At 46.8% G+C, this 64,701-nt stretch overlaps 3 protein-coding genes across 4 annotated transcripts in view; all 3 read left to right on the top strand.

The window, feature by feature from the left end:
* The first annotated feature begins 4,040 nt into the window (after positions 1-4,040).
* LOC310850539 (uncharacterized protein) lies at positions 4,041-40,338 on the top strand. The gene is made up of 23 exons (XM_083752063.1): positions 4,041-4,121; positions 4,820-5,120; positions 6,693-6,907; positions 7,620-7,747; positions 10,000-10,109; positions 11,637-11,836; positions 12,532-12,774; positions 14,009-14,289; positions 15,233-15,445; positions 16,016-16,118; positions 17,001-17,194; positions 17,968-18,033; positions 25,546-26,006; positions 27,585-27,799; positions 30,066-30,193; positions 30,902-31,011; positions 31,869-32,068; positions 33,371-33,613; positions 34,862-35,145; positions 36,712-36,924; positions 37,724-37,826; positions 38,094-38,287; positions 39,434-40,338. The coding sequence occupies exons 3-23, from the start codon at positions 6,712-6,714 to the stop codon at positions 39,680-39,682; spliced, it is 4,134 nt and encodes a 1,377-aa protein (XP_083608189.1). The 5' UTR covers positions 4,041-4,121; positions 4,820-5,120; positions 6,693-6,711; the 3' UTR covers positions 39,683-40,338.
* A 2,334-nt stretch (positions 40,339-42,672) lies between these two features.
* LOC310851457 (guanylate-binding protein 1-like) lies at positions 42,673-59,601 on the top strand. 2 transcript variants are annotated; one of them, XM_083753901.1, is made up of 11 exons: positions 42,673-42,931; positions 43,827-44,041; positions 44,741-44,868; positions 46,424-46,533; positions 48,018-48,217; positions 49,644-49,886; positions 51,620-51,903; positions 53,975-54,187; positions 54,988-55,090; positions 56,436-56,629; positions 58,925-59,601. In XM_083753901.1, exons 2-11 carry the CDS (start codon positions 43,846-43,848, stop codon positions 59,126-59,128), a joined length of 1,875 nt encoding a protein of 624 aa, XP_083610027.1. In that variant the 5' UTR covers positions 42,673-42,931; positions 43,827-43,845; the 3' UTR covers positions 59,129-59,601. The 2 variants fall into 2 exon arrangements, with proteins under 2 accessions (XP_083610027.1, XP_083610028.1); XM_083753902.1 differs by lacking the exon at positions 42,673-42,931 and adding an exon at positions 43,064-43,217.
* Positions 59,602-62,749: 3,148 nt separating this feature from the next.
* The window catches only part of LOC310851288 (adenosine receptor A1-like), a 4,108-nt gene continuing 2,156 nt past the window's right edge, over positions 62,750-64,701 (top strand). Inside the window, exons 1-2 of the mRNA XM_083753507.1 lie at positions 62,750-63,563; positions 64,660-64,701. The exon at positions 64,660-64,701 is cut by the window's right edge and continues 2,156 nt beyond it. Coding sequence (XP_083609633.1) covers positions 63,238-63,563; positions 64,660-64,701 — 368 coding nt within the window. The 5' untranslated portion in view covers positions 62,750-63,237. The remainder of the gene's footprint in view (positions 63,564-64,659) is intronic.

Below are 64,701 nucleotides of genomic sequence, written 5' to 3'. Positions count from 1 at the left end.
CCAACACTCTTAACCACTATACCACCCTGGACAAAGATGTACAATATCCATGAAAATGTCATGCTATCTGAATTTGCTTTTTGTAACAGCCGTGTGCCCCAAATCCTACTTATAGGCCCCAGCACCTGTTTTCCAGTCAGTCAGAAGCACAGAGTCTGCTGGAGAAACCCTGGCCTGATAGAAAGTCTCAAATCTCACATGCAATGGGCCCAGAGTTTGAAACCAGGGTTGACTCCCAATCTGCAAAAGGTGAGGAGGAGTTTCTGCACCGAGGCAAAGCTGAGTTATATCAGGAGCAGCAAAGTGGGAGGATAAGGCATAGGGCTTGTGCACAGCAGAGCAAAAGGTTCTTTAGCTCGTAAGTTTGTTGTTTTAGCCAAAGGCCATGACTAACTTGTATTAGTATTAATAAAATAATACAGAACATATGTCCATGATATAAAAATTCATAATATAAAAAATGACTTTGCCAAGTTCCTAAGCGTTAACCTTGTGCATCCCTGACAGCTCCAATTCTGATATTATTTCGCCTTTTTAAAATTCAGTTTGCCAACATCCACTGTACTGGCATTTTCTCCCATTATGAGATCCTGTTGGTCTCCACCAAATGTGGTTGCCTTATACCTTGTGGTTGCCTTGGGTTAAGTACTTAATTCGGAGGTCCGTTCTTAACCTGAAACTGTTCTTAACCTGAAGCACCACTTTAGCTAATGGGGCCTCCCGCTGCCGCCGTGCCGCTGGCGTGCGATTTCTGTTCACATCCTGAGGTAAAGTTCTTAACCCGAGGTAATATTTCCGGGTTAGCGGAGTCTGTAACCTGAAGCGTATGTAACCCGAGGTACCACTGTACAGTACTCTTCTAGAGCAAGGTTCATGGAGGGTTCAAGGCGTAGGCGGTCCTTATGGCTGAGCCAAATACATTTCATGTCTCGGGCACAATAATTTGTCAAACTAGGCAGGTGCCTGGCAGTTGGCCAAATTCTCATTAGATAACAAAGCGAGGGACAACCCCTTATCTATATGGTACGTGGTCTAATTATATAGACAGAGTGACGTCTTGCGTCAATTCCTCATTATAAGTTGCATGTATGAGGATACACTCACTATACGGATAAATATATAAAGATTTAAAGCTACAATAAGTGTTGAAACCAGGAAGCACCAATTACTGGCCATATGTGGTAATATATCCGGCAATACATATAATCAGTGTTGTGGTTTATTTTTCTCCCACTTTTGTTGCGCTATAGCTCCTCCAGGCAGCAATAATGTGGAAGCACTAGGAAGCAGAGCAGAACATATCTGTCACTAATGCACTCTTACTGTTTAGAGAGCACATTGCAGGATACACCTACAAATAAAACACCAGTCAAGGAGGGGGGAACCTGCAGACCCCATATCTGATAAGGTAGACATATTTCAAACTGAAAATCCCATCAGAAAAGTTGAACAAAATGCCGTTTTTGAACTATTTTTATGGGGAAACGGCACTGTCGACTTGGGTATTCCAGATACAGTGGTACCTTGGTATAAGAACAGCTTAGTTTATGAACAACTTGGATTAAGAATGCTGCAAACATGGAAGTAGGTATTTTGGTTTGTGAACTTTGCCTTGGAAGCAGAACATGTTGAGTGTGTTCCATTTGTAAACTGAGACCCCCACTGCTATGGCAAAGCACTTGGTTAAAGAATGCTTTGGTTTAAGAACGGACTTCCGGAATGGATCAAGTTCGTCAACCAAGGTACCACTGTATGTCAGCCAAGTTCACCCTCAATTACCAAATGTTCTGGAAAACTCAAGTTCACATACCAATTTGTGACATTTGGGCTAGCTTAATAAAAGTATTGCCTGGTACATGCACTTTACAGAACAGGTATTTGGGCACTTCCCACAAACTATCTCCAGAACCGTTTCTCAGACCTCTGGACTCTCCTTCCTTGCAGGTTTTTAAGGAGAGGTTGGATGCCCATCTGCCATGGCTGCTTTAGCTGAGATTCCTGCATTGCGGGGGTGTGTGTGTGTGTGTGTTGAACTAGACGACCCCCAGGGTCCCCTCCAACTCTAGTAAAGGTAAAGGGACCCCTGACCATTAAGTCCAGTTGTGGCCAACTCTGGGGTTGCTGCACTCATCTCGCTCTATAGGCCGAGGGAGCCGGCGTACAGCTCCCCTTTTATTTTATGCCCCCTTTTATTTTATGTAAAGCTAAAGGTAAAGGCGTTTCCGTGTGCTGCGCTGGTGCTGGCTCGCCAGAGCAGCTTCGTCATGCTGGCCACGTGACCCGGAAGTGTCTCCGGACAGCGCTGGCCCCCGGCCTCTTAAGTGAGATGGGCGCACAACCCTAGAGTCGGACACGACTGGCCCGTACGGGCAGGGGTACCTTTACTTTACCTTTAAAGCTAAAGGGACCCCTGACCATTAGGTCCAGTCATGACCGACTCTGGGGTTGCGGCACTCATCTCGCTTTATTGGCTGAGGGAGCTGGCATACAGCTTCCGGTCATATGGCCAGCATGACTAACCCGCTTCTGGCAAACCAGGAAATGCTGTTTACCTTCCCGCCGGAGCGGTACCTATTTATCTACTTGCACTTTGACATGCTTTCGAACTGCTAGGTTGGCAGGAGCAGGAACCGAGCAATGGGAGCTCACCCCGTTCTGATCGGCAAGTCCTAGGCTCTGTGCTTTAACCCACAGCGCCACCCGCGCCCCCCCCCCAACTCTCCCATTCAATTATTCTTACACACGCTCAAAGCCCATCCGCGCACCTGTCACTGCTTGAAGTGGGACTGCAGATGGTGCCTTTCCACCACTCAGACCAAGGGCCAATCAAGTTCATTTGGCCCCTGAGGCAGAAAAATCTCACAAATGCCTTTCCCCCACCGTGGAGGGGGGGGGAGAAAATAGAATTAAAACGAACTAACCACTCGATGCCCACCCACCCCCCCACTCCCGGGGCAACGCACACTAACGAGGAATTTATTCGGTTTCGGATCAAAGTGCTGCAAGGGGAATTCAGAAAAAAGTCCCTATTTTTGTCTGGAGACGAGAGGGTTCTTCCTCGTCTTCACGGTTGCCAGGGAGATCTTTGTCGAGCAGGGCGTGAGAAGCGCCAATTTCCTGGAACCGCTCGCCTTGGAAGGAAAGAGGCAGCCGGATGCCTGCTTTCACTTTCGATCCTGCGCTATCTCGCCACCCAGACAGGCCAATCTCACGTTCCCGCCCAACCCGCCCCCTTGGCCAGGAAGCGGCGCATTGTTGGCGGCGCCCATGAGGCTGGATGCAGCATCCTGTTCTCAGGAGATGGAACAGTTCCAGGCAGCTGGGGTTCAGGAGCATTTTGCCGCCTTTGGCCCCCTTCTAGGTGGTCTCGTCCTCGTTTAAAGCCATATCCAAATCGGTGGCTGTCCTTGCCTCCCGTGGCAGTGAGTTCCACAGTTTATCTATGTGCTGCCCGAAGAAGCATTTCCTTTTATCCTTCCTGAATCTTCCAACATTCAGCTTCCTTGGGATGTCCACGAGTTCTGGGGTTATGAGAGAGGGTGAAAACTTGTCTCCATCTCCTCTCTCCATGCCATGCGTAATTTTGCAAACTTCTAGCACGTCTCCCCTCACCCGCCCTTTGTCTAAAGCCGTGGTTCCCGACGTGGGGCACACGCCACACAGGGGGCAATTTGATTTTTAAGGGGGGCAATTTGAGAACGAGTTATTAACAGCCTTTTAGGCTTCCTCTGTGAATAGGAGTTCACTTTTTGAATAATACAAATTGTATGTCGGAGGGGTGGGCACCAGGATTCTAGAGATGCTTAGGTGGGGCATGGACAAAAAAAAAAAAAAAGGTTGGGAACCACTGGTCTAAAGTAAAAAAATTATAAAAATCGTGCAGGGCAGGTTTGCAATGCCTGAACTTTGCTCCCTGGTGGACAACTGAAGAATGGTGAAATAGTTTGAGGGTTGTAACCAGAAGTGGATTATTGGGGGGCTCAAATAATTTCTGAACGTGGCTCTATCCAGATTTTACTGGACTCCTGCCTGTCCCGGCCAGGATAACTAACTGTAAGGTGTGTGTGTGTGTGGGGGGGGGAATGAACTTCCAAAACATTTTGGGGGTGGGCCGCTGGGTTGCCGAGCCCTGTCTTAGAAGCGGGGTGGGGCAGAGAGGTTCACACACCCTTTCGAACCTCTCCAAGTAACAACTGTTGCACTGATCGCCAACTTTAACGTGAGGCTCCAATACTTTGGCCACCTCATGAGAAGAGGCGTCTCCCTGGAAAAGACCCTGATGCTGGGAAAGATGGAGGGCACAAGGAGAAGGGGACGACAGAGGACGAGATGGTTGGACAGTGTTCTCGAAGCTAGAAGCATGATTTTGGCCAAACTGCGGGAGGCAGTGGAAGACAGGAGTGCCTGGCGTGCTCTGGTCCATGGGGTCACGAAGTGTCGGACACGACTAAACGACTAAACAACAACATCCCATACCATTGTGGATGGGAAAGCAATCAGCACCAGATTCACACTACTGCATAGCCCTTTCTCCAGCTCTCAACTTCAACTGACTGGAAATTCCAAAAATTACATAAATTGTGCTGAGCCATCAAAATCCCAGCAGCCAAAATATTTAGTCATACTTGGGGCTTTCCTGTAGTTTACGAAGAGTCGGGCACGACTAAACGACTAAACAACAACAAATATACTTGCAAGAAGACGCCTGGAGACCTTCCACTAGTGAGCGGGGAGTAAAGACTCCGAAATATATGTCTGGGCTCGGCATTCTTTTATGCTAAAGTGCCATGACTTTTTAATGTTTCTTTGGGACTTCTAGCAAAAAAAGGGGAGGAAATTCTGCTCGAGGAAATCTCTGGGCTTTTCTGACTTGACTTATGAGCCTCGCCCTCTGCTCCGCCCGCCCGGTGCCACCTTCCATTGGGCTCGGGCGAAACGAGCCCGATTTCCTCGCCATCTCCTTCGAGGTTTTGCTTGCACTTGTATTGCTGCTGCAGCTGCTGCGACTAGCGCTGGATCTTTGCAGAGGTGAAATCGCCAAGCAGAGAATAAAGGAAGAGAGAGGGGCGCTTTCCAAGAAAGAGATCCAGAGCGAGTAATCCGAGCCTTCCGCGAAGAAGGTAGAAAACCGGTCGGTTCATTGCTGTCAAGGCGCTGGAATTTGGCCGGGGACGGTGGGAAAGTGGACGGGGGTGATTTTGTGGGAAAGCAACTGGCAGGCAGGGAAAGGGTTAAGTCAGCCTTTCCGCGCCCCTTCCCCCAATCTTTGCAAGGGCGAAATCGGAAGTGCGCAGTTCTTTAGAAAGGGGTTTAAAGTGAACTTTGCTCTCCCATGCTAATACAGTAAATCTATCATAGCACCATCTGTGTCTACCCCGAAATGGGCTCCACTGTATTCAGCGGGACTTATTCCCGTGTAAATGTATATGGGAGTAATGTGTAAGCATTCTATACAGTCCTTACTTCTGAATACAGATATATATATATATATATATAGAGAGAGAGAGAGAGAGAGAGAGAGAGAGAGAGAGAGGATTGCACTGGAAGGCTGCAAGCCTGAACACACTTTGTATTCCCTCGAAAGCAGTGGGCCTTATTTCTGAGTAAGCTTTGCAAGGTTCCTGCTGTCAATCTGCAAATCTGATTCACTGGTAGAATTGTATTGGAAGGAAAACTTGGACTCCATTAAAAAAAAATATGTTTCTGTGTTATGACAGTGCATGCCTCTCATAAAGATCTTAGAACTCCTTCCCTTTTTCTAGTTTGATTTTGTAACATATATCAGACTGGAAGAGTGTAATTTTATTGTATTAATAAAATGATATGTTTGACTCATGTACTGTACTTTAAAAAAAGGGCCTGCTTATTAGATCAATTTCCTCCCAAAATCAGTTTAAAAGGTTGTAATTCTATTCACAGCCCTCCCACTAATAGATCAGCAATGTTAAAAAAAATGTTAATTATTTTTAGTGTCAGTACATAAAATAAAAGGTGGCAGTCATTCACCTTCAAGAAATAGGCATTTGCTCTTCTGTCTCTTCTGCTATCATAAAAATAAGGAAATGTTTTAACTTCTAGCCAACCCAGTGTATTTACACTACTGGGCAAGGTGCATAGCAACAGGGCTGTCTTAAGTAACTCTGACACCTGGTGCAAAGATTCCTCCAACGAGGAAGAGGCAGAGGCTCCAGGTGCAGTGCTGCTTCAGCAAGGTGGGCGAGGGCAGTGAGCTGATGCCAGGAGGCACCGCGTCCAGCCTCCACCTCTTCCCTGGCACCTTGCGCCACTAGCCTCTATAGGCAAGATGCCCCTGCATAGCAAGTAAACTGCCCCCCCACCACCTTTGGCTTTCAGTGTCAGCATCTGATGCCAAAGACCTCAAACCTCTAGAACAGGTGTAGACTTGTCACAGCTATCCTGAGAATGGTGATCTGGGCAACGTGATCTGTGCTGTTCCTAATGTCTTGCCCTGCCAAGTCAGGTTTCACTTATTCACTCGCTCCAGGGTTTCCAGCTGTTGTTGGACTACAAATCCCATCATCCCTGGCTAGGAGGACCAGTGGTCAGGGATGATGGGAACTGTAGTCCCAAAACAGCTGGAGACCCAAGTTTGGGAAATGCTGGCACACTAATAGGCAGAGACACACTTGAGTTTCCACTGTGTTGTGAGCTCCTCTGTTTTCCTTTTGCAGACCCATCTTCTCTTGCACGATGGCGTCAGGGCAGGTCCACATGGCGGCTCCTGTTTGCCTAATTGAGAACATGCCGGACGGGAAGCTTGTGGTGAACCGGGAGGCTGCAGAGGTGCTTGCCAGGATCTGCCAGCCGGTGGTGGTGGTGGCCATTGCGGGGTTGTACCGCACTGGCAAGTCCTACCTCATGAACAGGCTCGCCGGCAAGAGAAAAGGTGACTGGCTTCATGAATATTCCCCGTTACTCAAGGGAAGGGCTGGAGTCTAGTAGCTTCGCATGAGGCCTCTTTAGAGCAGCGGCAGACTTCGGTAATATTTGGGCCTCCCTGAGCGAGGCTAAAATTTGGCGCCCCCAAACAGATCTTCTCAAGTATGGAGCTTCACAGTTTTGCACCCCTTCGGTTCATTGCCCTTTGCAGGGGAACCACTTTGACCACCCTTAATCCAGTACTGTTTGGAGCAAAGCAGTGACGTCTGCTACAGCTGGAACTGGATTTCAGGGCCCCTGGGTTTTTTGCCTAGCCTAGGGAGAAGCATAGAGACAGAGGAATAATGGCTGTCGTGGAATATTTATATAGACTTATCAATGTGCATGGTGTATTTCAAATAAAATCGCCAATAGGTCCCTGCCCTGGGGAGCTTCCAATCTAAATTTCAACAGGCGAGAGTAATAAGGAGCATCAGTATAAGTAAATGGGGCTACACACACTTGGCTTCTTTCCCAACATATCTACTTTGTTTCTTGTGGGATACGTATTCTGGGTTTAAGCCAAAATAGTCTAGGAATTAAAGTGATCTTGCAGCCTGATCCTCAGACGTGAGCCTCATTGGGTTCAGTGAGGCTAAATCCCGAGGAACTGTGCAAAGGATCAAAGCCTTGGGAGCTCTCGTTTTCTTGCTGGGAATCATTGTCTGCTCCTTCCTCAGGTTTCTGTCTGGGTACCACAGTGCAGGCACAGACCAAGGGAATCTGGATGTGGTGCCTCCCTCATCCCAAGAGGCCTGACTTCACACTGGTGTTACTGGACACAGAAGGGTTGGGTGATGTGCAGAAGGTGAGCTGGGGGAGATGGCAGCTGGGCGGGGGGCTGTGGAGGACTAGCACTTTCAAAAGAGCCTCGTGACAAAATACGTTGAGCTGGTGGCCAGCAGTGGGGGATGATATCTATGTGAATTATCTGACATCCCTGTGTCACACGTTTGGGAATGTCTTTGTATCTCAGAAACAGCTGTACCTGGAAGTCAAATGGAATCCTGCACCCAATCGGAAGCTGCGGTCGCCATGCCGGACGTTTGGCTTCCGAAAATCATTAAAAAACCAGAACAATCACTTCCGGTTTTCAATCGTTCGGGAACTGAAACTTTTGAGTTTACAGGTGTTCAGCTTCCAAGGTTCCACTGTAGTAGGAAAAAGTAAGATTATGGAGGGAAAAAATCTTTTAAAACCCTATGGCTAATCTTTATTAAAATGTAGAAACCAGAGAGGTCTTGGTGCAGGTGGTCAGTGGATGGGACACTGATGGAACCCCACAATATTATATTATTATTTCAACCTTCAGAACATTTTATGTATGAATGCATAAAAACAGAGGCAATCAAGGGAGCTTTCAAAATGAATAAGGACACCATATCACTATTAATCAAGAAATATGATCAAATCTGTAAAAATATATATAATTTTGACAGTCAATACATCGAATTAACACCTGAAAGAGCCAAGATTAAGAACAGAAAATGCTGTGTAGCAGATAAATTAGAAGCTGCTGCAGAAGAAGATTTATTAGGTGACAGTAAAGGGGGCAGAATAACCAAACTTCTGTGAGTTCAGCATTCTGCGTCCCATAGGAGAAAGGTCCCTTTCTTACTTCATTGCTAGCCAAACATGGGAAGGTAAAGGGTCTGCTCTTGCTTTCCGGGCCACTTAAATAGGACCCATGTCTCTGTGTATGTGTGTGAGTGTGTGTGTGAGAGAGAATGAGACAGGATGCTGCAGAGAGAAAGCTCTATGCCAGAGGTTTTCAAACTTTTTGAGTCCACAGCAACCTTGACCAAGTACATTATTTCTGTGGCACCCTAGTGGGGCTCAGGAGTCCAGTTATGTCATCCCTTGGCCTGCAGAACTGGCAGCCCCACACCCCTTTTCAAACACCCTCCCTTGTAGGAACACCCTCCTTCAGCCTATCTCTTCTCCTGTCTCCTTGGGAGTCCTCTGGGCAGCTGCCGCCCCTGGTCTCTGAGTTGCCCCCTGTCCTCACACTGCCCCACAGGAGCCTGGGAAGGACCCCATGGCCAGTCCCAGAGGCACCATTCGCCTGGGGAGCTTGTAGCCAGGGCTGCTGCAACAAGCAGATATGCAAGCCTTTGGGAGGCAGAGACTCGAGAGGAGGAAGGGAAGGAATGCAGGACAGAGGCCAGTGTTGCCTGCAGCACCCCGACCATCATTCAAGGTTGAAAACCACTACACTATGCAACCCTGTCATGCTGGAAAATTTTGCCAATACAGTGGTACCTTGGTTTACAACCATAATCCGTTTTGGAGGTCTGTCTGTAAACCAAAACAGGTTGTAATCCAAGGTGCACTTTTGCCAATGGGGCCTCCCCCCCAAAAATTGTTCGTAATCCGAAAAAAAACCACGGGTTGTAATCCAAAAAAAGGTTGCAAACCGGAACACGCATTTCCGGGTTTGACGTGTTTGTAATTCAAAACGTATGCAAACCAAGACGTATGCAAACCAAGGTACCACTGTATCTACTTTGGGGTCTAGCTCTGTGCCCTTTCGACAGCTTCCCCCAATTGATTTTTGCTGTGGGTCAGCAGTTCTTCATAGTCAAAAAGGTTCCTTACACTTACCTTAGGGGCTAGAAGCTGGCTTCGACATTTTAAGTAAAAACGTGCTTGATTCCTGTGCCCAATACCAAATTCTGTTACAAGCCCACTTTGGGGGCTGGGTACAGGATTGAGTGGCATGATATATACAGTAATAGAAAATAAATAAATATGCTTTAGCTCTTCCTGGGGCACGTGCCCATAATTGTGAAATGCGCACAACTGCTAAGCACCACAAGCCTTCCAAATGCAGTCTGAACAACTGCAAGCAAGTCACGGTTTGTATTCATTTCAGACGACGACTTCGCCAAGTGCAACAGAAGTGGAGGAAATGCAACAACACAAATCTCAAAGCAGCTGCTTTGCCCATGCAGGTCCCAGAGGAAAGAGCTGCAGATGAGAATGGGGCATCAGGATTTTGGGTATCGGAAGCTTGGGATGAGAAGTCTTAAAAAATAAAAATGCCTGTATCTGTTTCAGGGAGGCATGGAGAATGATTCCTGGATCTTTGCCCTGGCCATTCTTCTCAGCAGCACTCTGGTGTATAACAGCATGGGCACCATCGACGAAACGGCCGTGGAGAAGCTCCAGTATCCTTTTGGGGGCACCACCAGTTCCAACCAGCCCCACAAGATTGGGAAGGCAGAACCATGTGGCAGCTGGATGTAGGACAGCACTTCCTGGGGGGAGAAAGCTTTTGGTGTAGTCGCAAGTGGAGCAAACCTTCCCTTTCCAGGTTTGCCTTGGAACACAAAGTGCTGGGGGAGTGCAGGGGGGGGGGCAAAGGAAACATGCAGGGCATGTAGCTGACGGGGGTGGGGCAGGCAGCCTGCCAAGGATCAGGTGAGCAGGTCACTGGGGCAGGGCAGGGATGGGGAGCCTGTGGTCTTCCAGGTGTTGGTGGACTCCAACTCCCATCAGCCCCAGGATGGGAGTTGTTTGCTCAGCCACATCTAGAGGGCCAAATGTCCACCCATCCCTGGGTTTGTGCTTTCGGAATGAATAGATGAGGGTCAGACCACCCATGAACACAACTGGATAGTTGAGTATAGGGTCCTCATTCTCCACAAAAACACACACACACCACAAGCACCTGCCTGGTGTCTCAACCCAGAACAGGACTTCAGTACGGAGGAGCCAAGGGCTTTAACCTGTTACCCCTGCTGTGGTCCTGATTCAGATTGGATCAGGATCTGGCTGCGTATAGCCTGGAAAAAAGGAGACTGAGAAGAGATACGATAGCCATCTTCAAATCTCTCAAGGGCTGTCGCACGGAAGAGGGGACAAGCTTGTTTTCTCCGGCTCCAGAGGCTAGGACCCGAACCAGTGGATTCAGGTTACAAGAAAGGAGATTCCGACTTAACATCAGGAAGAACTTTCTGTCTGTCAGAGCTGTTTGACAGTGGAACGGTCTCCCTCACGAGGTTGTGGACTCTCCTTCCTTGGATGTTTTTAAGCTTCTGTCATGGATGCTTTAGCCGAGTTCCCTGCATTGCAGGGGGTCGGACTAGATGACCCTTGGGATCCCTCCCAGCTCAACGATTCTATGATTCTATGGCATATCACAATTTGCATGGCAAAAAGGCACCATTGAAATGACTTGGATCTTTGCCCCACTTTATTTTGCAGTGCTTATTGCAGGTATGAGGCTCCTGGTCAAGACTGGGATTGCACGGAGAGCAAAAGGTTAAACGTCTCCAGTTCCAGGATCCTGATCTGTGTCTCTCACACTGCACTGTCAATTTGTGTGAGAGTGGCACACCTTGCATTAAATGGCAGGGCTACACAGTTAAGGTCATGTGGTTTCACCTTCAGCTGCAGTTCCTGTTGGGAACTCTCTGAAGTGTGCTTCACTGGCAGGCAGCTAAAGAAGGGCACCTAGGAACCCTGGAAGCAAGCAGGAATGGGAATGGGCCCTAATGTGTAAAGCAAGATATGCCAGGAGGGGTTAGGGCCAGGTTCAACCCCAAAGCCTTGCCCAGACCACTACTGTGTCCCCACAGTGAGGAAATCACAGGTGGAGACACGAACCATTCCAGCCAATGCATGACTTGGGAGAAGTTCAGATTGCAAAGCCCAACGATAACCTTGCAGTCCTTTTCCTTAGCAAGCCCCAGCTATGTCACTGAGCTGACAAAAGCAATCAGAGCAAAATATCCCTCCGGGGATGGCCAAGAAGAGGAGAATTTCACCAAATTTGGCCGGTTCTTCCCAGACTTTGTTTGGGCCTTGCGGGATTTCACACTGCAGCTGCAGCTAAACGGACGCCCTATCAGTGCAGACAAGTACCTGGAGAACGCCTTGAGATTTCTGCAAGGTGCGGTAGCCGAAACCAAATGCAACATCAGGACAGATCCTTCCTTGACCCTTTTTGTTTCCACTTATAGTGGTGCCCCGCAAGACGAATGCCTCGCAAGACGGAAAACCCACTAGACGAAAGGGTTTTCCGTTTTGGAGGCGCTTCACAAAACGAATTTCCCTATGGGCTTGCTTTGCAAGACGAAATGTCTTGCGAGTTCCTGCGGGTTTTTTCCCCTTCCCCCCCTTTTCCTAAGCCGCTTATCAGCTGATCCGCTAAAAGCCGCTAAACTGCTAATAGCGCTAATCCGCTAAGCTGTCAATGGGCTTGCTTCGCAAGACGAAAAAAAGCTATATGAAGAGCCTCACGGAACGGATTAATTTCGTCTTGCGAGGCACCATTGTACCTCCTTCTAATCAATTGAGTTTTCTGTTCAGCAGGGAGATTTTGTTTTATTTTGAAAGGTGTTTTGGGCATCGCTACCTGCTGATGACAGAGTATGCTTGCCGGGGCTGCTGGGAGTTGTAGTTCTGCAACATCTGGAAGGCCACAGATCCCCTACACATGGATTAGAGAAACCAAATGACACCTGCAGACTTACACTGTTTTGCAAGAGGGATTCTAGTGCATTCTGGAACTTTAGGTCGGCACAATACTAACAAAGAACTGCAGCGCCCCCCATACCCACACCCTTTCTTCGTCTTTTCTCTTAGGTGATGCTGAGCACATCCAGAAGCACAACATGGCCAGATCATGCATCCACAGTTTCTTTCCTTCACGGAAATGTTTCATATTTGACCGTCCAACTACCAGGAAGAAGTTGCATCTGCTGGAGGAACTGAAAGAAGAGGATTTGGAGGAAGATTTCTTGGTACCAATGGCTCATTTCTGCCAACATATCTGGGAGACATCGCGACCCAAGATGATCCCAGGAGACCGAGTTGTGACTGGAACGAGTAAGGAAGCTCCAGCAAAATTGTAGGCTTGGGGAATGTAGGAAGCTTTCTTTTATTGAAGCCATAAGGAGCAGTGTATTGATTGTGCTGCAGAACGTCATGGAGGTGTGCTCTTAAACCCTTTAGTGTTGGTCAATTACCTGTGTTGCACTTTGAATCAAGCCCAATATAGCTTTGCCCAGCTTCGTTATGGAGCCAATAACAGCTGTCAAACTGGTGGTGGAGGGACCCTTTGTCACCAGAGCAAAATGAAGGTGTAAGGAGCTGTTGGCCTGACCATTGTAGATGGCTGAAGTTAGCAGTCCAGCAGGGATCAGGTGACATCAGAAACCAATGGGGTTCCCCCTTCCAACCATATGAAGTCGCTGATTCTACCCTGGACCACTTGATTGCCTGCTGAAAGCACCTTTGCCAGCAGGTGAAAAAGAGTGGAGAGATGAGAAACAAAGGAAAGTTGAAATGGACAGATTCGCTAATCCCAAACAATGAGTTGTTTTGTTATACTGTTGCCCTGTCATTTGGAAATGGTCAGCCTGCTGCAGCACCCTCTAACCTGCTCTTTGTTCCTAGAGCAGGGGTGGGGAATCTGCGGCCCTCCCAAATCCTCAGTCAGCATGGCCAATGGCCAAGCGTGATGGAGTTTCTGTCCAGCAACACCTGGAGGGTCACAGGTTCCCCAGTCTGCAACGAGAACACGCAAATTCTGTTGCATAAATTATGCAAATAAAATGAATTGGTTTGATTTTCATTATTTATTCTGCTTTCAGTGTAGGTTTTTAATTTTTTTTTTAAAAGAGTTTCAATTTTAGAAGAAGCACAAAGGGCAAGAACCAGAGTCCAGCACAGAGGGATCCAATTAGGACTGAGATTTATAGGGGGCGGGGAGTAGAGCAGAGCAAAGTAACTATGAGAGAGGGTGATTGGATGGTGGTCCTCACCCCCCTCTGCTTTTTCACGTCTTCAAGCTCTTATTTGTAGCTACGAAGGCTAGAACCCTTCTTCTGAAAACAAATGGGATTACTTCATACTACGTTAGGTGCAAGAGCCTGATCCTGTTCTTGCATGACACAAGAGATACAGAATACTTGGTCCTCACTTTCTTGCTGATGTGGGCGGACACTTCAAGGCAGTTTGGGTCTGCAAATTCTTTCTCAACGTAAGGAGGTTAATCAAGCCGTGCATTCCACTTCGATTATCTCTGATAATTTGGCTTCAACAATCTTTCCCTTTTCAGTGCTCGCAAGCCTGGCAAAGACCTATGTCAATGCCATCAACAGTGGGGACGTGCCCTGCTTGCAAAATGCAGTGCTGGCCTTGTCCAGGATCGAGAATTCGGCTGCTGTGCATGACGCCATTTCCTGTTATGAAGAACGGATGCAGCAGCTCCTGCTGCTGCCGACCGAGACTCTTGAAGAGCTGCTGAGGGCACACGCCAAGTGTGAGAGGGAGGCCATTGACGTCTTCATAGCCCGTGCCTTTGGGGACAACGTTAAACAATTTCAAGAGGAGCTTGAGGTGTGTTCTCTTTAGTGCCTTATCAGCTGCCTGCACTTTAGCCCATCTTCATTTATTTATTTAATATGCTTATACATCACTTTTGGTGACACGCGACCTCGAAACAGCTTACATAAAAATAAAGCGTTATCATTACAAACACAGATTAAAAATCACAACAGAAAATCAGTGACACAAACAGTAAAACCCCAAATTCAGTGCTATAAAGCAAATGTTTTACAGTGGTGCCCCGCAAGACGAATGCCTCGCAAGACGGAAAACCCGCTAGACGAAAGGGTTTTCCGTTTTGGAGGCACTTCGCTAAACGAATTTCCCTATGGGGTTGCTTCGCAAGACGAAAAAATCTTGCGAGTTCCCGCGGGTTTTTTTCGCTCTCCCCCCTTTCCTAAGCCGCTAAGCCGCTTATCAGCTGTTCCACTGATAAGCCGCCTCTCAGCTGATCGCTAAAAGCCGCTAGACCCCTAATAGCGTTAATCCGCTAAACTGTCAATGGGCTTGCTTCGCAAGACGAAAAAACCGCTAGACGAAGAGAATCGCGGAACGGATTCTTTTTGTCTTGCGAGGCACCACTGTACTGTGGCTTGGAAGTTGCCCAGAACTTGTTACTGTAGATGGGTGGCATATAAATAATAAATTATTATTTATTGTAGTTGCAGACAGTTCCCACATTTTGGGGGTGTGGGTGGGTGTGTGTCTTGACGTAACTATTTCAGTTAATCTCACACTGATTGAATTTTGTAGTGTAAACAACAACAACAACAACAACACCCCTCCCATCTGACCAGGTTGCCCCGACCACTCTGGGCAGCTTCTAACAAATATAAAAATGTATTAGTATGTGGCCTTAGTATGTCTTCCCATTGTATAGTACACTGGGTAGGAAACTTTTCATCATTGCTAACGTGTCATCTTTCTGCTGCTTTGTTCTGTTCTCGTCCGGTAGAATAAGTTGAATCGGAAAAAGAAGGAATTCTGTGAAAGAAATGAGAAGGTGTCTTTGGACCGCTGCCGTGATGTGCTGCGCTTTCTTTCCCAGGACCTGGTATCTGAGATCCAGGAGGGGATTTACACAGTGCCTGAAGGCTATAAGCGCTTCCTTGCCAAGATGAACGAAATAAAGGAGAACTACGATGCATTTGATGGAAAAGGGGTTCAGGTAGGACAGGAGGGGAAGCACTTCTGTGACACTCAAGAGAGGTAGGGATCCTGTTGCTGACTGAGGGCAGACTTACAGTGCAATCTAATGCATGATTACTTGGGAGTATGTCCCACTGAATTCACCAGTTGGGGGTAAAGATGCAAAGGTACTAAACTGCTTGAAAAGGAATCCTCTCATTGCAGGATTGATAGAGTTCTGTGAAGATTGCCGAGGGAGGGAGTCAGGCTGTGCCCTGACCAAAGGCCTGGTGGAACAGCTCTGTCTTACAGGCCCTGCGGAAAGATGTCAAGTCCTGCAGGGCCCTAGTCTCTTGTGACAGAGTGTTCCACCAGATTGGAGCCACAGCTGAAAAAGCCCTGGCTCTAGTTGAGGCCAGCCTAACCTCTCTGTGGCCTGGGACCTTCAGCCTGGATATATATCTTTCAGTGAGTAAGCAACATCAGTTTCTCAGCGTGTCAGTAAACTACTTGCTTACTTCATATACTACCTTTGGGTCTTTAATCCCAACAGGACAGTTTCCTCATCTTTTGGCAAAATTAATAACTTTTGCTCCCAATGTATTATCAGGCAGACAGAGCTCTTGAAGAATTCCTGAAATCCAAGGAGATGGTGGCAAAATCTATCCTTCACACGGACGATGCCTTGAGTGGCAAAGAGAAAGAAATTGAAGGTACAGATTTGGGGAAACAGAAGCGCTATATTATAATTTATGAATGCCACAGATTAAATGCCACTGTAAGTGTGGGGACACCAAAGGTTTTAATTGGTGTCCAGAAGATAACAGCATGGTGAGGTTCTAAAGCAGGGTTTCCCAAACTTGGGTCTCCAGCTGTTTTTGGACTACAACTCCCATCATCCCTAGTTAGCAGGACCAGGTCACAATTATGGGAATTGTAGTCCAGACCAGCTGGAAACCCAAGTTTGGGACCCTGTTCAAAAGTCCAGATCAGGGTTTCCCCAAACCCTGAGTTCATTGACACCTTGATGAGTTTATAAAGTTGTAATTGACTGCTTCTTAGGGATGTAAATGAGGGGAAAGTGCAAAAACGCTGCAAAAACAATTATTTAAAAAGTAAAACACTGCACCTATGCATCACTTTTTAGCAATAAAGCAGCATGCTCTGAGAATACTATTGTACTGTGTTGTGGAACCATCTTATTAAATTCAGGGGTTCCTCACTAGCAAGGAAGGTGGACCCTGTACCCATGCCCTTTATTTCTAGGGATAATAGTTCCTATTTATTTTTTCTATACCTTGTAAACCTCTTGTGTTTTCCTAGGCCTTTTCTACCACCTTTCTGCCCCTTGGTCTTTATTTACCTGTTGCACATTCCTGTTGATCCCAGGGGCTTAAGATCTGCCACTTGGGGAAATCTTGGCCTAGATCCACCAGTGCAATGGCAAGCCCCAGAGGGAGGCCTGAGCAGAAGTTTATAGCGCACACAGCCAGCCAGGTTCATATGAGCGTAGAGGGGTCCTCCAGATTATTCACCTTGGATGCCTGATCTGACTGCCAGCAAATCACTGCCTCTGTTTCTTCCCTGGACCACAGCCCAGCGTGCTCAGGTTGAAGCAACCCAGCTGCAACAGAGGCTTTTGGAGCAGGAGCTGGCCAACCTGGAGCAAATGATGGAGGATAAGAAGCAACATAATGAGGAAGGCATCCAGCGGCTGAAGGAGGAGTGGAAGGAAGAGATGAAGAAGATGAAAGAGGAGGCTGAAAGGAGAAAGAGGGATTTCCGCAAGGTAATGAGAGGAATGCATGGCACTGTATTGTTTTTTATTTACACACCCACCCACCCTTTATTGTGATCCATGGACTCAAAATACACAGTACAATTGTTTTTCCATTTACATTGTCGCTGTTGTTTTAATTTCATTTTTGTATTATTCCCTTGTATTCATGGATGCATATTTGTACTTACCTTCACACTGATTTGAAGCCACTTTGTGTCCTTCCCAAAAGAGGCTCCTGGGAGGCCGGAGGGACATTGCTGGAACAGCTCCTGGGTTGGGGCAATTGGCTAAAATGTTTTAAAGGTTCCAATTTTGGTTTCTCTGGTGTTTTTTTGTCGGGTTGATGTTGGTTAAATGTTTTGTTGGGGTTGGTGGTTATTTTAATTTGGGTATAACTGTAAACTGTTTATTATTGTTTTTGTTCTTATTATTATTGATTTATTGGTTTGTTTGTTGCCCGCATAGGATATTTTGTTTTTTTAATATTTGATGCTTTGTTGTGTTTTTATATATGTTGTAAGCTACCCAGAGTGGCTGAGGAAACCCAGCAAGATGGGTGGGATATAAAATTTATAATCATCATCATCATCTCCAGCTAGGAGAAAGTGTTTTCAGGGAGCCCCTCTCCAGCATGCTGGGAAATGCATGTTTATTTTGTAACCAAAGGCAACGTGGGCCTTGTGACCCAAGACAGGCCTGATTCCACCGTGAGTTTGTATCTGTTGCCCTCACTCATCTGTTTTCTCAGTTGAACAATGACTCTGTGCTCCTTGTTTCTCTAGGGGCTGCTAAGACAGAGGTTTTTGCTGATGGCCATGGAAACAGAAGTGGAGCTCCTAAGTCTCAAGGCATAAAGGAACAATACCTCAGGGCTTAAGCTTACTACAGAAGCTATCTACAGTGGAGTTTTGAGGACCAAATAAAGAGGCCTGGAAGTCAGGACATAACCGCAAGGCTGGACAATTGGAAACTTCAAACTAGTGCAGGTTATGGCAGCCTGCTTGTTGACTGGCACGAGCTGTTGAATACCACATTGCCTGTTTTGAACCATCTGCACTACCATATTTCTGCAATCACTTTGAAGTGCTGATTATGACTTTTAAAAGGTGATCCGCCTGGTTTCCTCAAGGGATGTCTCCTCCCATATGAGCCTCTCTCATAGGAAGAACTTACAACAATGGCTTGGTCCAGCTTCTGTCTAATGAGGAAGTCATAAGAGGAACTGCTTTCCAAGAAATGGTTCTACTGTTACAGCCTTCCTGCTGGCTAAATAAGAAAAGAATAGCAATAACCCTGTTTATTTCAGCAGGCCTGTGCTGTTTTGTGTTTCTTTCTCTTATTGTCCAGCTTCAATGGGCCATTGTGTTGTTGTTGTTTGTTGTTGTTGTATTTTAAATCTGTAAACCACTGTGATATAGTTTATGAACAGATATATGTAAATTTCAAATAAAATAAATGTGCAATCCTGAGTGTGTCTATTCTGAAGTCGTATTAATTTCAGCAGAGTTACTCTCAAGTAAGTGTGCATAGGACAGCCTGCATTCTTACACCAGATCTCATAACACTGAATTCATACCATGGTTGGCTAAGGGAGCGTTCACACAATACGTATATCATTATGTGTTAGTTTACCTTGTTGAAAATGCAGATTTCTGTTTAAACATAGCTCTTCTCTTGACAGGAACACATGGGGATTTCCTTTTCGTTTTTATCATGTTTTCATGCGTTGACAGATGTTTTAAATACATCGCTGTAGTTCTAGTCATACTGCCACTAGTTGTCACTATAGTACTCCCCGCACAGCTAACAGCGACTGTGTAGGAATATGGTTGTTTGTGCCTATAGGGAAAATGGGCACATGGGTGGAAATTTACTGCAGCCTGACCTTTTGGAAGGGCAGGCTGTGCTGGGCATGATCAGCGCATGAACACCTCATGCTAGGCCTGTGATTGGTTTACACAGCATACCCTGATAATGGTGTGATTTCCATGTATGGTATTGACTTTTACTGCTGAGTTGATACAATGTTGTGAGTTTTGACTGTTCAAGAATAAAATGCTAGGCCGCAGCAGCTTGAGGCTTTTTATTAGAGTTCAGTTGTTGCTGGCCAGGCCTTTTCAATCCATCCTGGTGTGAGACTGATTTTCTTATGACGAGCAGGCCCTCGTCACGACTGCAGCAGCAATTTGTGAGGAAGGGGAAGGAGACATCTTTGGCAGAAGGAAACCCATTGTTCTTTAAATCTGTGTGGTTCCAGTTTGATGAGACCAGACATACTGGAACAACAGGCCCTGTTTACTGAAAACTTCTTTATTATTATTATTATTTGCATTTTCAAAAACAGGAACAGAGAGCATATTTAACCCCCTCTGTCCTATTTACAACTTCGTACCAAACACAGCATGACTTCCCTTCCACCCTTTTCCTGGTTCCTTTGCTTTTCTACTACTCTGTGTAATCCACATCTTTTTAATCATCCAGTTTGTTATCTATTAAAAACTCTTTATCCTGTAGCCTTTTTTAATCCATGGGTAGGAATAATTGTTGCACCTGAGCAGAGACAAAAGGAGCCAAACAACACCAAGGGGTTAATCCAGAGAAAGAGCGTTTTATTCTGCCATCGGGGGGGGGGGGGGCAGAAGGCACCTGAGTGATTCAGTTCACAAAAGACAGGCCGCACCGAAAACATTTTACAAGCAGGTTTTATCCTTTTTCCAAACCCCTTTTTTCCTCTCCCCCTTCACAGATTCTTACATAGAAATGTTGCTTTTCGTTCTCTGGCTCTGTTCCCGGAAGTATGTTGCAAATCAATGTACCAGGACAAGGTTATCTGGGATCTGGGAAGCGAAAGCTTTTCTGTTCTCAGCTATGGGTTTGTTACAGCGTTTTTGTTACAGATGATACGGAAGGAGAGAGGGGGGGGTACCTTTCCTCACCCCCTCCTCTTCCTCAAAGGGGGCCCGAGGCGATGACCTCGACGGCGCCCAGCTCCTAAACCCCCACACTGTCGCACAAGCACCACACTATACCCCTTGACTTTATAAAATGATATTCTTTCCTTCTATAAACGGGCGGAATAAGCCCTTCTTTCTTACACCTTCCTTTCGCCCTATTTTTAACATGGGTTGACCGTATCTAACTGCATCCTCCATTGACTATAATGGCCGCGCCTCAGCCAATCAAGAGCATGCATTCCCCTGCAGCAGCTAGCTCAGGGAGCTCTTGCACGCCTCATTTAACCTCCTGACAAGTTGTTGACGGCTCCCCGCTGCGAGAACAATGGAACCGAAACCAGCGACCTTGTAAAACTGTCAAAGTCTTGTTACAATGTATCCATTTGTTTCCGCTTTTAATATACAATATACACTTGACCGGCAAGGGGGCCGAAAGCTTCGGAAAATGATATAAAATCAACCAAAGCTCCGATTCTCTCCATTTTGACGTCGTTCTACTCTGTTCCCTCTGGACTCCATGTTGCTGCCCCACTTCCATAATCCCCTGAGCGACAGGTCACGTACTCAGGAAGACCCTGATCCGGTCGGATCGTTCTGCCAAACCCTTCCTCCGGGCAATGCCAGGTGGCAGACGATGCATATCTGCTCCATTGTCTCGCCATCACCTGTACTCAGGAAACATTTATCCATGCTTATCTATGCATATTCCCCACTCTGCATATCTCCCCCTCCCTTCCTGAAGTGCTGATCTGTGTAACCCCACCTTTCTGTAATGTATTCATGATGTTTTTCCGTGTAACCCAACCTTCCCATAATGTATTCATGACGTTTTTCTGCACTGTATTCTGGGACTTGGAGGGAACTTTTAAAAGTCTATGTCGCCCCATTCTCGGGGTTCAATCTCATCTTGAACCTGTTGGCCAATAAATTCGGATCTCCGCATCTTGCTCCGTCTCCGGCTGAACTCATTTCTTCCGCTAGGACCCGCGGACTTAGTCCGACGAGCTGGGTGGCAGGGCAACTCCGCACCCGGAATTTTCCGTAACACAGAGGACTGCTTAGCTTGTGCTTTTTTGTCTTAGAGGAAAATGCAGTTTCTAAAATGCATACGCCGCGGCCTGGCTGGGGGGGGGGAATTCACAAACAGGTTTTTTTAGGGCTTTCTGGGGTAACTCTAACTGTACCCCTTCAATCCCTGCTGGATTTAGTTCACTGAACTTCTTGAGTGCAGTGGGCTAGCAAATGGAGAAGCATTCGTGGCTGCTTTGATTTCTAATCTGCACAAGAAATTTCACAGCCTTAAACATGACAAAATTAAGAGCTAAGAAACAGAATTAGAGAGAGACTGGGTTGCTCTGGGTTTGTTTTTAATTTTCCCACATCTTCTAATTTGGGCAGTAGGATTATTCTGTTGGTTCTAATGGGCCTCCTGTTTTCTAGGAAGGCAGTTAGCAGTCTGCAAACCATTGAACATTTAACAAGATGAATTTTAACAGGGAGAAATTTAAAGTATTGCACTTGGGCAAAAAAAATGAGAGGCATAAATACAAGATGGGTGACACCTGGCTTGAGAGCAGTACATGTGAAAAGGATCTAGGAGTCTTGGTTGACCACAAACTTGATTTGAGCCAACAGTGTGACGCGGCAGCTAAAAAAGCCAATGCAATTCTGGGCTGCATCAATAGGAGTATAGCATCTAGATCAGGGGAAGTAATAGTGCCACTGTATTCTGCTCTGGTCAGACCTCACCTGGAGTACTGTGTCCAGTTCTGGGCACCACAGTTCAAGAAGGACACTGACAAACTGGAACGTGTCCAGAGGAGGGCAACCAAAATGGTCAAAGGCCTGGAAACGATGCCTTATGAGGAACGGCTAAGGGAGCTGGGCATGTTTAGCCTGGAGAAGAGGAGGTTAAGGGGTGATATGATAGCCATGTTCAAATATATAAAAGGATGTCACATAGAGGAGGAAGAAAGGTTATTTTCTGCTGCTCCAGAGAAGCGGACACAGAGCAATGGCTCCAAACTACAAGAAAGAAGATTCTACCTAAACATTAGGAAGAACTTCCTGACAGTAAGAGCTGTTCGACAGTGGAATTTGCTGTCAAGAAGTGTGGTGGTGAAGGGGTACAGTTAGGGTTACCCCAGAAAGCCCTAAAAAAACCTGTTTGTGAATTCCGCCCCCAGCCAGGCCTCGGCATATGCATTTTAGAAACTGCATTTTCCTCTAAGACAAAAAAGCACAAGCTAAGCAGTCCTCTGTAACAAAAACGCTGTAACAAACCCATAGCTGAGAACAGTAAAAGCTTTCGCTTCCCAGATCCCAGATAACCTTGTCCTGGTACATTGATTTGCAACATACTTCCGGGAACAGAGCCAGAGAACGAAAAGCAACATTTCTATGTAAGAATCTGTGAAGGGGGAGAGGAAAAAAGGGGTTTGGAAAAAGGATAAAACCTGCTTGTAAAATGTTTTCTTTTGTGAACTGAATCACTCAGGTGCCTTCTGCCCCCCCCCCCCCCGGATGGCAGAATAAAACGCTCTTTCTCTGGATTAACCCCTTGGTGTTGTTTGGCTCCTTTTGTCTCTGCTCGGGTGCAACAATTATTCCTACCCATGGATTAAAAAAGGCTACAGTGGAGTCTCCTTCTTTGGAGGTCTTTAAGCAGAGGCTTGGCAACCATATGTCAGGAGTGCTCTGATGGTGTTTCCTGCTTGGCAGGGCGTTGGACTCGGTGGCCCTTGTGGTCTCTTCCAACTCTATGATTCTATTTACAGATAGGTAGCCGTGTATCTGAAGAAGTGTGCATGCACACGAAAGCTCATACCAAGAACTGACTTAGTTGGTCTTTAAGGTGCTACTGGAAGGAATTTTTTTGTTTTGTCTATGATTCTATGATCTAACAAGCTTGCTTGACGCACGTATTCCTTTCCTTTCTCTGGTGTGTGCCATATTTTCTCCTCTTAAACAATTAAGGAAACTGCCAGAGTGGATGGGGACCCATTGTAGATGAGCACCTAATTTAGGGAATAATAACCATTGGGGAAAGTTTGAATGGGTTCATGGAAAGCGAGGGAGAGGAGGATGCTTGGTGCTACAGTCAAACCTCAGTTGTCAAACATCATCTTTTCCAGAAAACTATTTGACTTCCGAAACGTTTGACAACTGAAAACTGAAAGCAGAAGCCTCAATACAATATGGAAACTCAAAATGGAGGCCAAGTAGCATAAGGTTACCAGATTTACCAAGTAGCATAAGGTTACCAATGAATCCGGGGACTAAATAAATAAATAAATAAATAAATAAATGCAACATGTTCGGGACGTTGATGCTGCAGCGGTGGCAGAGGGGCTGCCACCTCCATGACCTCAACCACCATGTTTCCCCTTCCTCTGAGGCTTCTATCTCTTTTCTCCATGAGCCTGGGCAGCCCCTAAGTTGTTGGTTCTTTGGTGGTGGTGGGGAAGTGGTGCTTGGTGGGTCAGGCATGGAAGGCAGAGAAGGAGGGCTGAGAGTGGCAGTGGCAGTGAAGTATGGGCAGCACGACGCCTCCCTTTCCATCGGAGCAGCCCCAATCCCATTCCTACTTGTGTGCAAGCAGGAGGGGGTTTAAATGGTGTGTGAGCACCATGCCATGTGATTGATTGTGTGGAGTGGGGCTTACCTGGGCCCCCCATTATTTTATTCAAGTTGGCACCCCTGTAGTGTAGTAACTACAAAGTGGGCCATATGCTGTGGCAGATTGGGGTTATATAGGGACACCCAAGGTGTTTCCCTCTGTGCTGAGAGCAGCTGCCCCACGTGTATCACTTCCCACTTGCTTCAGCTCTTCATGCGCTCTCTCTCTCTTAAGGACCCTGAGCTATTTAGTGTTGTTAGGAAACGGGCCCACCCCTCCGCCCACACACCCATTGTTTAATTCTTTCTCAAGCTCTGGGAGGAAGACCTTTCATTGCCTACAGACAGCCACCCAATCTTAAACAACTCCTCACCCACAATAATACAACAACCAGACTTAACATGGACACTGGTGCCAGAGCCTGCAATAAACCCAGATGCCAACTTTGCTGCCACATACACCCAGACAACACCATTACTGGCCCCAACATCAAACATACCATCTCAGGACTATTTAATTATTTAATTGCTCACCTTCTAACATTGTGTATGCCATCAAATGCCAACAGTGCCCTTCTGCTCTCTATATTGGACAAACAGGCCAAACCCTATGCCAAAAGGATAAATGGGACATAAATCTGATACAGTGGTACCTCAGGTTACAGACGCTTCAGGTTACTGACACCACTAACCCAGAAACAGTACCTCGGGTTAAGAACTTTGCTTCAGGATGAGAACAGAAATCACGCTGTGGCGGCGCAGCGGCAGCGGGAAGCCCCATTAGCTAAAGTGGTGCTTCAGGTTAAGAACAGTTTCAGGTTAAGAACGGCACTTCAGAACGAATTAAGTTCTTAACCCGAGGTACCACTGTATCAGGAATCACAAGACAGAGAAACCAGTAGAACACTTCACTCTCCCAGGACATTCTATACAAGATCTCAAAGTAGCTGTCTTATTACAAAAGAGACTGGAAAGATAAGTTGCTGAATTGCGACGCAGGTGGTGCTGTGGGTTAAACCACAGAGCCTAGGACTTGCCGATCAGAAGGTCAGCAGTTTGAATCCCCGCGATGGGGTGAGCTCCCGTCGCTGGGTTCCAGCTCCTGCCAACCTAGCAGTTCAAAAGCACAAATTACAAGTAGATAAATAGGTATCGCTCCGGCGGGAAGGTAAACGGCGTTTCCGTGCGCTGCTCTGGTTCGCCAGAAGTGGCTTAGTCATGCTGGCCACATGACCCAGAAGCTGTACGCTGGCTCCCTTGGCCAATAAAGCGAGATGAGCGCCACAACCCCAGAGTCGGTCATGACTGGACCTAATAGTCAGGGGTCCCTTTACCAAACTTAAAACCATGGAGATACCTGGTCTGAATAGAGACATTAGATTCTTATCTCATTATACATCTCACCCCTTGCCATTTCCTGTAAGACCAATTGCAGTCGTTAACAGCCGTCAACAGGTTTACCACACCTATCAGCCAATCACCCATTCCCACCACCCTTCTGAGTAATACCCCTCCCCACTATATAGAAGGGTCTGGTGACTTCTGTTTCAGTGTACAGTGGTACCTCGGGTTAAGTACTTAATTCGTTCCGGAGGTCCGTACTTAACCTGAAACTGTTCTTAACCTGAAGCACCACTTTAGCTAATGGGGCCTCCTGCTGCTGTCGCGCCGCCGGAGCCCGATTTATGTTCTTATCCTGAAGCAAAGTTCTTAACCTGAAGCACTATTTCTAGGTTAGCGGAGTGTGTAACCTGAAGCGTATGTAACCTGAAGCGTATGTAACCCGAGGTACTGCTGTATTATTTTTATCCCGATTGCTTAATTCCACCTGCCTTCCTGTTTGCTCGTTTCCCGGAATCGCGCGCCTTTCAGAGAAAGAGGTGCGCAGCCCGGGCACTTTCGCTTTCGTTCCTGGCATATCTTGAAGCGTCGCCAGGGGCAATAAAGGAGGCTGATTGGTCGCGAAGATTTCCCATTTCCTGGAAGGCCAGCTGGGGCGCTACAAGAGCTTTCGAGCCACAGGAGCGTCTTGCCGTTCCCGAGTTCTTGCTCTTACCCCCGAAGGCGAGACTTGAGCTTTTCCTGCCGTCCCCTCCGGCCGTCTCCGCTGGGAACTCCGAGCAAGGCTCTCTCTCCGTCTTCCTGCCGGCCTGCCAGCTCGTCTGCAAGAGAGAACCTGCAACAATCGAGTTCAGTCAAGACCCATCCTCCCGAGGCCCGTCCCTGCAAAAAGAAAACAACACCAAAAAGTAAGAAAAGGCAGCTTCGCGATGTCGCGGTTGTTGTTAGCCCCTAGCGCTCCTTTCTTTTTGCAAGGTAAACACGGCGCGGGAATCCTAGCCAGGAGCAAAAGCAGCCGAGGGAGTGTAGGAACCAATTCCGAGGGGTCTTTGCGCCCCCCATAAAATATTTGACCCCCCACCCCAAGTTGATGGGCATTATCACTCAAATAGGGTGCGTGCACCGTGTCATGTGATCGATTATGCGGGGCGGAGCTTACCCGGGCCGTCCCAATATTTTATTCAAATTCACCTGCGAGGAAGGGAATCGAATCCTAGCAGCAGGGAGGGGGCTGGCAAGGAAAGGGTTAATCAAACATGAAAGTGCCGCCCCGCCGCCCTCCCCCACTGACCGGCTGCAGCGTGCACTTAAAACTTTTGCTTCAAAAGACTCCGATAGTAGAAATAATACGTGGCTCTTGCAACAGAGGCATGGGAGGGGCGGGAATTAAAATGTCGGCACGCCAGAATGTATTCTTAAATAGGGAGGGGGGCAGTTCTGCCGGCTTCGCATAAGTTCCGATAAAATGAAAGCCATAGGTGTGGTGCTGGGGGGGAATGGTGACAGCAGGGACAAAGTCTATTTCCAGGTGTGCATGAAAGAAAAATGACAGCATCTAGGACAGATGTAGACTTGTCACAACTATCCTGAGAATGCCCAGCTGGGTAACTTTCAGGTGCCAGAAAATATCTGGGATCCCAGTGAGGCGAAGCTGAATCGTGATTTGTGCCCTTCCTGAACTCTTTTTCCAGTCAGGTTTCACTCATTCACTCCCTCACAGGCAAAGAGACACTTGAATTGAATTGGAGTACAATTCCCATCATCCCTAGCTAGCAGGACCAGTGGTCAGGGATGATGGGAACTGTAGTCCCAAAACAGCTGGAGACCCAAGTTTGGGAAACACTGTGTGATGGCCTGGGAATCCGATTCAGAGGCTGAACCGGAGGAATCCCAGCCTGCACAGGAGTCTCCGCCTCCAGGGGCGGCTGAACTGGGGCAGGGCCTTGTTTCTGAAGCGCCTGCACCTGTGCCGGATCCTCAGGAGCAGGCACCAGGTGAATCCACTCTGGCTCCAGAGGTGGTTGGGGACTCAGTGCCTACAGGTGAGCCTCCTCCGGGGCCCAGTAAGCCTTCAGCCTCTCCTGAACTGCAGAGGCTCAGGGCAGAGAGGCGAAGGGAACTGGTTTCTCCCAGGAGGAGTGCTCGCCTTAAGGCCAGGAGAGGCTGGTCTCCTGGGGGCCAGGACCGCCCCTGGCCTCAGAGAAGATAAAGGCCAGTCAGCCCGGTCCCAGGTTGCGGGAGCAACATCGTTGAAGAGCTGTTTCGGCCAGCATCCAGTCCTGTTTCCCCCAGAGTTCCCATCCTTGCCCGGCTTCCCGCTGTGGACCCCGCTTCGCCCGAGGAGGACTGTCTGCCGACCCTCAACTCAGGTCCTGGACCTCGCCTCACGGTAACCTCCCCCCTGGACCAGCACACACTGACTCACTAATAGACGGAGACACACTTGAGTTTCCACTGTGTTGTGAGCTCCTGTTTTCCTTTTGCAGACCCATCATCTTTTGCACGATGGCGTCAGGGCAGGTCCACATGGAGGCTCCTGTTTGCCTAATTGAGAACATGCCGGACGGGAAGCTTGTGGTGAACCGGGAGGCTGCAGAGGTGCTTGCCAGGATCCGCCAGCCGGTGGTGGTGGTGGCCATTGCGGGGCTGTACCGCACTGGCAAGTCCTACCTCATGAACAGGCTTGCCGGCAAGAGAAAAGGTGATTTGGCTTCATGAATATTTCCTGTTACTCAAGGGAAGGGCTGGAGTCTAATCATGAGGAGCAAGGCAGTGGTGTAAATTAATATTTATATAGAACCAGAGGGGAGATAGGACTTTGAGTCAGAGGTTTGTGGTCCCCACTCAGCAGAATTCACAAGAGGGAAGGTTATTTTATATATATATATATACATATATATATATATGCTTTCGTAGATTTTCACGGGTACAGGAATGCAGGTTTTGGTGTCCTCGGGTGTCTTCCCGTGTAAAAGTTGGGGTGTCTAGGCGACGTTTCGACGAGGTCTCACTCGTCATCTTCAGGCTGGTGCTTTCGGCTTCTTGTTACTGGAACAGAGCGGGATCTCAATGTTTGAGTTCCTATAAATACTGTAGAGGGGGTGTGGTGTCTAGCCTCCAATGTTCTGGGCAGAGAGGAAGTTCCCAGGCTAGTGTGCCTTTTCTTCTTTTGTTCCTTAATTACTTGAGAGATACCTTGAGTGATTTCTTGAGTGATATCCTGAGTACCACTTAGGTGGGTCATTAGGTGTGGATTAGTTGCTAAAGTCTTTGTGTCTTGACCTCTTGAACTTTGTGAAGAGTTTTCCTGAGAAGATGGCTGTATTGCACTTAGTTGTGCTTTGGCTTGGCTTCGTGTATAGGGGCGAGCTGTGGTTTTGTGGCTTGTGTCAGCCAGATCTGTGTAGGGATTGCAGGGGGGTGCAGCATCCGGAGGTGCCACCATGGATTGGCTACTGGATGGTGTCAGTAATTCATCTGTGGAGAGGGTCTGGGTTTGGGTCTGGTGTGGTTGATTGGTGTTGGCGTTCTGTGTGCCTCTGGATCTGGTGTCAGTTTTTGTGGGGAGGGCTAATTTCCAGATGTCTGGCAAGCGGGATGTGTCGTCACGCTTGTTCATGTTGTGAGGGTGTTTCTCTATCTCGATGGCTTCCATGATTATTCTCTTGTGGTGATGTTCCGTGTTAAAGAGCAATTTGGAATCTGCAAAATTAATTTCGTGCCACAAAACCACAGCTCGCCCCTATACACGAAGCCAAGCCAAAGCACAACTAAGTGCAATACAGCCATCTTCTCAGGAAAACTCTTCACAAAGTTCAAGAGGTCAAGACACAAAGACTTTAGCAACTAATCCACACCTAATGACCCACCTAAGTGGTACTCAGGATATCACTCAAGAAATCACTCAAGGTATCTCTCAAGTAATTAAGGAACAAAAGAAGAAAAGGCACACTAGCCTGGGAACTTCCTCTCTGCCCAGAACATTGGAGGCTAGACACCACACCCCCTCTACAGTATTTATAGGAACTCAAACATTGAGATCCCGCTCTGTTCCAGTAACAAGAAGCCGAAAGCACCAGCCTGAAGATGACGAGTGAGACCTCGTCGAAACGTCGCCTAGACACCCCAACTTTTACACGGGAAGACACCCGAGGACACCAAAACCTGCATATATATATATATATATATATATATATATATACACACACACACACACACACACACACACACCCCTCCCCCCCCACATTTCCTCCAAGGAGCTCCAGGTGGTATTCAGTTTTCCCCATATACATTTTATGCTCACAGCAACCCTGCGAGGTAGGTTCTCAATCCGGCCCTCAGACAGTCCTGGAATCAGCATGTTTTTACATGAGTAGAATGTGTCCTTTTATTTAAAATGCATCTCTGGGTTATTTGTGGGACATAGGAATTCGTTCATTTCCCCCCCTTCAAAATATAGTCCGGCCCACCACATGGTCTGAGGGACGGTGGACCGGCCCACGGCTGAAAAAGGCTGCTGACCCCTGAACTAGGCCAAGGTCTCCCCGTGTGGATTCCAACTCTGTTCTTCCACATCCTAGTCCCAAGTTCAATGTTCACGACACTTTACAGCTTACATAGGTTCTTCTGTTATGTTCACTTAAGTTTTCTTTCACTAAGGGGACAGGTGCTAGGTGTTTTAACCAGAAAGAGTTCATCATCTGATCCCTCTTTACGCAGGTCACACCTGCACCATAAACCTAAAGCCCGGGAACTGTAGTTTACTACTTGCTGAGCTACTATTCCCAGAACCCAAGCAAACTACAGTTCCCATGATTCTTTGGGGGGTGGAACTCATGTGCTTTAAAGCTATGATGGGGATGTGACAAATGTTTCATTGAGTTTAGTGGGGTTTCCTAGTGACCTGCGCCTTAAGCCATGGCACCTGTTGTTTTTTGTCTCTGAATCATTGCCCGCTCTTTCCTCAGGTTTCTGTTTGGGTGCCACAGTGCAGGGGCTCACGAAGGGGATCTGGATGTGGTGCCTCCCTCACCCCCACAGGCCTGACCTCACCCTGTTGCTGCTGGACACAGAAGGGTTGGGTGATGTGCAGAAGGTGAGCTGGGGGATATGGCAGCTGGGATGACAGCGGAAGACGAGCCCTTTCAAAAGAGCCTTGTGACAAAATATGCTGACCTGGTGTTAAGAATACCACAACACACACGTAGCTGGCTGTAAAGTAACATAACATTATATAATAACATTACGGTGGTACCTCAGGTTACATAAGTTTCAGGTTACAGACTCCGCTAACCCAGAAATAGTGCTTCAGGTTAATTACTTTGCTTCAGGATGAGAACAGAAATCGGGCTCCGGCAGCGCGGCGGCAGCAGGAGGCCCCATTAGCTAAAGGAACGAATTAAGTACTTAACCCAAGGTACTACTGTATATATAATGGTCATATCAAAAAATTGCAAAGCACAGTTCCTGGTGGCAATAACATATCATATTACTATTAACCTTCTATATGTTTTTATTGTCGTAACGTCCAAGGATAGTCAAGTCCAAAGATTGTCAAGTCCGACGATTACAACGTACAGTTCCTGTGGGCAACGATATTTCATACTGATATCTTCCTTCTGCATCATCCTATGTCTTGAGAGTATAACAAACAGAACTACTTAGTAACAATAAGGCAGCTGATGATAGACCAGTTCTCAGGATACACACTTGTTTCACCTGGCGTCTACCAGAGAAGTGCCAGAACTGAGTTCTGGCTGAAAAACCCCCCTGGTGGTAACTGATATTTATATTTCTGTTTCAGGGAAACACACAGAATGACTCGTGGATCTTTGCCCTGGCCATTCTGCTCAGCAGCACCCTGGTGTACAACAGCATGGGCACCATTGACCAAAATGCCCTGGAGAACCTGCAGTATCCTTTTGGGGCATCAGAAATCCCAGCTGGGCTTGCACACTTGGCCTGGGGGATCTAGGAGGAGGCAGTTGTAGGTTGTCCCTCTAGGGGTTTCACTCCATGAGAGACAGATCTCTTGATGCAGAAGCAGGTGGAATGAACTCTCCTGGTCTGAGACTCCATGATGCTTAGAGTGGTCTGCATGATGCTGAGGAACTACAGGGTGGTGCAGGAGGAAACAGAGGGGACGTAGCTGATAGAAGAGGAAGGCAGTCCCCCAGGATTGGAAGGTGGGTGAGCAAGGAGCTCATTGGGACACACTGTGAGGGGGGTGGATCAGTGGTCACAGCCACAAATTGGGAACCTCCAGAGACATGTTTTACAGATATGGGCGGCGGGCAGGCAGGAACTCCAGAAGTCATAAAATTAGGAATAGGCCTTAAGGTGTGAAAATGAGAGATGTCAGCCCCTTGCCACAAAACCCTGCCTAAATTACAATTGCAATACAGTCGTACCTTGGTTGCCGAATGCCTTGGAACTCATGCATTTCTGTTCCTGAGCGATTGAAAACCGGATGTGAGTGTTCCAGTTTTTGAATGATTTTCGGAAGCCAAACGTCCGGCATGGCTTCCGATTGGCTGCAGGGGCTTCTTGCAGCCAATCAGAAGCTGCGCTTTGGTTTCTGAACGTTTTGGAAGTTGAACAGTCTTCCAGAACGGATTCCGTTCGACTTCCAAGGTATGACTATATGTGGTCTTTCTGTAGTGTAAATCTCTCTGCTCAAAAGCCGTATCATCATTTCCGGCCAGCCCACAACTGCAGGTTCAAACAGGCCCCAGACCAGCCCTGGAATTGTTTTCCTTAGCACTCCCCAGCTATGTCACTGAGCTGACAAAAAAGATTAGAGCAAAAGCTTCCTCCGGGGAAGATGCAGAGGAGGAGAACTCTGCCGAATTTGTCCGTTTCTTCCCAGACTTCATCTGGGCAGTGCGGGATTTCACACTACAGCTGGAGATAGATGGACACCCTGTCACTGAGGACGGGTACCTGGAGAATGCCTTGAGACTGCAGAAAGGTACAGTAACTGCAAGAAAGAAAATGCAGTTTCTGAGATGGGGAGAGGACACTGTTAGTTTAGAGGTGCACAAATGATCTAAGTCAAAAAGGCCTAATATTCAAGTGGGTGAATGTATCCAGTCACATAGCCACTGAGGGCTAAAGGTAAAGGTACCCCTGCCCGTACGGGCCAGTCTTGACAGACTCTAGGGTTGTGCGCTCATCTCACTCTAGAGGCCGGGAGCCGGCGCCATCCGCAGCCACTCCGGGTCACATGGCCAGTGTGACATTGCTGCTCTGCCGAGCCTGCACCAGCACAGCACACGGAACGCCGTTTACCTTCCCGCTATAAAGCGGTACCTATTTATCTACTTGCACTTTAAGGGTACTTTCGAACTGCTAGGTGGGCAGGAGCTGGGACCGAAAGACGGGAGCTCACCCCGCCGTGGGGATTCGAAACTGCCGACCATACAATCGTCAAGTCCTAGGCACTGTGGTTTTACCCACAGCGCCACCCGCGTCCCATAAGGAGGTTTAAATAATTTCCCCTGTGCTACATGGAGCAAGACACAGAGATATATCACACCAGGTCCTGAGGCACATGTCTCTGGCTGCAGACTGCATTAGTAATAACTCTTCGTGTCAATCCCCAATTGTGTTCCCAGGGAGGTTTACAAACGCCCTACAACAATTACAATGTTGATACCCAAACTGTAAAAGCTAAAAGCCATAAAATTGTGAAAAACCTCATACCACCAAGCTAAGTTGCTTCTACAGTTGGACTGGGCTCCCTGAAACTCCTATGGCATAGGAGTCTTATCTGCTAATCTCAAATATACACATGCGAGCTGTAATTGCGCTATTAAGAGGGAAATATATACAGTGGTACCTCGGGTTACATATGCTTCAGGTTACAGACGCTTCAGGTTACAGACTCCGTTAAGAACTTTGCTTCAGGATGAGAACAGAAATCGTGCTCCGGTGGCGCGGTGGCAGCGGGAGGCCCCATTAGCTAAAGTGGTGCTTCAGATTAAGAACAGTTTCAGGTTAAGAACGGACCCCTGGAACGAATTAAGTACTTAACCCGAGGTACCACTGTGCTCAGAGCAAGGCCATAACGGTGCAGTGCTGAAACAGAGAGCAATATCTCTCTGTTTACAGCAAGCCCTGGGACCTCAGTTGAGTTGAGTTGGCATGGAGACTTGAATGTTTACAGGTAACAAGGTGAGTTTGCTCCACCAGGGAGATGGTTGGCACATTTTCTGTGGAATTTGGCGATAGTAACAGATTGTCTTGTGTACTCACACTTCTTCTCACCCAGGTAATAGTGAGCAAATCCAGAGGTGCAACATGCCCAGGTCGTGTATCCGCAGATTCTTTCCTTCGCGAAAATGTTTCACGTTTGACCGCCCAGCTGGTAGGAAAAAGTTGTCTCGGCTGGAGGAACTGGAAGAAGATGATTTGGAAGAAGATTTCTTGGAGCCGGTGGGCCGTTTCTGCCAACACATCTGGGAGACATCGCGACCCAAGACAGTCCCGGGAGGCCAAGTTGTGACAGGGAGAAGTAGGGAACATTTTTGGAAGATTGTAGGCTGGGGTTGGTGGGTAGGGAACCATTCTGATTAGAGTAATTAGTTTTACCCAGTTCCATTCTAATAATACCAATAACTGGTCTCAATCTGGGAACCCCATGGATGGGGGGCTTTTTCCTCCAAAGCAGTTTGGGAGTGTAGGAAGCTGTCAGCTTGAGGTGAATGGTGTTACTTCACTACCAGCCAAGAAGGGATCAGGTGACATCAGAAACCAATAGTGACCACCTGACTGTATAAAATGCTTTAGTTTGTATTTGCTCTGCAGTTTGATAATTTCTTTGTTCACGTGCAGGCTGAATTGCATGTAAGCTGCTCACTTGATTGCCTGCTGAACATCATTTAGGTAGAATTTGAAAATTAATTTGAAAATTATATACACAGAATAAAATACAGTAACGATTCTGTGATGAAACCCAAATTCTACTTTCAGAGAAATTTGGTTGTGTCATTTGTGCAGAAAGCAATATTCTATGCATTGACTCAATGCTTACATCATTTATTATGCTTCTGCAGCAAGCAAGGACTTGAACCCAGGACATTTGGCTACTAAAAAGCCTGTTCACCCCCTCCCCCTTTTATTTATTGAGAGTTAATAGACCAAACGCTTCCATGCCTATTTCTGCAGAGTTAAGTCCCCATGGTGCTGCTAATATACAGGTTTTGTTCTTTGTTTTGTTGATGTTTTATTTCAGTAAAATATTGGTTCTGAGCTGGGTTCTGAGCCCAGTTGTGCTTTTTCATACTTATCACAGTGTGGCCCCAGGACTGCAGGATACACACTGTGCTGACAATGATCTATGGATTGGGCTGCTTCCAGTTTTGGCAAGAACCAGAAGTATGGAAGGCAATAATACATATGTAGCATAGAGAGGTAATAATAATTAGGAATGAGATGTGGGTGCAGGGCAGAGAATAGTCATCTCTGCTTTTTAAGCATTCCTAAGTGCTTCCTTCATATTTCAGGTTATTTTCTACAGGCATGAGAGCTAGAGCATTACTTTTAAAAACATGTCTTCTCTGCCTCTTGTTTTGTGCAGAATATCTATTTATTTTATGAGAAATCTGCAGGTACAGTGGATGACGTGCCCCCAGTTATAGTACAAACGTTTGAAAGATGCTTGACTCGGGATACATTTCCTCGGTGTACAAAAGTTAAGCGGGATGGGCATCCCTGTTCTGCCATTTCTGATTTGCTGACTTTGCCCAACTCTTCTCTTCAGTGCTTCAGAACCTGGTGAAGACCTACGTCAATGCTATCAACAGCGGGGATTTGCCCTGCTTGGAGAATGCCGTGCTGGCCCTGGCAGAGATCGAGAACGCAGCGGCTGTGTGTGATGCCATTTCCTGTTACGAAGAGCGGATGGGGCAGCGGTTGAAGCTGCCCACGGGCTCCGTCAATGAGCTGCTGGCGGTGCATGCCGAGTGTGAGAGGGAAGCAACTGGCATCTTCATGTCCCGTGCCTTCGGCGATGAGTTGGTAAAAAAATCACAAGAGAAGCTTAAGGTAAATCTGTTCTCTTTTTTTAAAAAAACAACACCTCTGCCCCAAGGATAGACAATACTGGTCTGACTCTGTACGAGGGAGCTTCTTGTCTTCCTACATAAATGTTAATTGGCTGAAGGAAACATTTAGAAGAAAACAAGATCAGGAAAAAATAAATAAAACATAGCAGAATAAACGCTTACCGTATTTTTCTCCCTATAGGACGCACTTTTTCCCCTCAAAAAATGAAGGGGAAATGTGTGTGCGTCCTATGGGGCGAATGCAGGCTTTCGCTGAAGCCTGGAGAGCAAGAGGGGTCGGTGCGCACAGACCCCTCTCGCTCTCCAGGCTTCGCGGACCTCTCCGCAAGCGGCGGGAGCGCTCCCGCCACTTGCGGAGAGGTGCCTGCATGCTGAAGCGTGCACGTGCTGAGCTCAGCGCGTCCAGGCTTCGTGGACCTCTCCGCAAGCGGCGGGAGCCAGCCCTGAGCTCCCACGGCTTGCAGAGAGCTGCCTGTTTGGGGACTGGGGTCGGGGGAAGCTTGGGCCTCCCCCGCCCCAGCCCCGTGCCTGGGGGGGAAATAATTTTTTTCCCTTTATTTCCCCCCAAAAAAACTAGGTGCGCCTTATGGGACGGTGCATCCTATAGGGCAAAAAATACGGTACCTAGCATAGCTCTGAGCATCACAGCTAGGAGGATCCTTCAAAACTCGCACGGTTTTCTAAAAATCTCTCTCTTCAGAATGGAGACAGCCTCTTGTTATCCAAAGACAAAAAGGAACATAGAAAGGTGGCATAAAGCAGGCCGGTGTAAGTTAAGCTGGTGTAAAGTTATACACCAAACTCCATTCAGCTATTGAGCAACTGCTTGCATAACAATCCTAAGCCTGGCAGAGGGAGAACAAACCTTTAAAATAAGTGTTTGAACTGCACCATCCCCTTGGCCATCTGAGTTTTCATTGGGTTTCCAGGTCACATGACTGAGCAGAATAGGCTTAGGACCCCCCTCCCGGTCCTGCCCCCACCATGCCCCTTAAATGCCCCCTTTTCAGGCTTTAGGCCAGCTCAAGATGTGAGTCATGGCTGAACCAGGATCTGGGGGAAACTCTAGTGTATCCCCGACTGAACCGAGAATGAGGGAGCTAAGCCAGCATAGCCTGCTTGTGCGGGGAACTTCCTGGCTCAGCCAGAGATCCGCTGGATCCTAGCCCGTTCATCGTGGAGCACCTTGCTGTAGGATTGCTCGCTTAGTTATCTGTGAAAGACACATTCTCCTGATGAAATGGAAGAGATACACATATCCCAGAAGGCTGGTAGGATTGCAATTTGATTGGTTACGCACTTAGTTTTAAACTTTAGGAAGGGTGGAGCCAGACAACTTAAACTGGCCTACATTTCAGAAATGCAGCCGTTCTAGATCATTGGTGTCGTAGCCAGTTCCCACGATTTTTGGTGGGAGTGGGGACAGTTAAGTCAATTGAAACTGCAGTTTTGATGTGGCCTTGTTAGTAAGTCTTTCCACTGAAGAGGAAAAGCTTTTCATCATTATTAACAGATCATCTTTCTGCCAATTTTCTGTCTCTCGTAGCAAGAGCTGAAGCAGAAAAAGAAAGAGTTCTGCAGGAAGAATGAGCAGGCGTCTTTTGACCGCTGCTTTGCCGTGCTGACAGATCTTTCCCAGGAGCTAGAAGATGAGCTCCGGATGGGAATTTACTCTGTGCCTGGTGGCTACCAGCGTTATCTGGAGAAACGGGACAAAATAGAGAAGAAATATCACTTGGTACCTGAAAAAGGAATTCAGGTAGGGCAGGAAGCCAGCATTTCTGTGATATCCAAAGAATGAGCATTCTTATACTGACTGAGGACGACAGATCCAAACTTTAGACCTGGGGTGCAATACTGTGAATATTTTTTTGGGAGTAAGCCCCACTGACTTCAATAGGGCTAGAAACAAGATGAATTAGTTTGTTCATCTACTTAACCAAAATGAATAAACTCTGTTCAAAGAAAAATATATTAAAGTGGTTTACATAAAATAGTTTAAAAGAGATATTTGTCTTCTAGGCTATGTGAGAGGGGTTGATGTTTAGTCGTTTAGTCGTGTCCGACTCTTCATGACCCCATGAACCAGAGCACTCCAGGCACTCCTGTCTTCCACTGCCTCCCGCAGTTTGGTCAAACTCATGCTGGTAGCTTCGAGAACACTGTCCAACCATCTCGTCCTCTGCCGTCCCCTTTTCCTTGTGCCCTCCATCTTTCCCAGCATCAGGGTCTTTTCCAGGGAGTCTTCTCTTCCCATGAGGTAGCTGAAATATTGGAGCCTCAGCTTCACGAACTGTCCTTCCAGTGAGCACTCAGGGCTGATTTCCTTAAGAATGGATACGTTTGATCTTCTTGCAGTCCATGGGACTCTCAAGAGTCTCCTCCAGCACCATAAGAGAGGGATTAGGGACCACTATTATCAATTTCTCAGCACCTCATTAAGATGCAATTATTAATTTACTATACACCAATTTTTGTCCTTAATCACAATATATAATCTCGTCCGTCCTTCCATTATAGTTTAAAATGAATAACTTTTGCTCTCAATGTGTTATCAGGCAGACAAAGCTCTTGAAGAATTCCTGAAATCCAAGCAGGCGGTGGCAAACTCTCTCCTTCAGATGGACCACGCCCTGACCGACAAAGAGAAGGAAATTGAAGGTGCATATCTAAGGCAATGAGTATATGTCATAAATTATATGTATTAGAAAGTAAATGTTCTGGCCTTCTCTGGGTGGGCTCTGAGTTCCCAGGGAAGAGTTACAGTTGTGTTACCTTTTTGCAGAATGGCATAGCGACAGATGTAGTATTCTCATCTTCAGGCAAGGAGAGAACATTGAACAGAACACAGGGTGAAGGGGAGATGGCGGCAGGGGATGGCAGCCCCCTCAGTATTCATGTTGTCTCTTTTCCTTTGCTGGCCCCCAGCCCAGCGTGCTCAGGCCGAAGCAGCCCAGCTGCAGAAGAAGCTGTTGGAGCAGGAGACAGCCAGACTAAAGCAAATGATGGAGGATGAGGACCGAAGCCACAATGAACAGCTCTGGCTGTTGAAGGAGAAGATGGAGAAAGAGAAAAAGTTGATGGAAGAGGAAACAGAAAAGATGATACGGCATAAACTCAAGGTAAAGAGAGCTGAGTCAGATGCAGACTGACCCACTGGAAGATTCAATATTTAGGCCAGGATTGGGGAGTCTGTGGTCCTCCAGATGTGGTTGGAGCCAACTCTCATCTTTCCCAGTCAGTATGGCCAGTGCTCATGGACCAGAAAAATCTGGAGGGTCCCATTTCCCCTGCTCCTGCTTTCTCCTTAGGATGATGCTTAGAAGCAGAACTCTTCCTCCATTCAAGGCCAAATCTAGTTCACAGATAGCCTCCTTTACCCTTCTAAATGTCTCAACATAAACCATATATTCCCGGATATATCATCACCCTCTTTATACAAGCCACATAACCCTATGTCTTTCAAACAAAATCAAGAACAAATTATTTAATGCTTTAAAGGTGATTGCCGTCACCTTGATTTGTGCCTGGAAAATCCCTAACTTAGAGAATCTGCTTTAAAATGGGCATAATATGCTCTTGCAGGCAAGAAAGCTGCACTGTCTGGGAGCTTTTCAGTGACTCACTGTGGCTTGGTAAAACCTAGGTTCCATATATTCAATAGACGTTAGCTGGCGTTTCTACAGTACTTTTCCTGAGTGTTCAAACAACTTCTTATACAATTCCTTTGTTCTCTTTACAACAACCCCTTGAAGTGGGTCAGGATCTAATTTTGCCCATACAGTATAGGATGGAATAGTCCGCATGGTACCCTCCAAATGTTAGTGGCCTCCAGCTCCCACCAGCCTCAGCCAGTGATCATGGATGATGAGAGTCCATTAATATTTGTAACGTTGACTGTGGCTCTTATCTGTGAAGGTATGGGTCCAGCTGGGATTGAGAGATAATGGCTTGCCTGAGGACACAGAGCAGGACTGAGCTGAATTTTGTTTGTTGCGCATAACCAAGCTTCTGTTGCTCTTAACCACGTCAGATTTTGCACAAATCCCTATATGCTCAAAATAAAAAAGCAGGTCTAGTTTGGAGACAGTTGGTTTTATGGGAGGCCATTTGGCAACACGGTGGGAAATGCATTGGTTGGCTACGAAAACGCAACTGCCACACAAAGTGGTCCAGGTCTGGCCTGATCCCATCCCTGTTCATAGATGCTGCCCATTTCTTAACCATCTGCCAACTAAACTGTCTCTGTGTGCTTCTCAACTTCCCAGGAACAAGAGGAACTGCTGAAGGAAGGATTTCAGCAGAGGGCCAATGAGATGGAAAGTGAAATTCAACGTCTCAAAGAAGAAAGTAATAACTCCAAGGTGGCCCTTGTGGTGTCTGCTATAGAAAAATTGTTGTCAACTGCTGCAGCTCTGGGAACACAGCTTTTGCAGCACAAGATGATTTCCACTGCTCTAAATCAACAAAAGAGTGAAAGTGCACCACAGAGTGTAAAAAGCACACGCAAGGAGTAAAAGCCCACCCAGGAATGTAAGGAGCACACCAAAGAAAATGTAGTTCCACCATGGGAATAATTGGGGTTAGTTGTTCTTAGTTTTCTGCTGACTTCCCTATCTTATCACCACATCCACACTTTCACTGCAGTTTTATGTATAGATCAGTGTTTGAAATTCGCCTAGCGCATCTTGCACCTGGTTACTGGCCACTTTGGGACCAGGTGAAGCTGGATGCCTGGGGATCCTTGGCTCTTGCCTGTTTTAAACATCCTGTAGAATTCTCTGTAATATTTTATCTGCACAATCAGAACAAATTTCAGGAACCAAAAAGTTGTATTGAAAAACAAGACTTTTGAACTGCCTGGCCCCAAAATGGCAACCAGACATTCTGTTTTTGGCGGCTGTAACCTGTTAGTATTTTCCGCCTCTGATGCAGCAGATGAGATTGGTGTAAATCACATGACGGTCTGGGAAGAGTGTGGGAGCAGAAAACGGTCTTATCTCTCCCGCTGTATGTACTGTATGTACAAAGGAGTCATTTGGCGCCTAGCTTATATATCTGAGTTTCTAACTGGCTAGAGAACTAAATGAATTGTTGTGTCTGACTTGTTTTCTTATATGCTATTTCTTTTCAGGCATGCAAAGCCGTATAGAAAATAAATAAATAAATAAATTAAATGGCCTGGTCTCTGTCTTATGATTTTATGCCTCCTTCCAGCAGCTCTGGCAGCCAAGCTGGTGCCAAATGTATGCTTTCCTTTGGACCACATCAGTGAGGCTGAGAAGCAGGGTCTTGTCAGCTGGGCAGCCCAGGACCTCCATGCACACTGCCCAGGGTTGCATCTTGGAGAGATCACTTCAGTACTGCTAATGCAGCAAAAATAACACGGGAGGCAGAAGTTTAAAAGTTACCGGTCTCTGCAGCCACAACCGGTGCTGTGATTTTCCAGCGGGTTGGCTTCACCCCTGGAGGTGTACTCCATTGTCTCTTGAGACGGACAGATGCCAACAAATGGCACATGCAGGGGAAATACCAGAGGATGGGCAAGGAAACTGGGCAAAAGCGGGGAATTGGGCAAAACCACAGAGTACTAAAAAAAAGGCTGGCTGTCACTTACTGTTTGCTGTTCAGGGATTAATGGGAATTTTTTTCGCTGTATGAAATGTGAAACTTGATTGCTGATAATCAGGCATTTGAGACTGTACAAGTAGATGACTGGCCCAGCCCTGTCAATAGGTGGAGTGACACAGGTGCCTCCGTAGGCGGGTGATGAGGAGGAAAAGGGAAAACAGCAGCAGTGGTGGATCTTGGGCTCTCAAATTCCAGCAGAGCCCTGTGCGAAGCCAAAATTTGGTTCCTGCTACCTCTTGGTAAAGGTAAAGGTACCCCTGCGCGTACGGGCCAGTCGGGTTGCGTGCTCATCTCGCTCTAGAGGCCGTGAGCCGGCGCCATCTGAAGACACTTCCGGGTCACATGGCCAGCGTGACGAAGCTGCAGCTGGCAAGCCAGCACCTTCCCGCCGGAGTGGTACCTATTTATCTACTTGCACTTAACAGTGCTTTGGAACTGCTAGGTGGGCAGAAGCTGGGACCGAACGACGGGAGCTCACCCCGCCGCAGGGATTCGAACCGCCGACCATACGATCGGCAAGTCCTAGGCACTGAGGTTTTACCCACAGTGCCACGCGCGTCCCTGCTACCTTTTGGACTCCATCCTAAATGGTTGTGGTGTCCTCTGCGGTGCTTCCAAAGCTCTGCACCCAGGGTGATTGAACTGGCTGTGCTTTCCTAAATGTGGGTCTGGCAGCAGCCTTCCCAGCAGTTCCGACTGAGGTCCCCCTGCCGCCACTCCTTTAGGACGACAGAAGTGAATGTGTCCCTCAATCTGCCCTGAGACCTGCAAGCTTCCCTGCTGCCTTCATGTGTGCTGGAGGGTGCTGCCCTGTTACCAGCGTTGAAATAATAGCTGCCAGTCCGGTCAGCTACTTTATGTGGACTGTGCCTCAGGCGGCAAAATGTCTTGGGTCAGCCCTGGGAGCAGCCGGTTCATTAGACTTCTAGCCTTCCATTTTGCTTTATCCTGTGTCAAAAGTTACTTTTCCTCTCTCAACTGTACTATTTCCTCGGTGTGGTGTGAGCTCCTCAAAAGCACCCCAAAGAATATTGGGAACTGTAGTATGCCCACACAGAGCTGCAATTTCCAACACCTTTAACAAACTACAGTTCCCAGCATTTTTGGGGGGAGGGGAGTTTTGTGACACCTGTAAATCAGCTGACAATAAATCATAAAGACGATGCTGTGTCTGAATAGTCAAAAGAAGATTTTTACAGCTTTTGAACCACCATTCCTTCCTCAGTTTGGAGTTTTAAGTGCTAATGTGAAAATTAGTGCCCCAGAAGGGTGTGGACACTATTTTTCTTTTGCTTTCCCCTGTGTCAAAGTTATTTACCCTGCTCTCAGCAGTACTGTTTTTTCAGTGTGGTGTGGGCCCTTCAAAAAGCACGTTCCTCCCACTCCAAAGAGTCCTGGGGGCTGTAGTGCAGCCCTCACAGAGCTACAATCCCCAGCACCTTGAAGAAACTACAGTTCCCAGAATTCCTTGGGGAGAAAGACCTGCTTTGAAAGTGCTTCGAAGGCATCGTGTGTAGCAGCCTGTATAATGCAAATAGGGCGAGGGAAGGTCTAGCTGGGAGAGGACCCGCCCCGCCCCCCGAAATCCTAGAAGTTGCCGCTGCCAGCCAGTGTAGGCAATACGGAACCAGATCGGTCTGACTCGGCACAAGGCAAAAACCTCCTAAACGCACCATCTCTGCCACTTAAGAGGCGGACGGCCCCCTGTCCGGGCTGCTTTAGTTGAGACTGCTGCATTGCAGGGGGTTGGGCTACTTGACCCGCGGGGTCCCTTCCACGTCTGCAATTCTATGATCCCAAGAAAAGCATTCAACTGTGGAAAAGGTGAATTTCCGAGAAAAGGGCAGCCGGCGAGCTTTCGCTTTCACTTTCGCTTTTTTATATATATTGGCAACGGGACGCCAGTTTTCGGCGGAAGGGTGACCTGGGCAGTGGGTGCAATTTTTGAACCATTTTCCTGCCCCGCAACCGAGACAAGAGGCGGAGCTTGGGGGATCGCTTCCTCTCTGAAGACTCAAGGCAAGCGGGGAGCGCTTTGCAAACCACCCGGGAAAACTTCGTGCTGGGGGGAAAAGAAAAAAAAAAAGCGAAACATCGTAGCTTTGGATTTCTCGCCCCTCCTCTCTTTTTGCGAGGTAAACGCGGCGTTGGCATGTGGGCGGGAGCCAAAGCTGGCGAGGCTGGGAATCCGCGCGGGGAAGTGGCTGGCAAGGGAAGGGTTAAGCATTTCCTCCCTCCGCTGCAAATCGCCCCAGGCCTTTGCAATGGAGCCTGCGGGAGGGGGCTGAACGCCCGCGCGGCGCCTGCAAGAACTTTGCTCCCTTTTGCTAATATTAATGCTAAAACGTATCTCTTGCAACGCCCCCACCCCATGTCTCCTCGGCAGTAACTGCTACTGTGTCCTGCGGTGCTTACTTTCAGGTAAGCGTATGGGGTTCAGTTTCCGAGCTCTGAATAAACTTTCATCGAGTTTATGTTTCAGGTTTCATTCACTAGAAAGTAGTTATAAGCTGATAAACTTATGTTAAAAATATCGTTTTAAAGTGGTTCTGCACTGCTGATTTGCCAGAATGATTCACTAATCGAACTGATTGTGGGGTGGAGGGAATCGGGGCTCCCACTATTGTAGATAAACTTTACTTTTAAAGGAAGTTTTGTGTTTTTATTTAGAGAGGTATTCCTTGTGCTTCGCACTGAGATATTTCTGTCAGCTTCTGGGGCTTGAGCCAGGAACACCCTTGTTGACTGCGGCCAAGCTAGCAACCTCCTGCCACTGGTTTTGTGTTCTCAGGTCAGGCCTTAGTTCATCAGGAAGAGAGCTAGGGCACACACCCTTGAGACAAACAACAATGGCAGCCTGGCGTCAGCAGCGACTTGGCCAGCTCCTGCCCTGCCCTCAGAGGTACCAAGGCAAGAGGTTCTTTGGAGACCTCCTGCTGCACCAAGGCCTCCCTCTGCTGTGCCAGCCTAGGGTCAGTGGCTGCGGCAGCAGGCTGTGGCATAATGAGCGCCTTTGTTTTCCTTTTGCAGACCCATCTTCTCTTGCACGATGGCGTCAGGGCAGGTCCACATGGCGGCTCCTGTTTGCCTAATTGAGAACATGCCGGACGGGAAGCTTGTGGTGAACCGGGAGGCTGCAGAGGTGCTTGCCAGGATCTGCCAGCCGGTGGTGGTGGTGGCCATTGCGGGGCTGTACCGCACTGGCAAGTCCTACCTCATGAACAGGCTTGCGAGCAAGAGAAAAGGTGACTGGCTTCATGAATATTCCCCGTTACTCAAGGGAAGGGCTGGAGTCTAGTGGCTTCGCATGAGGAGCAAGGCAGTGGTGTCTGGTGTGTCTGGAACGGGGTATCAGAGCCCCTGGGTTTTCTTTCTAGCCTGGGGGGAAGCATGGAGGAAGAGGAGTAAATTATTATTTATATAGAACCAGAGTGGATGGGAAGGACTTTGGGGCAGAGGTCCCCACTGAGCAGGGAGATACCTTAATATGGCAGGAAACACACGTGGCCATCTTAAGGGGTATCCTAGGGCTATTACCTAACTGCCCCACTGAAGAAACATCACCACAAGTGGCACTTTGCAGACTCCATGCCACCAAAACGATAGGCCCCTCCTGTGAGTATATTGCAATAAATATTTCAACAAGAGAGTACAGAGGAGCATCAATGTGAGCAATGGACTCAATAGGTCCTGGTTACTCCTCAAAGTCCTGTGAGGTGTCTTGAGGATGTCTGGAACCCTGTGGCAGCTGGGCCTTGAGCCAAAGAGAGTTTGTCATCTGATCCTAGGTATCTTTACTCAGAAGTAAGTTCCACAGAGTTTAGAAACTCTGTGCAGGATCAAAGCCTTCAACCTTGGCACCCCTTGTTTTCTAGAGTGGTTGGAGCAACCCAGATGGGTGGCATAATAATAGTGATGATGCTGATGATCTGCTTCTCCCACAGGTTTCTGTCTGGGTACCACAGTGGAGGCGCTCACCAAGGGCATCTGGATGTGGTGTCTTCCGCATCCCTACAGGTCAGACCTCTCACTGGTGTTACTGGACACAGAAGGGTTGGGTGATGTGCAGAAGGTGAGCTGGGGGAGATGGCAACTCAGGTGGGGGCTGCAGAAGCCCAACACATTCAAAAGAGCCCTGTGACAAAATGCCCTGGGCAAATATTGATAGGGATGGCCGATACTTATGCTAGTTATATCCCTGTGTTACACATTTTGGAATGTTCCTGTAACCCAGAATTTGGCAGTAGGATAAAAGCAAGGGTGGGTATAGCTGGCTGTTTCTGGCCCCCCAAGTTGTCCCCGCCCCAAACATGCCATTTTTAAAGATGGCCGCACCCACTTTTATAATTTTGCCACACCTACTTTGACATGTGACTTCCAGAAGGTTGGCCATACGTGGCCCTTGGGGGAAAGTGAAGAAAGTTAGGCTCTTCTGCTGGAGGGGCCAACATTTATTACGAAACTAAAGGATTCTTGGTGCAGGTATTTGTGGTTTGCAAATGGGGCGTGTATCATGTTTACCCAAGTGACAATTCATTCACACAAGGCGCAGCTCTGAAAAACATTTTAAGTACACAGAAAATGCTGCCACTCAAGGAAGTTTACAATGAACTATAATGCTTCACTGAAGAATGAGACTTCTCGATGTAGGCATGATATTTTAATATGCCAATGGGGTCATGTTTACTAATGCCCTACAGGTGCTTTATATTTATAGTTTTCCTGGGACACATTAGACAGCAAAAAATGAAATTGAAACATTTAATGTTTTGTATCAACAAAGGTTTCAGTTTCAGGCTTGTTTCCAGCAATAACTGCTCTGGGTGTGCCAGGGCACATTTTCCAGTTGCCAGAGTTGTGCCACACAAGGTAATTAGTCATTGCAAACACAAACAGTGATTCTGCAGTCAACTGTGTGGGCTGTGTTTGCTTCGCCTTGAAATGATAAAAAAATTCTCCTGAAATCCGTGGCCTTAATGGTAAGCAGTCTTGCATTTATTTGCTCATTTTGCAAGCCTCATGAAGGTTTTTTGGTCTCTGCACCACCTAAATGGCAAATGTTGCTTCTTCCACAGTGTGTGTGTGATTGAGAGGTAAGAAGAACAAGAGTGGTGCAGTGCTGGAAATTCTACTGATCATTATTTCTGGCTCTGCCCACCATTGGCTGCATGTACCCTGGCTAGCTTTCGCCGTGGTTCAGCAGGTTTAACCACTCTTACCTTGTGTGCTAGAATTTACTCTTTATATTAACTGAAAGTTTAAATTCTCAGGATACTGAGTTCCTGTGCCCGTCACCAAGTTCTGGTACAAGCCACTTTGGAGGCTGTGTGACAGGCTGAGTGTCATGGATGTAAAAAAAACCCTCTAAACATACAATAAACACATCTGTTTGGTGCTTGTGGGGTAGTTGCCAACAGTTAGGCAATATGCCTCTGCAAGGCTTCCAAGTGCAGTCTAAGATGCTGCAAGCAAGTTATATTCTGCATTCGTTACCAAGAATTCCTTAACCTGGTGCAACAGGAGCAGCAGAAAAGCAACAACACAAAGAGTGCAGCTGGCAATGGGGCATTGGGATTTGGGGTGATGGACTCTTGGGTTGTCCTTGAAAGCCCTGTTTTATGTTTCAGGGAAACACACAGAACGACTCATGGATATTTGCCCTGGCCATTCTGCTCAGCAGCACCCTGGTGTACAACAGCATAGGCACCATTGACCAAAATGCCCTGGAGAACCTGCAGTATCCTTTTGGGGCATCAGAAATCCCAGCTGGGCTTGCACGCTTGGCCTGGGGGATCTAGGAGGAGGCAGTTGTAGGTTGTCCCTCTAGGGGTTTCACTCCATGGGAGACAGATCTCTTGATGCAGAAGCAGGTGGAATGAACTCTCCTGGTCTGAGACTCCATGATGCTTAGAGTGGTCTGCATGATGCTGAGGAACTACAGGGTGGTGCAGGAGGAAACAGAGGGGACGTAGCTGATAGAAGAGGAAGGCAGTCCCCCAGGATTGGAAGGTGGGTGAGGAGCTCATTGGGACACATTGTGAGGGGCGAGGATCAGTGATCACAGCCACAAACTGGAAACCTCCAGAGACATGTTTTCATCGCTGTCAACGTTTACCTTTTTTAAAGGGAAATTCCCTTATTCCAAATAGGATTCCTCGCAAGAAAAGGGGAAAGTTGACAGCTATACATGTTTTACAGATATGGGCGGGGGGCAGGCAGGAACTCCAGAAGGCATAAAATCAGGAATAGACCTTAAGGTGTAAAACCAAGAGGTGTCAGCCCCTTGCCACAAAACACTGTCCAAATTACAATTACGATATGTGGTCTGTCTGTAGTGTAAATCTCTGCTCAAAAGCCAGCTAGCACACAACTGCAGGTTCAAACAGGTTCATCGTTTGGCTGAATTCAGGTCCAACGCCCCAAACCAGCCCTGGAATTATTTTCCTTAGCGCTCCCCAGTTATGTCACTGAGCTGACAAAAAAGATTAGAGCAAAAGCTGTAGGTGTCTTTGTTGGGTTTCACTCCTTGGGAGACAGATCTCTTGATGCAGAAGCAAGTGGAATGAACTCTCCTCGTCTGTCTCGAAACAAATAGAACTGTAGAATCGTAGAATTGTAGAGTTGGAGGGGACCCTGAGGCTCATCTAAGCACACCCCCTGCAATGCAGGAATATATATAGCTGTCGCATACAGAGATCGAACCTGCAACCTTGGAGTTATTAGCACCACGCACTAACCAACTGAGCTGCTCAGGAACTGGGTGAAGGGCAAAGACACATAGAGAGACATAGCTGATGGGCAGGATAGGCAACCCCCAAGGATCAGGTGCTGAGTGAGGAGCTCATTGAGACACAGTGTGAGAGTTGGGAAACCCCTGGGGGCATGTCTTACTGAGAGATAGGTGGAAGGAGTAGGGGAGCTAGGAATCCTAGAAGGGGTGGAGTCAGGAATTGACCTAAAGGTGTATAGTAAGAGCTATCAGCAGGGCGTAAAGTCACGATGTTAAACTAAGTCCCTTGCCACAAAGCTCTCCCCAGATCACAACTGCAAGAGGTGGTCAGTCTGTAGCGTAGAAAATCTCGCTGCACCTGCTAGGAGATCATCTCATTCTCCAGCCACTACTGCGTCTCCAGACAGGTCTAGCCAGTGCATGATTTGGCTGAAGTTCATATTGCAAATCCCCAGACCAGCCCTGGAATTGTTTTCCTTAGCACTCCCCAGCTATGTCACTGAGCTGACAAAAAAGATTAAAGCAAAAGCTTCCCCCGGGCAAGATACAGAGGAGGAGAACTCTGCCGAATTTGTCCGTTTCTTCCCAGACTTCATCTGGGCAGTGCGGGATTTCACACTACAGCTGAAGATAGATGGACAGCCCATCACTGAGGACGGGTACCTGGAGGAGGCATTGAGACTGCAGAAAGGTACAGTAACTGCAAAAAGATAAGGCAGTATCTGAGATGGGGAGGGAAAGCTGGGGCTTGTTAACAGCCTAGAGGACACTGTTAATTTGGAGGCATACAACTGATGTAAAGAATAAGGGCCTAAAATTCAAGTGGGTGCATATGACCAGTCATGTACCCATTGAGGGCCAAATGGGTTTAACAAGTGTCCCCATGCTACCTGCCTGATGGAGCACACAATGGGTACATCACAACAATACATCAAAACCGCATACTACCAAGTGTACCATGTTTCTTTTGCATTTGGACTGGTACTCCTGAAACCCCTCTGACCTAGATGCCTTGCCCAATAATCTCACATATACATGTGTGAGCTGTATGTACATGCTCAAAAGCGTCATTTATACCATCACATTTGCAGTGCTGAGACAGAGAGCAATATCCTAACTCAGCTTACAGTAATTCCTGGGTCCTCAGATGTTGAGTCAGCAAGGAAACTTGAATGTGTGCAGGTAACAAAATAAGTTTTCCCCACTGGGGAGATTATAGAATCATAGAATCATAGAGTTGGAAGAGACCACAAGGGCCATCGAGTCCAACCCCCTGCCAAGCAGGAAACACCATCAGAGCACTCCTGACATATGGTTGTCAAGCCTCTGCTTAAAGACCTCCTAAGAAGGAGACTCCACTACACTCCTTGGCAGCAAATTCCACTGTCAAACAGCTCCTACTGTCAGGAAGTTCTTCCTAATGTTTAGGTGGAATCTTCTTTCTTGTAGTTTGGCACCATTGCTCCATGTCCACTTCTCTGGAGCAGCAGAAAACAACCCTTCTCCCTCCTCTATGTGACATCCTTTTATATATTTGAACATGGCTATCATATCACCCCTTAACCTCCTCTTCTCCAGGCTAAACATGCCCAGCTCCCTTAGCCATTCCTCATAAGGCATCGGTTCCAGGCCTCTGACCATTTTGGTTGCCCTCCTCTGGACACGTTCCAGTTTGTCAGTGTCCTTCTTGAACTGAGGTGCCCAGAACTGGACACAGTACTCCAGGTGAGATCTGACCAGAGCAGAATACAGTGGCACTATTACTTCCCTTGATCTTAGATGCTATACTCCTATTGATGCAGCCCAGAATTGCATTGGCTTTTTTAGCTGCCGCATCACACTGTTGGCTCATGTCAAGTTTGTGGTCAACCAAAACTCCAAGATCCTTTTCACATGTACTGCTCTCAAGCCAGGTGTCACCCATCTTGTATTTGTGCCTCTCATTTTTTTTGCCCAAGTGCAACACTTTACATTTCTCCCTGTTAAAATTCATCTTGTTTGTTTTGGCCCAGTTCTCTAATCTGTCAAGGTCGTTTTGAAGTGTGAATGGCATGTTTTCTGTTTAATTTGACAATATTAACAAATTGTCTTGTGTACTCACACTTCTTCTCCCCCAGGTAATAGTGAGCAAATCCAGAAGTTCAACATGCCCAAGTCATGTATCCGTAATTTCTTTCCATCACGGAAATGTTTCACGTTTGACCGCCCAGCTAGCAGGAAAAAGTTGTCTCGGCTGGAGGAACTGAAAGAAGATGATTTGGAGGAAGATTTCTTGGAGCCGGTGGGCCGTTTCTGCCAACACATCTGGGAGACATCGCGACCCAAGACAGTCCCGGGAGGCCAAGTTGTGACAGGGAGAAGTAAGGAACGCTTTTGCAAGTTTGTAGGTTGGGACAAGTGGCAGTTGGAAACCATTTCAATAGGAGTCATTTCACACTCTTCCGTTGTCTCTCGAGACAGGTGGATGCCAACCAATAAAAACCAATAATTGGCCATCATACAGAACACCTCGGAGCTCTCCAGGTGTTGAAAGTACAGCTGGTCAGTGACCTCTGTTGCACTTTGGACTTGAGACGTAGATACTTTTGCCTGGTGTAGTTCTGATGGTACTACAGTCGTACCTTGGTTTTCGAATGCCTTGTGACTCGAAAATTTTGGCTCCTGAACACCGCAAACCCAGAAATGAGTGTTCTGGTTTGCGAACTTTTTTTGTAAGCCGAACATCCAACACGGCTTTCACGGCTTCCAATTGAGTGCAGGAAGTTCCTGCAGGCAATTAGAAGCTGTGCCTTGGTTTTTGAACGTTTTCAGAAGTCAAATGGACTTCTGGAATGGATTCTGTTTAAGAGCCAAGTCTCAAACTGGGAATTTCATTGGTGGATTTTCCCCTCTGTGAGCAGAGCAGCTTGTGGATGTTGCGATGTCTGCTGCATAGCAGCACCACCATTCTAGATGGCTTAGGGCGAAGGGTGTTACTCAAAGAAGCCCATTAGGGATCAGGTGACATCAGAAACCAATAGGGTCCCATTTGGCAGTAGAAAATGGTTGGTTCTGCCCTGACTCCTCAGTTGGAGCAGGTGCAGACTAAGGACTTGTCCAAGCCAGAGCAAAATATGGATTTGCACATGCTGTCTCCCCATTAATCTAGGAGTGTTCACATGACATATTCTCTTGTCTCAGTGCTCCCCTTGTCTCCCCTTTTCCCTTCTTTAAAGTACAAGTTTTTTTGAACCTGGCCATTTCATAATTTCCAAGGATCAACTGTGCCCTGCATTTAAAAGGGGAAATTGTCAGTGTTTGAAAAAGAAAAGGTTCTGACCTCCTTTCTACTCCTTTGCCTTAGCTGGCACAAAAGAGTCTTTGAGAAAGAGTATTCTTGCAGAGTATTGCTGCTTTTATTCTTAAAAAGTATTTTTCTCCAACCACGACTGACAGCTTTTACAGCAAACGCAACCAGCTTTCTACCATCTAACCAACGCACACCCAACACTAACATTGACCACTCTATATATACAGGTACAATTTGGTTAAAAGTTGCATGAGTCATTGTAGGCCGCTGACTCATGCTGACTTAGTTCTTTTAGCATTAAAGAAACAGCGGCCAATTTTTAGCCGTGACAGAAATGTCCAGGACAACAAATGCCCCTACTTTAATGGGGAGACAGGTAAGTAAGTGCAAATCTACATTTTGCTCTAGTGTGGCCAAGACCTCAGTTGCATGTAAACAGCTCACCTGATTGCTGAGTTGTGGGAGAGAGCAAGGGAGGAAGGCAAACGAGTAACTAGGAGGATGTATGTGTTGGATTTCTCTCAAGATCCCTCCCTCCTTTTTCAGCCAAGTGCTATTTACATGTATTCAAGTTATTTCCTGCAGCCACAAGGGACAGAATCTTTCTTTGTAAATAGAAAACGGGTGGCTACTATGCCTTTTTTATTATGTGCAAGATAACTGTTTCTGCTCTCGCTTGGTGAATCTGCAGCTACAGCAGAATACTTGATGCAGACAAACAACTCATGGGTGTTTGGGGCCGGAAATTACTATTTCAGTGCAAGGAGGTTAGTTCTGTGGCTTCACTGATCCTTCCCTCTTCAGTGCTTGAGAAGTTGTTGAAGATCTACATCGATGCTATCAACAGTGGGGATGTGCCATGCTTGGAGAACGCAGTGCTGGCCCTGTCTGAGATTGAGAACACAGCTGCTGTGCACGAGGCCGTTTCCTGTTACGAAGCGCTGATGGGGAAGCGGTTGGCGTTGCCCACAGACACGGTGGATGAGCTGCTGGCTGTGCATGCCAAGTGCGAAAAGGAAGCCAACGCTGTCTTCATGGCCCGTGCCTTTGGCATCGCGCAGGTTAAAAAATTCCAGGAGGATCTTGAGGTATATGTGATTTCTGTGCCTTGTCAATTGTCTCTGCCAGTGTGGCTGGAAACCGAACTTAGGGTCATTTTTTAAAAGTTCCTTCCCTGCTCCTCAGTCTGTTTCACAGGCCCGAAAAAAGGCCTCGAGAATGCTGAAATCTAGACAAATGTAGGTCCTCTGCCCCCTCAGACGCACCCCATCTGCATCATACATTTGAAGCACTTTCATATCACTTTAAACAGTCATGGCTTCCCCCTAAGAATTCTGGGCGCTGTAGTTTTTTAACCACTCTGGAAACTGTAGCTCTCTGATGGGGAATAGGGATCTCCTAACCAAGGCTGGCCAATACATTTTGGCATCGAGGGAAACCACAAAATGGCGCCCCCACCTCCTGAAGATCTACATCAGGAACAAAGCGGGTGGGGAGAATAAACATCTACGTCAGGCTCTGCAGCCCTGTGGATTTTGCCATCTGAGGCGGTCGCCTCACCTTGCCTCACAGGTTGGCCGGCCGACCCTCTCCTAACAATTCTCCAAACAAACTGCATCTCCCCAAATTCATGGGAGTCCTATAGCACTTTAAATGTGCAGTGCAGATGGGGTCATGGAACCAGAAATGTTCTTGGTGGTCAGAGAGGAAGCCCACAAGGCAGAGAATGCAATTAAAAACTGAACTTTGGAGAAGGGCTGGAGCACCGGAATAGAGCACCTGCTTTGCATGCAAAAGGTCCCAGGTTCATTCCCCTGCATCTCCAGGCATTTGTGAAAAAAGATCACACTTAGTAAAGCTTATTTAGACAAAATCCTGTTGCATAGCTATAGATGTCATGGCTAGCAGGGCCTTCCATACCTTACTTATTTATTGGGTTTATATGCTGCCTTTTCTTCCAAGGTGGTTTAAAACACCAAAGCAAATAAAAAAGGTAAAGATCAAGGACCCCTGACAGTTAAGTCCAGTCGCAGACGACTCTGGGGTTGCGGCGCTCATCTCGCTTTACTGGCCGAGGGAGCCGGTGTTTGTCCGAGGACAGTTTTTCCGGGTCATGTGGCCAGCATGACTAAGCCGCTTCTGGCGCAACGGAACACCGAAATCAGAGCAGCACACGGAAATGCTCTTTACCTTCCTGCCGGAGTGGTACCTATTTATCTACCAGGGCCGTCTTAAGCATACCTGGCGCCATGGTGCAAAGATCCCTCCGGTGCCCCACCCCAGCCCCCGTTTCCCAGAGTTGTTGACCTTTTCCCAAGCTTCTGCGGGGATCACTCTCCTCCCGTGGGGCGCAGCTGGCAGGCGTGCAGGAGGGAAAGGGGAGGCCGCCGGCAAAGCCGCACAGCTCCCCCACTCGCTGGGGTGCCCAGTGCCCTGCCACAATGTGCCAGTAAGCCCAATGGGAAAGACGGCTCTGTTATCTACTTGCACTTTTTGGCATGCTTCCGAACTGCTAGGTTGGCAGGAGCTGGGACTGAGCAACGGGAGCTCACCTTGTCACGGGAATTCGAACCGCCAACCTTCTGATTGGCAAGTCCAAGAGGCTCAGTGGTTTAGACCACAGCACCACCCGCATTATATTAAAAGAAGACTGACAAGAGTCCTCTCATGCTAACTGGGAGCTGATGGTATGTGCACTTCCTGGCTTGGGCTCCTTCACTTCTGCCTGAAACTTAACATGGTTTTCTCAGAGTCTCTTTGTCCAAAATGGAGACCGTTGCATGTTGTCCCCAGGCAGCGACAGACATTGAAATGCAGGCCAAGTTGACCTCAACTCATTTACTTACGTAGCCTAGAGAATGCTAGCAGCAAGCGGCACATTTTCCAAGTGAAATTGAATATATGTGCATCTCCCAATAGACAGGTGGTTGAAAATGGCAAGGGGGCCTGGCTCTGAACTCAAGGAAAGATGTGGTTGGACAAATAATAAAACTCACGTCCAGCACAAGCAGTTCCAGTTCGACTGAAATCTGTGCTGTTGATTGTATGTGGGCCTTGGTATGCCTTTCCCATTGCAACAGGGTACAGAACGGGGCAAGTTCCCCCTCGTTGTTAACACACCATCTTTCCGCTGGTTTTGTTTTCACTTTGTTCTGGCAGCTTCAGCTGAAGCAGAAAAAGGAAGAATTATGCGAGAGAAACAAACAGGTGTCCTTTGACCGCTGCAACCATGTGCTGGTGGAGCTTTACCGGAAGCTGGAAGATGGAGTCCACATAGGAATTTATTCTGCTCCTGGTGGCTACCAGCGTTATCTGGAGAACTGGAACGAAATGGTGGAGGAATACCGTTCGGTACCCTGTAAAGGAATTCAGGTAGGTTCACTACTTGGAAGTACCTGTGCCAACTTTTCCTCAGCATCCAAAGATTCAGCATTCTGGTGCTGACGGAGGGTAGAAGCAGACTGTAGACCAGAGGTGAGGAGCCTCAGGCCAAGGGGGCCAACTGTGACCATCCAGGCTTCTCATTCTGGTCCTCTGGACTCTCCCCAGGCTACAGCTCCTTAGCCATACCCTCTATGCCCAGGTCACAGCCCTCATTAGCCTTACTTTAGGGTTTCTGCCTTGCTGGAATGTGCCCCTGAACTTTCATTATGTGTCTTGCTTACCTGTATGGAGGACAGAAGGGTGTGTGTGTTTGTGCGTAAAACTAGCGTATTGAACAAACTAGCATGTTACACATGTTGCTCCTCCACTTTTACCTGTGGCTCCACCTGCCACTAGCAAGCACCTCCCAGAAGTTTCCTAGTAGGGAAGGGGGTATCAGTCGGGGGGGGGGGGAGGATTGCCACCCTTACTGTAGATGTAAACTGCAATCCAATGCACATTTACTTAGGAGCAAGCCCCACTGAATTGATTCAGAGTAGGTATCCCAAGGATTGCACTGTAAAATCAGTTTAAGAGGCATTCTTTCTTTGCAAGCTATGTGATAGGGATTATAGATCACTAACATCTATTTCTCAGCATCTCACCCCAGCTACTATTATTCAGTTATTTGCTACATTAATACACCAAGTTTTTGTTGTTGTTGTCTTTAATCCCTGCATGTAATCTGCTTTGACTTTCCCCCCATCTTTGCATTCAATTAATAACCTTTGCTTCCAATCCTTTATCAGGCAGACTGTGCTCTTGAAGAATTCCTGAAATCCAAGGAGACTGTGGCAAAATCTCTCCTTCAAATGGACCGCGCCTTGACTGCCCAAGAGAAGGAACTTGAAGGTGCAGAACCGGAGGAGGGGACTTTACACATCGTAAATTATATGTTATTGTTCTGGCCTGCTCTGGTAGGGCTCTGAGCTCCTAGCAAAGCAGGTTATAGCTTTATGATATTGTAACAGGTGTGGTGTTGTCACATTGGGCAGGATAAAACCCCAAAAGCACTGGGTGAAAGGGCAATGTCTGTGATCTTACAGGGTGCTTGTCTTGTTGTGTAGCCAGAGGCTCTTATGGCTTGGGGTAGGAGGAGTGATCAAGGGATACCCTGAGAGACAGTATTTTAATTCGGAAGTGTCCCTGGGAAAGGCTTATATTTTGGTTTGGAAGGACCTGATACAGTGGTACCTTGGTTTTCAAACTTAATCCATTCCGGAAGTCCGTTCCAAAACCAAGGTGCACTTTCTCATAGAAAGTAATGCAAAATGGATTAATCCGTTCCAGACTTTTAAAAACAACCCCTAAAGCAGCAATTTAATATGAATTTTACTATCTAACGAGACCATTGATCCATAAAATGAAAGCAATAATCAATGTACTGTACCATAAAATAAATCAGACAGTATTGTAGATGATAAAAATTAAAATAATATTGTTTGGATGGGGGGCTTTTATTCATTTCCTCTGTCTATCTATCTATCTATCTATCTATCTATCTATCTATCTATCTATCTATCAGTAGCTGAACTGGGTTCCATACAGCCTCAAAACAAATAAACCGAAAAAGCCTCAAAAACAAAAACGCAAAATAAATAGCAAAAACAAAAGCTCCAAGGTACCTTGGTTCTTGAACTTAATCTGTTCTGGAAGTCCGTTTAACTTCCCAAATGTTTGAAAACCAAGGCGTGGCTTCTGATTGGCACAGGCTCCCCGGAAACAATAACGGACAGCCGCATCAGACATTCAACTTCTGAAAAACATTTGAAAACCGGAACACTTACTTCTGGGTTTTCGGCATTTGGGGACCAAAGCATTTGAGAAACAAGGCGTTTGAGAACCAAGGTACCACTGTAAAGGAAATGGAGATCCTTCCTCCAGATTGCCCTCAAAGTTTTAAAGAGTATTAAATATAAGACATGTAAAATATTGGGTACATAAGAGATGCCTAAAAGATAACAATGAAGGCAGCTTGATGAATATGTCCACGGAATGTCTTCTAAAGTCTGGATGCCACCACAAAGCAGGCCCTGTCCCCACCTCAGCTTGGAAGTTTGAGACACTCAAAGAGTGAAGACTGTAGAACCAGCCAAGTTCATAGGGTAGCAGGGGGTGGTCCTCCAGATTATGCTCTTTCAATGCTGTCTTGTCTGCCAGCAGTTCAGGTTGTCTCTTTTTCTTCGCTGGCCCCCAGCCCAGCGCGCTCAGGCCGAAGCAGCCCAGCTGCAGCAGAAGCTGTTGGAGCAAAAGCAGGCGCAGTTGCAGCAAATGATGGAGGATGAGAAGCGAAGCCACGATGCACAGCTCCAGCTGTTGAGGGAGAAGATGGAGAAAGAGAAGAAGTTGATGGAAGAGGAAACAGACAGGATGATAGAGCAGAAACTCAAGGTAAACAGAGCTGAGCCGGATGCAGATGCTTGCTCACTGCAGTATGTAATCTTTAGGTCAGGGGTGGGGAGCTTGTGGTTGGGTCCAGCTCTCATCAGCACAAGCCAGCATGGCCAGTGCTCAGGAGCCAACAAGGTCTGGAAGGTCATATTTTCCCAGTTCCTGTTTTGGGGCATCTTATTAAGATGGTGCTTGGAAGCGGAACCCTTCCCTCCACTTCTAGCCAAATCTAGTCACCCCTACCCTTCTCAGTGACTCCCCACCAGTCATTTATATACCCTAAGATATCCTCACCCTCTTTTTTTTTTTTTTATAAAAATGATATTTATTAAAGTTTAACAATAAAAACATACACAAACAAAAAACAAAAAGAAACAAGTATAATTTCAATCCTTATTTTCTTAAACCTAATTTCCCCGACCTCCTCATACCTCCCCCTTCTGTATTCTAATTTCATTATCTAATCAGCAAATCCATTCCCTTATTTCCCATAGTTTTTAATAATTCTGTTCTTTTTCCATAATCAACACCCCTGAAAACCACATAATTTTTAAACCCATGTCAATTCTAGCCTTCATTAATTTTATAATATTTATTAAGATAGTCTTTAAATTTCTTCCAATCTTCTTCCACTGTCTCTTTCTCCTGGTCTCGGATTCTGCCAGTCATCTCTGCCAGTCCCATGTAGTCTGTCATCTGATATCCTCACCCTCTCAGTGCAGGCCACATGTTGTTTAGGTAAAGCTTGGATCCAACTCATGTAGTGCTTCTTCACAAATCCCTGTATAATAATAATAATAATAATAATAATAATAATAATAACAAATAAATAAATAAATAAATAAATAAATTTTATTTACCGGTATACCCCGTCCTCCCCAGCCAACACCAGGTATAAAAACAATTGGTTAAAATACAAAATTCAGCCTCATTTCAGTAGAAACTCAAATAAAAAACTTTTGGGGGATGAAAACGTCAAATCTTCACCAAGGCCAACTATCGAGACTGGTCCTATGTGGGCCAGAAAAATCCAGGGAAGTCCCCAAATAAGAGTTCCATCTCAGAGGGAGAAAGGAAAAAGGAAAGAGGGGGAAGGGATCAAGATGATTCCAAGCCAAAGGCCAGGTGGAACAACTCTGTGTTACAGGCCCTGCAGAAAGAAATCAGATCCTGCAGGGCCCTGGTCTCATAAGACAGAGCGTTCCACCAGGCCGGAGCCAGTATTGAAAAGGCCCTGGCTGAGGCTAATCTGACTTCCTTAGGGCCCGGGACCTCTAGGGTGTTGCTATTTTTGGACCTTAAGGTCCTCCGCAGGGCATACTGGGAGAGGCAGGCATACCGGGAGTATGTTTATTATTATTAAGTTGATTTAAGTAGCTTTGAAAGGGAGGGGAGGTTTAAAAGTCCACCCGACAGCTCCCAGAGTCTTTTACTGATAAAAGTTGGCAGATATTTTCATAGGCTGAGCCTTTTTATTGGGGTCATTTGGTCATTAGAGCTCCTACTATGCAGCAGAGACTCAGTTGAGACTTGACCCGGCGCCATCTTCCATTATTATTATTATTATTATTATTATTATTATTATTATTATTGAAAACCAATTCTAACTTGGAGACAGTCTATTTTCAGGTTGTGTACACACAACATCTTATTCTAGAATTGATGGAGACTGAGTCCTTGTTTTTTCTACATAGTCCACAAACAATCTGCACATTTTTATCCCTGATAAGTGCTTCTTGAGAAACCGCTGCAATTCCAAAAATCAAAGCTCATTGCAGATTGATTATGTGTTACCCCCCCCCCCCCCAGTGTGTCCACCCAAAAACAGACATGAATGATCCCAGCCATGGGGCTTATGTTGGTGTGTGTATCCATAGCTGCTCAGTGACATTGTGGGTGAGCGTGTTTCAAGATCGCAGTCAGTACTTTTGTCCTTCGTTCTGCTGGGGCATGTGAAGGGAGGAAGAAGCATATCAAGTAGCCACACTGACCCTTGTGCATGGTAGGATCTAGAATCAATCTGGATTGAAAGCAGCGTGTTGAGGATGAGCATAAACAATTCTAGATTGAGCAAAACTACAATTTTTGTCCTATTAACAGCTGGGTGTGTACGCAGTCTCAAAGGGTGCCTCTCATTTGGCAGCATGCTGGGAAAATGTACATTTTCATATCCAGCTAGTGTAGTGGACATTCTGCTCCAGTCTTGGTCTTATTCTATCCTGTGTCTGTAATTTTCTGCCCTCACTCTTCGATTCTTAGTTGAACGAGTCTCTGTGTGCTCCTTACCTTTCCCAGGAACACGAGTTGCTGCTGAAAGAAGGATTTCAGAGGATGGCAAGGAAGATGGAGCGTGAAATCCAACATCTCAAGGAAGAAAAGAAAAGCTGGGAACGGGTGTCGTCTCTAGTGGAAAATTTGATCCCAGTTGTGTCATCTTTGGTGATGCACAGTGTGCATCTTGCAACAGTTTCTCAAACTGGTAGCACGCCAAAGAAATAGTTCCAGCATGGGGGGTGGGGGGTGGGATTAATGCAGATTGCAAGGTTGCATTTGAATGTATTATTAGATGCATCTGCACAAATCAGGAAGCATGAGAGCTGTATCTATACACCTTTAAAGCACATTCAAACCATGTTCTTTCCCTCAAAGAATTCTGGGCACTGTAGTCACAGAGTTAAAAATTCCCAACAATTCTAAACAAACTACAGTCCCCAGAATTCTTTGAGGGGGTAAATGTGCTTTAAAAGTTTAGTGTGTGTGTGTGTGTGTGTGTGTGTGTGTGTGTGTGTGCAGTGTTAGTCTTTTGCCCACTGACATTTACTTAGGATAAAGTTTATGCAGGGAAATGTATTCTGGGTATCCTAAGAGAAAGCCAGCTATTAGCTTTTGTGTGTGTTTTTGGAATATGGTTGTGAATGCCAAAATGTGAAGTAATGTTACATTTTTAACATATTAAGTCTGAGCTTCACTATGCACAACTTGGAACCCATACTCTGGAGTTCCTTTGTGCAGAACTAAAAATAGGATAGGCTATTTCTAGAAAGAAAACAAGCTGGCCTTGCATTGCCCTCTAGCGGGCAGAGACCAGATGGTGATTGTCTACATAAGGTGTGTCTACTTAAATATCAAGGATCACACATAAAGCCAAAATTGTGTATAGTCAAAAAACATTGGCTTCAATGGTGGGTGGGATTGCCAAAGTCATTTCCCTCCAAGCCCCACCCCCTTAAAAAATAAAAATCCACACACATAAAGCTGAATGCACACAAGTGTGCATAAGTTGCGGTCTTGCTGTATTTGACTCAAGCAGCCTTCAACCAACCCGATCCCATCCTGATGTTGTGGGACTACGACTCCCATCATCCATTACTATTGGCTATACCAGCTGGTGGGAGTTGTGGTTCGCAACATCCGGACGGCACCATCTCTGGGATGGTTGGTTTAGGAGCAGGAACAAACTGTTACCTATCTTACCTGTTTTGAATCATCTGCCTGGACTGAGAATTTGCTTCTGGACCTGGTTCTTGCTTTTTAAAGCCATCAATGGCTTTAGGGGCTCTGATTTTCTTTACAAATGCCACCTCCCATGTGAACCTCCCCAGCATTTAATATATTTTGATGGGGCCTGGGTTGCTTCAGATTCTACCTTATGGGGAGACTAGATTGGCCACTACCAAGAACAGGGCCTTCTCTGTTGTAGCACCAGTGCTCTGGAACTTCATTCCACGACAGTATCACCACTGCCTCCCTGTTGGCCGACTAGATAAAAACGTATTGATTGCAGTTGGTCTTTGAAAACTGCCGTATCCCATGTTTTATGGCTATTTTGTGATGTTGTTTCTGCTTGGTTTGAATGAAGAATGGTCGTATTTTGAATCTGTAAACAACTGTGGTGTATTTTGTGAACAGGCATATTTAAATAACCTTAAATAAATAACAGTGCAATTGTACTAGTCCGTGAATTGCCCTGTTGTGTTCAATGGAACTTACTCCCTGGTAAATTTGTATTGGTCTGGATTGCATCAAACTGGGTGCTCATACTCTAAACATCATGACGGCAGTACATCATTTTAGTACTGATGGGGAGAGTTTAAAAAATCATAACTACATGGGTGTCTTTAATGGCTACAGATTTTTGTTTAAACATATATCCTTCTGGAATATTTGGGTGTTTCCTTCTGGCTTTTAAAATATTTACACCCTTCACTCCTTCTCCTTCTTTGGCCAATGTTTTAAATACAGCGCTATAGTATTTGTCATACTCCCTATCTGTCACTAGGTGTTGCTGTCATGCACCTTGCACAGCTAATAGCAGTGCAGCAGCACTTTGTGACAAAATGGGAAGATACATCTTTTGGGGAAGGAAATCCATTGTTCTTGAATTCCCTGTGCTCCTGGTTCCAAGGGATGAGGCAAACTGGAACAACAGGCCTTGTTCACTGAGAACTTATTGAGTGCAGTGAGTTAGCAAATGGGAAAGCATTTATAGCTATGTCACATTCCGTTTATTTCAATGTGCCTTGCAAACTCCCCAGCGGGGTGCTCCTGTGATTTTTAATGAGCACAAGAAAAGCTCGCAACATTAATATAAAATTAAGAACTAAGAAATGGGGAATTGGTGAGAGATGAGATTGCTTTGCTTACAAAAATAAATAAATATCTACCCCTTCCAATTTTGGCAGCGGGATTATCCTGTTTCTTCTAATGGGTCTCCTGTTTCCAAGAAGGGCAGTTAGCAATCTGTGCAGACCAGAGAACATTGACAATCTCCTAACAAGCTTGCTTGACGTACTGATGCATTTCCTTTCCCCGATGTCCTATACTTCCCCCTCTGGTGTGCCATATTTCATTCTGGGAAATGGCCAGAATGGATGAGGTTCCAATTTAGATGCGCACCTGATTTTAGTGAATAGCCATCGGGGACAGATTGAATTTGCTCATGAAGGAGGAGGGTGCTCCATTACTATTCAGGCCTCCAAGTCTGTGGCAAGTGCTAAGAACCAGATATCTGCGCACTGCAAAGTGGGGAAGTAGGAACTCGCTGGCCATTTAATGTCACCCTAAGGACAACAATGGGGTTGATGATGGAGGGGAGGTAACAGAAGCAGCAGCAACAATGGCAGGCAGGGAAAGGCCATGGGCAAGAGAAGAAGCAATGAGGTAGAGAGGTAAAGAGAAGGAAGCTGGCAGTCATATCTGGGGGAGGGAAAAGGCTGGATGGAGTTGGGCAAGGGAGCAGCAGTGAGTGAGGAGAACTGGGGCGAACAATAATAATAAATTTACTAATAATTTTTTATTTGTGTCTTGGTCAAGGCCACACACACACACACACACACACGAGAGAGAGAGAGAGAGAGAGAGAGAGAGAGAGAGAGAGTGTGAGTGCTGGTTGGGGAACGTGTTGTTGTTGTTTAGTCATTTATTCGTGTCCGACTCTTCGTGACCCCATGGACCAGAGCATGCCAGGCACTTCTGTCTTCCACTGCCTCCCGCAGTTTGGTCAGACTCATGTTTGTAGCTTCGAGAACACTGTCCAACCATCTTGTACTCTGTCGTCCCCTTCTCCTTGTGCCCTCCATCTTTCCCAACATCAAGGTCTTTTCCAGGGAGTCTTCTCTTCTCGTGAGATGGCCAAAGTATTGGAGTCTCAGCTTAAGGATCTGTCCTTCCAGTGAGCACTCAGTGCTAATTTCCTTAAGAATGGATGCGTTTGATCTTCTTGCAGTCCATGGGACTCTCAAGAGTCTCCTCCAGCACCATAATTCAAAAGCATCGATTCTTTGGCGATCAGCCTTCTTTATGGTCCAGCTCTCACTTCCATACATCACTAGTTGGGGAACGTAAACATACATAAATATGTGTGTGTGTGTGTGAATGAGCATGTGAAAAGCTAAGAGCCATCTGCGAGGACGGGAGACTCCACTCTGCATTTCCCATTGGACACATTTGAAGTGTGGATGCCTGGATTTGTGGGTATTCTGAATTCTAAAAGAGATAGCTCAGTCAATAGAGCGTGAGCCTCTGAATCTCAGGGTTGTGGGTTTGAGCCCCACATCAGGCAAAAGGATTCCTACATTGCAGGGGGTTGGACTTGATGACCCTTGTGGTCTCTTGCAACTCTACCATGCTGTGATGCTATGAGAAGCTCTGATAATTCCCATCTGTAATACATTTGTGCGTGTGTGTGGTTTGTATTGCCACTGCTTCCACACATCCCATTTCATTTAAGCTCTCGCATTGATTGCCTTACCTCAGAGACGTGCTTCCCTAATCCACGAGCATTAAATGGTCCACATAAAAAGCCATATTGTGCCTGGGCTGATCTGATCTGTTTGCTAGCAGAACGCTCAGCAAACAGAGACAGGTTCAGATTATCGATAGCAGGGCAGAGTTGGGACTGCCACATAAGGGAAGGATGTGTCATAAGACACACAGAGAACGATGTCTGAACGTGGATCCTTGATGTTCCATGTAGATCAAAGAGAAGAAACTGTCCCATACCTGGTTCCTGGTGGGAACCATTCTGCTGAAGGAGGACCTTCCTCTGCAGGGACAACAGAATTACTGTGCTGTCCGGTGAAAGGCAGTTTACAATAACAACAACCTTCATGGACATGTATTTTGGTTTCGTGGTTCTTGAGGGGGTCCTGGCGGTGGCCATTATCTCCATCAACCTGCTGGTTTGTGCCACTGTCTATCTGCACAAGGAGCTGAGATGCATCACCAACTACCTGATCGTGTGCCTGGCAGTGGCCGACCTTGGTGTGGGAGCCCTGGCCATCCCCTTCTCAATGGTACTCAGCATGGAGTATGTCCTCTGTTTCTACACGTGCCTCTTCCTCACTTGCTTCCCACTGGTCACCACCCAGTTCTCCATCCTCCTCCTGCTGGTCATTGCCATCAACGCCCACCTGAAGATCAAGCTGCCCAACAGGTAAGCCAAGGGTTCCTTCTTCAGCATCCATCCTGTGAAACTGAGTGAGTGCATGTGAGCCAACAACATCCATGCACATGACCAACTTCTTAGGGGTTCTGCAAATGCTGGTGCATCATTTATGCTAGTGGTTCCCAACCTTTTTTCTTCCATGGGCCATTTGAAAATTGCTGATGGTTCTGGTGGACCACTCAAATGATTTTTCTGCCAGTTGCAGCAATGGCAATGTATTGTGCTCGATGCTATCTGCTTTGTAATTGCATTTTTATTGCTTCTTTTATTTCTCATTTTGTATTTTACTGTGTTACCATTTGCATTGCATAGAATTCCACTTGTAACAATAAAATGCAAGAAATAAAAGAAGCAGTAAAAATACAGTTCAAAATCTATATGAATATATAATTATTTCATTTCATAAAATTTATACACGACTTGACTGTAAAAAGAAAACCCTCAAAGCAGTTTACAAAAAGATAAAAACAGTAAAATCAAGGAAGAATTACAGCCGTACTTTAAAATGACAAAAGTTAAAATACTAAAACAGGTTAAAGTTACCCTGACTTTCTAAGCATCTGGGTAAAGGTAAAGCTAAAGGGACCCCTGACCATTAGGTCCAGTCGTGGCCGACTTTGGGGTTGCGGCGCTCATCTCACTTTACTGGCCGAGGGAGCCGGCGTACAACTTCCGGGTCATGTAGCCAGCATGACTAAGCCGCTTCTGGTGAACCAGAGCAGCGCATGGAAACGCTGTTTACCTTCCCGCCGGAGCGGTACCTATTTATCTACTTGCACTTGGACGTGCTTTTGAACTGCTAGGTTGGCAGGAGCAGGGACCGCACAACAGGAGTTCACCCCGTCGTGGGGATTCGAACCGCCGACCTTCTGATCAGCAAGTCCTAGGCTCTGTGGTTTAACCCACAGTGCCACCCGCGTCCCCCAGCATCTGGGTAGCCTTGTCTAAAGAATGTTTTTAGATGATGTGATTAGAGTAGCAATGGAAGAGCTACTAATAGAGGCAACACTTGTTTGTTGACCATAGACAAATGACACCTGACTCCATAGTCACATGACACTCACAAGGGTTATTTTCTGGACAGCTACGCCATGCACGTGAAGAAGGGAGGGATGGTGATCATTGT

The sequence above is a fragment of the Podarcis gaigeae genome (assembly GCF_964106915.1).
Source record: "Podarcis gaigeae genome assembly, chromosome: 8".
Lineage (NCBI taxonomy): Eukaryota > Metazoa > Chordata > Lepidosauria > Squamata > Lacertidae > Podarcis > Podarcis gaigeae.
This window is presented reverse-complemented; position numbering and strand designations above follow the sequence as displayed.

Excerpts from the sequence above, each read along its gene's own strand:
- LOC310850539 (XM_083752063.1), top strand. The coding sequence starts at position 6,712 with ATGGCGTCAGGGCAGGTCCACATGGCGGCTCCTGTTTGCCTAATTGAG. Across the intron at positions 32,069-33,370 it reads TGCCTTGAGACTGCAGAAAG|GTAATAGTGAGCAAATCCAG; the intron begins GTACAGTAACTG and ends CTTCTCACCCAG. Across the intron at positions 33,614-34,861 it reads CCAAGTTGTGACAGGGAGAA|TGCTTCAGAACCTGGTGAAG; the intron begins GTAGGGAACATT and ends TCTTCTCTTCAG.
- LOC310851457 (XM_083753901.1), top strand. The coding sequence starts at position 43,846 with ATGGCGTCAGGGCAGGTCCACATGGCGGCTCCTGTTTGCCTAATTGAG. Across the intron at positions 51,904-53,974 it reads AATTCCAGGAGGATCTTGAG|CTTCAGCTGAAGCAGAAAAA; the intron begins GTATATGTGATT and ends TTGTTCTGGCAG. Across the intron at positions 54,188-54,987 it reads TACCCTGTAAAGGAATTCAG|GCAGACTGTGCTCTTGAAGA; the intron begins GTAGGTTCACTA and ends ATCCTTTATCAG.